Genomic DNA, 72089 nt, shown 5'->3' on the forward strand with positions numbered 1-72089 from the left:
TTGATGCTTCTTTTCAACACAGTACTAAAAATCCTAGCCAAAGCAATTAAGAAAGATAAAGAAATAAAAGGCATCCAAATAAGAAAATAAGATGTAAAACTATCTTCATTTGTAGGTAACATGGTCTTACATATTTAAAACCCCAAATAGTCCACAAAAAAAAACTGTTATAACTAATAAACAAATTTGTCAAGTTGCAGTGTACAAAATTAACATAGAAAAATCCGTTATGTTTCTAAAAATCTACAATTAACTGTTTGAAAATTAAATTAAGAAAAAATCCCATTTTAGTAGCACAAAAAGAATAAAATACTTAGGAGTAAAGCTAACCAAGGAGGTGAAAGGTAGATAAAAATAGTTTTGAAGGTTGGATCATCAAGTTCAATCTTCATTCTACGCACAATGGAGAACCATTGAAAACTCTGAGCAGGTTTCTGAAAATTTAGAAATGCTATCTGAGGGGATTAATTTGATGACTGCATATGTAGTAGATTAGATAGGGGAAAGAACAGAGGTAAGAAGGCTATTCAAGAGTGAGTTGCTTCTGCTGCCTGCCTCACAAGTGCAAGGTACTGAGTTTGATCCCCGGTACCCCCCCAAAATAAGAGTGTGTTGCCAGAAGATGAACAGGAGTTTAAAAGAGATAACTAGGAAAAGGAAACATGGAAAGAAGGTTTTAGCTATCACAAAGTTAGGAGATGCAAGGATAGGATAACAACTTACACAACAGTAAGAGAAATACTAAAAATAATAATGATAGTAAGCCTTTTACATCTGAGTATCTACAAAGATAGTGATGACATTAATGTAAATGGGGAATTTCTCACCAGAAACTCCATGCAGCCTTCAAACTTACATTGTGTATAAAGATCTTATTTCCAGTCACTAGGGCCTAATTCTCCAGCACATCAGGCTATTGATGAGTTCTCAATATACTTCTCAGATGAAAGGATTGTGACAACAAAACTGAGACCATACACTTGGCCCCAAAACCAAGACAGAACCCCATTGTTATGTCCTAAAATATTGGCTATTGAGAAAAGGCCAAGAGCTTCTGTTGTTTTGTTTTGTTCCTAAAATATACTGTATCTGAGGTGCATGCTGACATTCAGGTTGAAATGTTCAGTAAATTATGAGACCCAGTTCTAAAGATGAGGAGGTTTGAAGACCATGCACTTGAAGGCCTTTTTTGAAACCCAGAGATGATATTAACAAAGGAAATAACAAAAAATAAAAGAAGAAAGGACAAAGTCACTCAAAAGAAACTTACTTTTGAGTAAGGAGGAGGAAAACAGAGAGGGTTTAGATATGATAGACAACCTGGAGAGGTCATGAAGGTCAAAGAAGGGAAAATATTGAGAGAAAAACAGCAAGTAAAAGGCTTGAGATTGGGGGACCAGAATGGCCCCCCTGAATTTGGTAACTTGAATATTCCTAAAGATTTTCAAGATAAGCTTTAATAGAGGTATGGAGCTCATATAACAAGAAAAGGGGAAGGAGCAAGTTATTAAAGGGTGAAGGGTACAAATAATTTCAAGAAGTTTGGGAGTAAACAGGGCCACCAACACTATGGCATCAGGTCTGGCTGTGCCTTTACCTGCCACTGACTGCATCTTCCTCCACTAAAATACTGGTACCCAACTTGGATAAACCGTAGCCCTGTATGGCATTGTTACTCTATGGTCCTCAAACTAAAAATGTTTTTTGTTTGCCAAGGGTTGGAATACTATTTTATGATATGTGAAATGTGATATTAAAACTAAATTTCAGTGTCCATAAAGTCTTAGTGGACAGAAGTTTGGAGGTGAAAAGAGGTATAGCTTGGAAAGTGGTCAAATGAAAGACAATTTAGGTTGTTTTTTTAGGCTGAGATTTTTTAAACCAGCAGGAAAGAAAAGATCTACTGCAAAGAAGATCCCACAACAGGCAGAAGTTGCCTGGAGGAAGAGCATAGATGTTTTCAGCTGCCAGTAACAAAATGTCCCTCAAAAGTAGCTTTCACAATAGAGCCTCCTTTTCTACACATAAAGTATAAAGTGTCAGCCACATGTTTGGACACTTTGGAAGAACTAAGAACGAGATGTGTTTTTCAAGCAAACAAAATCCAAGTCGTTTCAGATGTGCACTGTTGGCATGGAAACCAAGAAGCTTGAGGAATTCCAATTTCAAAATTTATTTTACAACTATATTTGCATTTCATGTGGATGTGGATGCTAATTACGATCCTTAGGCCAATCCAAAGACAAAAATGCACTGTGTGACTTAATGAGTTTCCTAATACTTCATTCACTGGTTAATCAGCACTTGTGTTTTTGGACACGAAATGTTTTTATACTAACAATTTTTCCATATAAATGTAAACTATATATGTTGCTTAGTGACATCTTTGCTATTAAGGGGACCACTTTTTTGTCCAGAAGGGCATCAACAGGATTATCAAGCCTGTGATCTCACATATACTGATATATCCCCTTCCTTCTTCACCAGACAGCCTACCCCCTGCTAAAGGATCTGATTCAATTTTGGGGTCCAATTGCACTTTGCTTAAAGTGATGAATCACTCTCACTAAGTTAGGGTTTGTCACCTTCACGAGACTACTTATTTTACCCCGTGCCTATTGAATGTAGACCTTATTGATTAAAATTTTCAGCTAATACAAGCCTCAAGCATCACAAATCCTGGCTCTCTTCACTAACACCAAAGGATAAAATAGCAGCCAATTAACAGACAGCATTGGGTGAGGACTTTCTAGCAATCATAATGACCTCAAGATGGGGTCGGTAACTGTGAGAGGAAGTGGTTCTTCATTACTGGTATTTGGACACTTGACTGCTTCCCGAGTTTGCCTTCATACCCTGATAGCCAGAGAAATATTAGGATTTGGAAATGGTGATGGCCTCTCAAAGAAAGTTTTTGTTCCTAAATGGTTTCAAGGGATCTCCCTCACTAGCAACTTTAGCTTACCAGATTTCAGTGGAGTGGGCCAGTATGTAACATCCAAACCCTAACAGCCCCCCAAATCTGCACTCCAATTTTGGATGACCAAGAACTCTGATTCTCTTGACATCCTTACAACTATGTTCTCACTACCTCTCAGTCAAATTAGATCTACACTCTAAGTACAAGGCCATGAAACCATATTTTTATGGCACCTATAGAGGCTCTGGTAACAGACGAGTTCAAACTCCTTGTTCTCTGGACAGAAGAGGAACCCTGCAGCTCTCAGTGAGGTTCTTGGTAACCTGGCACCTGCATGAAGACTCAGTCTCATCTCTTTATGCTCTTTGTCTTCAACTTCAAAAGCACTAAATGGCTTGAAATTCCCTATATGTGCCTAGTAGTGGGGGAGAAGGGGGAGAGTTCAATGAGGAGGGGGAAAAAGAAAGAGATCTCAAATCTGGCTTTGGGAATGGGAGATACTGAGACAGAGTAGGCCCCAAGAGTTCCTTTGTGTGTATCCTTAGCATGCTAGGAAAAGGAAAGCTCAAGGGGACCGTCTTACTTGCTGAGTCTTCTCTGCCTAGTTAACAAAATTGTGTTATTGTATGGCTTTTTTTCCCACTCTGTGTGAATAGGGAAGGATAGCTATGGGTTTGAGCCCTCCCTAAGCATTCTCCCATCCCTTTATACTAAAATCATTTAATAGAACCACAAGACTACTTTTTTGTGTGACTTTTGTGTCTTCTCCCTACATGAAGCTGAGAATTATTCAAGGTAGGGCCATGTTTTATGGTGACCTGTATGCTTTAGTTCTTAGCTCAGCAATTGGCACAGAGATGATGTTCAAAATATGGCTGATCCATAAGAAATTAATATATGAGGAGTATAATTTCTCATGAGCTGTGTGGGATGGAGGTAGAGCAGAAGCAGTTTTTCATTTTAGTTTCCATAACAAATCTGAGACAGAGAGGGTTTCCTGCCCATTACGCAGTTCTATGGACTTGGAGGAAAGTAATTTACCTGAGACAACCTGGAAATGCACAGATTGGGTCCTAGAACTCATGATACTCTCTCCAGTTTGCCTCTCTTCTGTCTTACAGGGTTTGACTCAAACCCATTGTTCACAATAATGGGTGAAATCCTGTAAATTATATTATATTTTCAAATTTCAGAATCAGTTGTTCAGCTTTTCATGTCTTTTCCAAGAAGGAAATCAGAAACAGCTGCTGACTGATGAGTCACCGGGTTGTCTAAAGTAGAATGCTTCTCAGTGGGCCAAGGATCCGACTGGTCACCATGTCCAGATAACATGAGCTAACTCCTTTTGGTTAAACAGCATGCTGTGCCACAGTATAGCTTCTTTTTTGAACATCACTAGACTGAGGTGGCAAACTCAGTGGCACCCAGTCTGGCTTCCAGAGTCTTTTCAGGAAGACATTCTGGCACATCAGTGAGATCTTGAACAAATTTTGTTGGGATGTTCAATCTAGATTAGGTCTTATGCAAACTTGGACTTTACTGTTCCCTTCCTGCTTCCTGTTTCTCCTTCCTGCTCAATCTAAATTCACTCCTGGCTTTTTCTAAGCCAGATTAAAATCTACAATATAGAAGAGAGGGTCCCAGATTGCTTCCTCATGCAGATGTTTAACAAGCAGGATGTTTATTAAGAATGTCCTTTAAGGGCCAGGGATTTAGCTCAGCAGTTTGGTGGCCTGCCTTGCAAGTGAAAGGGCATGAGCTCAATCCCTGTTACCAAAAACAAAAACAAAAAAACAACAAAAAAAGAATGTCCTTCAAATTAAAACCTATGACATGTAAGGGACCGGGGATATGTAACAGAGGCAGAAGCCCAAGTAAGACACACACTTAATAGCAGACTCGGCTCACCCTCTGAGGAGCTCTGGAGTTAGAATGACCCTTCAGTATTGTCTCAAGTTGAGCCACACCTATCAGTTATTGGCTGGACAATCTCCCAAAAGAGGTGTAAACTTGGAGGGATTTCTGTTGTCTTTAAAGAGACTGACAGATCCTAGGATTGTCTGCTAACACTGACCCTCTACAGGTCAGTTTGTAAATCCTTATCAAAGGGGAATTCACCAGCAGCACATCACAGCACCACTGGATAGGAAAGTTAGTCTATCTCCAGATGAGGCGAAACAGAGTCCCCTTAAATCCAAGTCACCCAACTGAGAGCAACCAACACGTGTGCAAGCTGCATACCATGGATTCAGAAAAGGGACTTTAACTTTCCAAGAGCCCCTCCTAATCTTCATCTGGGTAAGCCAACTCCTACAGTAGAATTCTTATCTCTGATTTCCTATCCATTTCTCTGCTGAGACTGGAATCCTGAAACCTCTTCTGATCCCAGAGGTCCACAACCAATAGTCCTTTAGAACTTACCCAGCACTTACCATTCCCTTTGAGTTGTTCTCTACACACATCAGCCTCCAGATCAACCCACCCTTCATTCTACCACTGTAATTCATCACATTCATCATGTTCATCTTGGGTTTTTGCACTGCAGCACCTCTGCCACATTTTCCAGCAGAACCCAACCATCTGCCCCCAGTTCCTGTTCCCACTGAGATCCTTCTTATGCTGTAGAAAATGATCGCACTATGCATGTCCTGGGTCCTACAACAACTGTGACACTGGCCCACCTTGGGCCTTGGGAAGATTCCCTCCATTTCCCTAAATAGACTGCTTCACTGTCCTCAAGACCCCAGCTCAGCTCCACACTCAGCCTCAGAGCAGAAGGCTTTATACTGTAAAGTGCTAATAGAGGGACTGACTGTAAACTCCTTTAACATTTTGCTTCATTGCCCAGACATTCAGAAGCCTCCACACCTCTTCTAACCACATCCTCCTCCTTAGAGGAAGAGGTGTCGGTTTTCACTTTTCCCTGGACCCATGCATCCCTCCAGAAATCTTGCTCATCAGTTATCACTTCTACTTTTGCATTGTCAGGCTTTCTATCACTGAAGACCCCATCTCCTCAGCATATAAATATGCTCAGAGCTCCCACACCTCAAAAAGAAAAGGAAAATCTTCCTTAACCTTCTCTCTCCTACCAGGCTCTTCACACAGACAAGCTTCTTCAAGGACGGGCCTACACTTCATTCTGCTCCTTCGCCTTCCACTGATCCTACTGCTCTCCCATAAAATCACTCTAAGAAGTCAATAGCAGACATAGACTTGAACTTGACTCCCATCTCTCCATCACTCCTACCATTCAATGACAAGATTTTCCATCAATTCTGATTCTACTGGCTTAATAGCTTTTAAATCCTTCCCATCTCCCTGTTCATCAGTAATGAATTTTAGCTTTCCAAGCTCGTTCAGAGATAGGAGAAAAACCCTTAGGAGTATTTGACCCTACTCCATTCCAAACAAGGAAAATTATAATTTCACTGTCCTTGTTGAGCTAATGAAGTTATTCCTGCTGTAATCTCAGAATGAAAATCTACTCTTCTCTGCACAGGGTCCAAGGAAGGCCTTTATGATTTGGCTGCAATGAGCATTGGCCGCCATGAGAGCTACTACAGTTTGGATTGAATATCCCTCAAAAAAACATGTGTTAAAGGCTTGGTCCTCAGTGTGGCAATTTTGGAAGAGGGTGGAACTTTTAAAAGGTGAAACCCACAGAGAGGTCCATTGGTCATTGAGATGGACCATTATGGGGAATTGTGGAACCCCAACTTCCTCTTTCCTTTTTTTTTGTTTTCTGGCCATAAAGTGAGCAGCTTTTGCTCCACCACATTGCCCCTCCATAACCCAAAGCAATAGGACTAATTGATCATGAACCAGAGAAGCTCCAAAACTCAAAATAATCCTTTTGTCTTTATAAATTGATTGTCTTGGGTATTTGTTACAGCAACATAAACCTGACCAACACTGCACTAACTGAATTATGGTAACTAATAATCTAACTGGATGAGAGCATGTCCCTCTTTCACAAAATATAAAAGTTTTTCTGAAATTTCAGAAGACATTCATCAAATGTGGCCCAAATTAGAACATTTCCACAGCACAATGGATATATCCCTTTCAGGGGTAGTTTTCACACAGTTATTTCTTCAGATGTTCCCTACCACCAAAGGTACCACCCAATAGAGCTTCTGAGAGCCAACTTTCATATGATTTGAATGTTATCTCATGTGGCATTTATACTTCATGACCAAATGTTCCTCCTTCTATCCAGAAAGTACACACATTTTCCAACCTTCAACTCTTAGATTCCATCATTCTGACTCAGATATACAGGGAAGTCCTTAATATCCTTCTTGACAGAAGAGGACCTAAAATTTTAAAAACAAAGAGGGTTTTTCAATGATCAGTGTTTGCAGCACAGCTGGGAGAAAAAACTGGTCCTTTGCAACTGGGGTGTGGATATCTGGCTAAAGAAACCCAGAGCCCATGTGGTACAATATGAGAAAACCCTTAAGAGTTGGGATCACCTGTGTTAGCACAGAGGCTGTGACAGATACAAAGTCCTGGTTAAGAGGACACAGGCAATCAAACAGAAATGTGACACAGATTGGGAAGGAAATGACAACCACCCAGGAGCCCTCCAGGGAAAGAAATAGAAATAACACGGACCTAGCCCCAGAAGCCCAAGAAATACTAAGCTCTTGACTCTGACTCCTACCATAAAATTTGTTCATTTTCATTAGTACTTTTGTTTCCATCTCTAGAATACCAAGCAGGGGATAATCAGGCAACTTACTATGTTTAACTTTTGTCTTCTCCCCCACTGACATTCTACTGAGCCAGTTAAAAATTCTGTACAACTCCAGAGCTCTGGTAGTTGGGGTAGCTCCATGTTAAAGGGCCTCACCATCCAAACTAAATACACAGTGTCCTTAACATCACTAGCACAGCCCATGATCCAGCATGGACTTCCCCTTCCTTACTAGTATGTTCACACACACCAACACATATACACAAGTTCCGTACAACGTGTTTTCTCCTGCCATGGTCTAGAAATCAATTAATGACTAGATTCTCTTTCCCATTTCTCAGTCTCAAATTAAGCAAGGAGCTTCAGTTCTGCTTTGCAAACTACCTACAGAGTCAAGTCTATCTAATCTACATGCATGTCGCCTCTCACTGGCCCTCACATTCCTCACCTTTTTCTCCTCATCCTTCACGTGGATTATGTCTCCCTGAGCCCCTCTATGTTTCCAAATAAACACTGGAGAGACCTCCTTGAAACACAATATAGCTGCTTAGCTTCCCTGAGGAACTTTCTCCAGCCCTACATCCACAACAATGAATTTCAGTCATTTTGCTTGCTAATCATTCAAGGCCAGCACTTGTCATCTACCCAATGAATCCTTGTGAGTGTCTACTCCATACCAGGTTCTGTTCCAAGCATTTGGAATAAGTCAGAGACACCAAGCTCTGCCTTCATGAAGCTTACACTCACAGAGAGAAAGCAAGCAATAGCCATGATAAAGATGCAACTTCCATAGTTGTTAGAAAGTAGTAAATACTATGGAAAGAGGAATAGGAGAGAGGAAGGGGGAAGGAAAGGAAGGGAAAAGGAAAAAAAGAGAATAAAAGAAAAAAATGGTTTTGCAAATGGAGAGGGGGACAGGTTTACGGAAGGGAGGAGAAAAGGGAGAAAATCTAGATATACTGTGTACAGGTACAACTTTTCTATGATGAATGTGATCAATATATATGTATGTATGTATATATATATATATATCTCAAAAGTATACCCATGAAATTATATTTTTCTAATTTTAAAAGGAAGACATGAGTCAGGGAAAGGAGATTTAGTCTGGAGATGGGAGTGGGAAGGTTACAACTGTGAACTGGTTGGTCAGATTGAGCATAACAGAAAAAATGATATTTGAGGAAAGAGTTGAAGGTGGTGAGGCTGTGAGTCTCAGTTATCTCCAGATGGTAAAGAAAGCCAGGGCCGAGGCTCCGAGTCAGTGACACTGAGTGTACTAGGGAGGCAACATAAAGGCCAGCGCTCCCAAGACAGAGTGAGCAAAGAGGGCAGGAATGGGAGCTGCCATCAGCCAGGGAAGGGGGCTAGGTAGCGGTTCTCTATCATTCGCTGCACTAAACCTCATGGATTTCTTCTCCAACATTTGTGGGGGGTGTAACTGCCCAGCACTTGGGATTTTCTCATGCTTTACAACCTGTGTTTATGTCCCATGCCATGTCTGTCTGACCACCAACCCTTGCTGCCCGCAGAGCTCTGACCCTCACAATCCTTATGTTCCCATATGTCTTGACCACAAAACTATTATAGCACGAAAGGCACTGGACACAGTGCAGTAACTCCCAGTCTCTATCAGTCTGTGAACAGAGCTGTTCTCATTTTCCTTAGGTGGATGTATAGAAACAGATTAAGCAGCAGAAGTAGGAGAGAAAAGTTGAAAATGCTGTTTTACTTGGAAATTGAGATTAACTTGGCCAAATAGACACAATCTCTTTGAGCCTCCATTTCCCTATATGTAAAATGAGTGCAGTGATTTTGGCTTCACTGCCTTCCAGAATTAGTTTGCAGGCCTAAGAAGAGAATAGAGGTAGACGAGCTTTTAGAGTTGAACTACCCAAGTGCAAAGCCTCATCATTATTTCCCTGTTATTAATTATAAAATCCTTTAGACCCAGTAAAGAGCTGCCTCTGATTCCAATCATGTCCCTGGTATGTGCCCTTGTTCTGGCAGAGGAATGCTGGGGTAAGGTTTATCACGTGTCCCACATGAAGTGCTCTCAAACTAAAAGCAAAGGGAGCCTGATTCTTTGTGAAGAGCCCCATGAATGATGAATAGCAGGGTCTCTCAATTGATCCATTTGCTTCTCTGAGGCAGGTCCTGCAGGCACTTGTTGTCCAAGCCAACCATCCTTCCCCAAGCTCATCCCCACCTCCACAAATTGTCAAAAAGGCATCATGATAGATAGAGCTCCCACATGCCACGGGGTGAGTGTTTAAATCTTTTATAAGACAGTCAATGGCCTTTATAAACCCTCAGACGAGAATTACACTGTGTCTGAGATGGAGCTGAAAGTCAATGGGAAATTGATTCTGTCTAGCTGGTGCTGTTTCTAGCAGCAGGCTTGCTGGTTGCCTTTGGGACTGAATGTGCCATCTCCAGTGTGGCCCCAGGCGTAGCTTTTGCATACAGAGAATATCGAGATGCCAAGGTCCGTTTCTGAGCAGAGGGGCACCAACATAGGCACGTGTGGGCTCCCACCACAGGAAGGCCCTGGAAGGCATTGCCTAGTACTGGGATGGTTATTAAATGTGTTTGTTTTCCCAGGAATTGTTGCCAGCATCAATCTGATGCCATGGCCTGCACCCCAGGCAGGGAAGTCAGAGGATGATAAACGGCCATTGATCTGGCAGCAACCACAGGGCAAGACACACCTACAATTACTCTCCTTTGCTAATGGCCCCATTAGCCACTGGATCAAACACAGTTAGCGGGTGTGATGATGCTGTGGTTATTTCTCTGCCAATACCCATAGGCCTGATTCTTGCTGTTTGCCAGAAGACTCCAAAATGGACAACAAAGACCCCCATCTGGAGTCAGGAAAGCCTAAGGGTCATGGGCCTGGTCACACCAAGGGTGGCTCTGCTCGAAGAGAAGTGGTTACACTTTGGCAGGTAAAACAAATAGCACCAGTCCTGGGAGGTGGTGAGTGGAAAACAGCATCCTTCAGAGTCAGGCACACTGGGGGTCAAAACCTTGTGCTGTGATTTCCTGATTGAATGACCTCACAGGACTCCCCACCTGCCCAGATGTCAGTTTCTTCTTGTGTAACATGGACAGATGGTAATCATTATTCTGCCTCTTGGGGCTTCTGTAAGGTTGAAATTTGACAGCACATGCCACACACCTGTATAGAGCTCTTAGTTCTGTTCACCATCCAAGGCTAAACCCACTGAATCCAGAGGATGAAAAAGCAGGTGACCCCCGCCCCAACACACACAGAACAGACAGACTGCACCAAGCAATGAAAATGGAAAAATCAGCATTAAGTACCAACCATGTGCCACTTACAAAACCTAGCATTCACCCTACACCATCTCAATTCTTTTCAGCCATCATAAGTGTTCAAATCATTAACCCATTCTACAGGCAAAGACACAGAGCCCTAGGACTCAAGAGATCATCCAACAAGGGCAAACGTGGAGGGTGCATTTAGTATAGGCCTTCTCTGTGCTGAGCACCCTTCAAAGGAGGAGCTAAGAAGGACAGCAAGACAGATGTAGCTGCAAGATCAAGTTTGTCACAGAGCCAACTAGGATGCTAACCTCCTGAAGGCAAGTGCTGCATCCTCTCTCTCTTTGCAGTTTTCCCCAAGAAGAAAAACTCCTCGGTAAGTCATTGCACCTTCAAGGTCAACATGCCCTTTGCATTTCTCTACTCTCCACTTTATTTTGTAGATGAGACTGCAGGAGTTTCTGAGGCTTTCCAAAGGCCACACAGGAACTGAGGTCTTGAAATGAGACTGCAGAATTTCAGGTCTTCTTCATGAGCTGCTTGTTTTCTGGAATATTGTAGTTGATTCCACTACGCTTGGTGTATAGGAAGCCAGCAGCCCACAGTATGCTCTGAACTGTGGGAGGCAGTTGCAAGGTAAAAGTCTCTGTACCACTGCTCAGAAATATCTGCCTCATGTGCAGGAGAAACTGTTGCATCAGACTCTGATAAAGCATGGAATGGAGCAGCATCCCAGCATCCCAGCATCCCTACTCTCTCTTTTTGGTTAAGTATCACCACTGGTATTAGATAGTCAGATGTCTTTGAACTTCAATAAAGGAGCTGTATTTGAAAACCTTCAGGGTGCCAGAGACTCTTTTTCCACATCAGCAGTCTACCCAAGGTAGACTCTGCAAAGAAGAGCAAATATCACGGGCTGCTAGGGAGGGGTGGGAGCGGGAGCAGCATGGTGGTGGGATTATTAAGTATGAGGTCAGGCAAGAAGGGAGAGCAGAGGAGAGCTTCCCCGTTGTCAGACAGAGACACAAATAAACACTTGCTGGCAGCTGGAAATTCAGCTCTTAAACCCTGCAAAATGAGAAAAACTTGATATGGTCAGAAAGGACATATTGTCTGGTGCTGTGCAACAGCTTAGATTTGGATTCAGGCCAAGAGTCATTTGACTGTTTACAGTCTGAGGAGCGTGGAGCTCAGCCTAAACCTCTCCAGTCTGGAAAATGGGCATGATGCAAAGACCCAAGTACTTGGAAGTGATGTTTCCATTACTGCCCTAGAATTGAAAAACCCAGCACACATACGTGTAGTCATCCATCAGACATTATGGAGTACACTGTTCCCAACACTGGGGAATTAGGTATAAACAAGATAGACTTGCTTCCTGCCTTCGTGGAATTTAAAAATTATCAGGAAAAGCCAACATAGATGAAAGCACCTATAAGGATAGAGGCAGTACCCAGTGTGTCTGTGAAATCAGTGGGGAGGTGGTAGGAGCTGGGTAGATTACAATGAAGGTTTTGAGGGGATGGAAAAGTGAATGTCAAGGTAAGGACAGTGGTTACACTCAATACCATTAGGCAAACAAATAACTGTACTGAGAACAATGGGAGCCAGATTTCTGATGCTTAGAAAAGAAATTGACACACATGGAAAAGGAAATTGGAATTGGCAGCACTAAAATGTAAAGTTGCAAGTGAAAAGTCTTGGTGTGAATTCATGTTTCTAAAATACATACATAAATATGGAAATAGATATATATCAGGGGTTATCCGCCAGGAGTGATTTTTTTCTCTTCATGAGACAATTGGTAATGTCTGGCAATATTTGAGTTTGTAACAACTGGAGAGGAGGGAGACACTTCTAGAAAATAGAGGGTAAAGCAAGAAGTGGTACTAAATATCCTACAACACACAGAAAAGCTCCACAACAAAGAAATACGCAACATAAAATGTCACTAGCTAGAGTACAGAACACAGACATAGGGATGTGTGTGTGTAGATAGATGATAGACAGACAGACAGACAGATAGGCAACTCAGTACTCAGTGGAGCTGGATATAATACCCCAAGAGTTATGAATATACCCATTGCCATGATCTTGGTTTCTAAATACCATTCTCTACTAAATAGAACCAGATTTTCCTAGAGAAATAGCTGATTTCAAGTCTGGGGCAAGAAAGATACAAGGGAAGCCTGGGAATATGTGCTGTGTCAGAAAATACAAAATTATTCAAAGAATGATGGAGATATGAGGAGTCAGCTTGAAGGATCTCCCAATGCCCAACTTTGGGACAATTTGAGAGTCAGAATACATACTGACAGGAATATATTTAACCCATTTAATAAAATATGAATTCATATGTGTATGCTGACGAACAAGGAACAAATGCATGGGAAAAAAGGAGAAACATTTCCTTACAGTATAGCACAACCTGGGCTGGGGATTTAGCTCAGTGGTTCTGCTGCCTGCCTCACAAGCACAAGGTCCTGTGTTCAATCTCCGGTACCAAAAACAAACAGTACAGCATGACCTAATAAAAGTAGAAAAGTTATGAAAGTAGAAAGCCACCATTTGGCAGCCATCACAGAGGTGGTTAATTCAACAAAGAGTATCAATGGATGCCAGGTAGGGGTAGAGGTTTTCTAAGGTGTAGGCTCTTGAGAAAATGTCTGAGAATCTCAAAAACAAACAAACAAAAAAAAAAAAACTTCCTGAGTTTTTTGTTGCATATATCTGAGGTTTAAAAAATGATGTTTTAAACAAATTAAATTACAAGTAGAAATTTGTGGCTTTGTGATAAAGAAAACCGGAAGACAGCAGCCTGAGCACGTGATCACAGTTGATGTCATAGGGTGGGTTGACATTCTGTCTCTTCTGGTGTGCTCTATCTACTGAGAGAGCACAGAAATGGATAGCTTCATTCTAATCAAGAGAAACATTGGACAGGCTGAGGTCAGGCCACACTCTACGGAAGAAAAGTCCTGTGCCACACAGAAGTGTAAAGTCAGGGAAGACAGGAAGAGATGCAGCCATATCTAAGCATATTCTAGAGTACTTTCATTTTGAGAAAATGTGGACTGCGGTTTTTAGCAAGCATGGAGTATTGCATATGCTCCTTGCTCTTTGTCATCTCAGAGTATGAGTGATGATAATATGTATGCACATGTGCTCACACATGTACACTGGGAGAGCAAGAGAGAAATACATATGATGGAATGAGGTAAAGTGTTAAAATTTTGACAGTCCAGATGAAGGACCACACGGACTTAAATATGGGCCTCACAACTTTTGTAAAGTTTAAAATTTAAACAAAGAATATAAGAACATGTGTTAAATGGACTCTATTTTACAAATTGTAGTGTATAACACAGGGCACCTATATCATATACGCACAACCTATCATGAAAACACAGGAAGAAGACTATGAAAGAAACACAAATATTTTCTTCAGTTATTTCCGGGTGACTGAATTACAGGGAATTATTGTCTTTTTTAAATGTCTCCATGTGGTTTAATATCTCTTCCATGAATGTTACCTAATTCTTCTCCAATGAGAAAACAGCATTATGCATGTCATAAAATACTCTGACAGAAATAAATAATAAAGTTGGATTCTGAGGCCATTCGTTATTTCTCCATTGAAAACTGGGTCCCATCAGCCAGTCAGGGAACTGCTTGCCTTGCGGGCTGTTCACTGGGTCTCCCTGGCTGGGATGTAGACAGACCTCTGGCCTACTGGAAGTCAGCCAACTGGGGACTGAGCTGTTGTCCTGTGGTTTAGGCCTCCCCTATATGTGTGAAGTAACTCACAGTCTCTTTCAGAGAATCTCTGAGACTCAGATGAGACCTGAAAGCCAGACATGTTTTACAACTTGCAAAGTGCTGCTGTGTGTACAGTAATATGGACACATGGGTATGAAAGTAAAATGACTCATAATTCATAGTTACCAGGTATAGGGGCCAGCCCTTAGTCATCTTTAATGTACCCAATTCCCAAGAAGCAAAACCATTGCCAGGTGAGATATGTATCTTACTGATGAGGAAAGTCAAGGATCCTTTCCCTAAAGTGAGCCCCCAAAGTGAAGGAACCAGATCCACGCTCATGAATGATTAGAGGTCACATGACCTCCTTATGCATGACCTCCCGGATGCTTACCTGCCTTATCTCTGGGGGAAAAAATTGTCTGCTTCCTTTCCCTAAAACTACCTCCAGGCAGAGCTCAATGCACTTTTAAGTAGACTTGTGTATCTTAGAAGCTTGTCAGTCTCAGCAACGGGCTTTTCTGCCACCAGGAAGGTGACCTCTGGGCATTTCTTTTCAAGACTTCCACACATTCTGCTTAAGCTCTCACAGCGCCTTCAGCAGATACCCCTCCACTTCCAGGCTCCCCTCATCAGTCATGACAACCCACTTTTAGCCAAATAAAAATAATGAGATGGAGAGAGAAATAGCCCAGTGAGAGATCCCCTGAGCCTGGTTCCCACTTTGGTGACTCTGGGAACACAGTCATTGGAGCAAGTCGATTGTGACCCTAGAGGCCAACTGTGAGACGATCCATTCTCCCAGGACCAACCAACACATGTGCTGTTCCCGAAGGACACTAGTGAAGTAGTTTCCTTATTTAACTGTTTTTAAAAAAGATTTGCTTTTATATATTAAATGAAATATTGTCAAAACTTTCAGATACTACACGTGAAATGACTACTCATTTCCACCTACGAGAGGCTGAATTTCATCGATAAATGAGAATTTCCCTTTGACTTTTGTCATTATAACAACACTATGAAAATCAAAGTGTGTGAAGATCATCAGGCTTCTGCAGTGAAGATTTCTACTTCATAGAGTGATTCTCCTCACTGTGATTCCGTGTTTTTATACTATGGCTTTTTTGCTGAAATTGAGGTGAGAGGCAAGCATAACACTTGAGGAATTATGATTAGAAAACATTTATGCTTGCGGTGACTTGAAAGAAAAAAGAGTCGAACAAGTTCATCTGAAATAGGAGAAACAGAGTCCTAGAGAGCAGACATTCCCTGGTCAGTGTCACACAGCCACTTTATGATCCACATGGGGCTCCACATCATAAGCCTTTAAAGCCACCAGAATTCAATTCCTCAAGTGAAGTCATTTACATGCAAAAGTCAGCCACCACTAGATCATGAGCTTATTGAAGGCAGGGTCTGTAGACCTTGGCTGTTACCCCTTAGGCTTTTTTAAGCAAAGAAATGAATGCTTTGCGATATTATTCTGGTCAAATTCTGAAAACATTTATATAATTATTTGTTTTAAAACCTTTTTATTTTGCATTTTGAATAAATTTCTGTAATGCCACATCTCAGACAGGTCCTGTGCACGTGCCTCTTAAACAAAAGATGACTGGTGCTGAGATAATTAATCAGCTGGCATTGACTGAAGCCCTTAATGAAATGAAGCATGAACTGTTTGAGAAAGCAATTGAAAGCTATCATATATGCCATGAATCATCTTTCAAATGCACATTTATTAAATCAGAATTCATAACTTTGATATTTTATCTAACAGGTTTGTTACCCTTTTGAGACTCTATTGGTGGATAAAAAAGACAGATGTTTCCAGAGCTAAATTGAAAGGGGGTGGGGGGCCAAGCAGGCATCGATTAAATAGAACAGGCAGCAAAAGCTTTTACCCAGGGTTTGGGTTTTATGCAGTCATTTTTAAGATAAAACCCAAAGACACCTTTGCCAATAAACAGGTATTGAAGTAGGATATGATGCTAAAGGTTTCTACAGCCTGCCTGATATCAAGCAGACATGATGGTTCAATAGACAATTACCAATTTGGGGGTTTCAGAAATGACTGTCGTCTGGAAAGGCTGCAGCCTTACAGAGTGAGATTGATGCAAAAGCCTATTTTTACCTCTCGGGGTACCAGGAAGCTAGAGGGGAATGAGATCCTCTCCTAGCTTTGAGCTCTTCAAAGGCACCTGTTCCTTTTAGCTGAGGCAAATATATATCACCTCAGTGTCACATCCCATGACTATTGTCCCAGGCACCTCTTTGGGTAATCAAATGAAAGTGGATTGAGAAGTGTATGAAGATGTTTAGCTCCTTTGACTGCTAGCAGCCGTAAATTGGTAGATCAAGGTGACATTGTCCCCCAGGGCTCACAATTGCAACACTTCTTAGAGTCTCATATTCATAAAAGCAGACCTAGAACTTTCACAGGCAGACCTCTTATACTGCAAGGAAAGGGGACCTTTCCTTTTAACTGCTTTGACATGATGCCACCCTCCTCCAAAGCCTTTCAACCAACCCTTTTCCCAACCAAAATTATGGTCCAGCTGCTGATTTACATTTTCACTGAACCTTTTGGCATTTTCATTGTTCAGATTAGCACACATCTAAATAATGAATTTTCTCCATCATAATCTAATTAAATCACTAGAACTGCAGTAATAAGACCAACACAAGTTAACTTGGGCATCAGCATATTTAGAGAAAAGTAACAATTTTAGCCACCATCTATGGTAGCAACACCTCCTCCTTTCTTTGTTAAGCAGCAGATATGCAATTCAAAATCAAAAAGAAAAAAAATGTGCATGATTTAAATAAAAGTTGCCAATGAATACAACAAATTCATATGGTCCACCCCTCTTGCATCCCTTTCCTTTCACACAAAACTGGAAACTAGATGTCTACAGAGTTGTAGAGCTTGCAATTTACGTCACTTCCTTGTGCTCCAATGGGATGTGAGAGGGGAACAGCGGTACACCTCGGCCCATACTGATAGATGCCTCCCAACAAGCGCAGCACTTCTGAATCAATAGGTTTCAGTGAGGCTCAACAATTTGTATTTCTAACAAGTTTCACAGAGATGCGGGTGTTGCTGGCCCAAGTACCAGAGTCTGAGAACCACTACTGTAGGCAGAGAATGCTTCATTGGCTAAACCACGCTATTTCTGCAAGGCAAGGTGGAAGAGATGAGATTCAAGGCCTTCTAGCCTGGGTTCCCATCTGGTACTAGTACTTCCAAACAGCCAGATTTATTGTATTTTTATATTGTCTTTGTTATTTACAGCAACACGCCAACTATTAAGCTTAGTAATATGTGTAGTGCAACGGGGACTCAGGCTTATGTCATTAAGCTCATCAGTGCGGAAGGGAAATCTGTGCTTAGAGATTCACCAGAGCCACCACAGACCTGAGCTCAAAACTGAGATCAAAGAGGCCGAGACACTTGCTGGGATGACAAAACAGAGATAGAACTAAAACCTAGGGCTGCTAATACCCTGCTGAGGCCTTTCTCTACCTCAGTCCAATGGCTTCCCTGAGGAATAACCTGCTGATTCCAGCAGAGTGGTTTTCTGTTTATAAGATGGTCCCTTTTTAGACCAGTGGTTCTCAGCTCTGCTTGGCTTTCCATTAGCATCCTCTGGGGAGCTAACAAAGGATGACAACACCTGCCCCGCTTCAGAGATTTTGATCAATTGCTCCAGGGCGGGGCCAGGTATATAAGTTTTTAAAGCTCCCCAGGTGATTCTGAGGTGCAGTTAGTTGAATTTGAGAGCTGCTACACAGACTATGAGATTCTCAAAGGCAGGGTCTCTGTTCTCTACCATTTTAGCATCTAAGCCCTAGGACAGTCTTGGCAAACCATGTCAAGTGAAAAACTACAACAGTGCTTTCTTAAAAGCCCAGATCAATGGCATTGTCCTGGGGAACATTTCAGGGAGGGGAACTCTCAGGCTCCACACAAATATACTGAATCAGAGGCTTTGGGGAAGAGGCCCAGCCAACTCGAGGTTGGCTGAGGATTTCTGGAATGGGAGAAATAAATGCATGGACAAACTGAGTTAGGAACATAAAGTCCAACTGGATTCTGTGAGAGAGTGATGATCCCAACAAAAGGTGGTGGGAAATCACTAGGGAAGGAGTTTGGGGTCTGTGATACATGCAGGAGCCCTGTTGTGCTAGAGCAGATGCTGGGTGAAGGCCAGGGACGAAAACAGAGCTGAATAAGTCTGCAGGTCCTTGAATGGTGGTCTCAGGAAATGGAGGTTCTTCTTTGTCTAAGACTCAGGGATTGGGGGCGCCATCACTTCACTGGGAAGTGGAAGACCACCAAGAAGGAAGCTATGCTCAGGCTGTTCCTGGTCTTCAAGAGAGCACAGCAGGAGCAATGCTGCAGGTAAATGATGCAGGCAGCAAACAGAGGGGAAAAGACAGGCTTAGAAACCTCCCAAATCCTTCTGTGCATTATCGAAAGACTTAAGCTCCCATCACTTTGGGTTCAACATTCCCTAGAGTGAGCACAGTAGGCTCTTAGCAAGGTACTACAAAGATGATGGAGTTACAAAATGATGGGAGTGTTGCTCAAACATGGCAGTGCAATGAGCATTTCAGAGGAAGAAATGTGGCCCTAATGTCATTGTCCTCATAGGATAACAAAAGGAACAAAAGAGATGAATCACTCACTAACTTACAAGGGGGGAAGTGGCTTTTTACTGAGAAAAGCACAGGTAGTGGTGTTTTGTCCAGAATCTCCTTGTGTGTGGTGGCTAGCCCTCAAAACCCACTTCAACTTGGATTCTCTTTCATTCAGGTCTTCCACTTTAAGAGGTATAAGCCATTGAGCTCTCCCCAGACTTGTATTTAACTAGCCTTCCTGCCTAAGAATCCAAGTGGCTTATAGGACTACATCTAAGGGAGACATTTATTTGGGGTACTGTTTGAAGAAAACACAAAAATAAAGGAAACCTACCTGAAGTAATTAACTTAAAAGCATATGGAAACCACAAAAAGCTCTCTGCCTTCATATCAGATCTGAAAGGGCACAGGCTGGCTTTGAAAATGAGGTACAGCATGCAAGAATATTTCAAAGTGATATGAGCATGGTCTTCTCTCTGTTCACTGATCATGCCAGTTGTTCTGTTCATCCAGTGAAAGGAGACCCACTTTCACTTGGGCAGGTATTTTTTATTTATTAAATTATTAACAAGAGGCCTTTGTGTGCCACCCATTACCGGGAGATCTGAGGAGCAATGGAGAAAAATGGAAGAGAGGGTATCCATGCAGGTCTCAAAGGGTTGGCAGGAAAGATTGCTGGACAATTGTACTCATTTTGTCACCACAATAATACTATTATATTTTCCATTTTATAGATAAGAAATTGAACTTAGAGAAAAACTACAACAACCACCTTAATAATTAAATGGCAGAGAAGGGATTTGAACCTAGGATTTTGTGTCTCAAAGATAATGTTAACACCATGTATTTTGGGGGTGGCAGACAAGTCCTAGATCCTCTTTCCAGCCTTTTGGTTCCCATCTGCAAAACAAGCGACTTGTAAAGTAAAGTATTAATTTTCCTCTCTTTCCTTCTACACTAATAGAAAGTCAGAGAGGAAGGGAGAATTGCCCAAAATTACACAGCAAAACAATAGCAAAACAAAGACTAGAGACCGGGCCTCCAAATACTTGGGTCTCTCAAATTTATAAGCATACAGATATACACATACACCTAAACCCTTGAATAATCTTATTTGTCATAGTTAATCATTTCTGCTGAGAAACATTAGGAGATAAGGGACATCAGCTTCTCCTTCCAGCTTAGAATGCTCTCTGCTTTGGGGAGGCATCTGAGTTAAACCTCTGGAAAGCTTCATTCATTTAGCAGAAATACCAGTTCCGCCCAAGTCAGACAAAGGGACCAAATCTTGCATCTTTTATTCTCCAGCCACAGGCAGAGGATGGGGTAAAGGAGACTGCTGTAAATCAGCCACCAGATAATCATACATTTTTAGAATTTTCTTGTAATTAGTCTATATTCATAGTGCTGAATGGACAGAGATATCTGTACCTAAGGAAACCCTGAAAACCAACATTTGTTTCAAGTAACTGAACCATATGCCAAGTGACACATAGAAAACCTCTCCCCTGTCTGAGAGAACCTGAGGCTATGCACATACACGCATATACCTTGATAGAATCTTCCCTACTCCCCCATCCCAAGCCCACCTTATCTCATCTGGCTCTGGTTTCTCTCTTTTTCATTTGGCAGGGTTTTATCTTGTGACAGTTAGGGTACAGTGCCATTGTGATTGGACTTGGGATCCCCCTGGGGAATTGGTGGAGCACACTTCTCGGTGTGCCTAGATGCAACATGGAGTCATAGCCTTGAGGTCTATGTCTTGTCCCTTTGCCTCCTTTTCTCTGGTATTGTCCTACTCTTCTTCCCAGCTGTCATGAACGAAATGTCCTTGCTCCTCCATGCCTTTCCACCACCGTGTTGCTTCTGCCTTGGAGCTGGCGAACCATGGACTGAAACCTCTGAGATCATGAGCCAATTAAACATATCCTCCCTTAAGTTGTTAGTGTCAGATATTGTGTCTGAGCAACAGGAAAGCTGACTAATAAATGTCTCAAGAAAGAAAATTTGTTATCACCTTGACTGACTTCTCAGGAACATCAACCAGTGTGTTACAGTAGGGAGAAATGACACTGACATGAATCAAAACAACTATACTTCACACTGGAAATACTGCCTCATGTGTTGGCCATACACAGTCCTCTGATATGCCCTCATAGAAGGCATCCTACCACCTGAGTTGTCTATGACCAAGGATGGCTGCACATACTGAGTGAACTGCAGTAATTTTAGTTAGCTTGAATTCCAGCACCATCCTAGTTCTCTGCAATTATAACACTAAAAAAACAAAAACAAGCACAAAAAAAAACATGAATACTCTAACAGCCAGGCCTTGCAGTTTCCAAATTTATGTATCTCAGGTACATATGTGAAAACACTCAAAATTTGACCTTATATTTTATCTAGTTATTTTGACTTTGTGTTGATAAAGTCAGTATGCTACATCCTTTACAAAAAGTTTTAAAAAAAAAACATGAATATGACATGATCGTATTCTCATGTGTGACAAATCTCAAATGTCCTTTCTCCTTTCTGGAAAACCAAGCCCTTAGCACAGAGGCTACATAGTCATTACTCCTGTACAAGTTTCGTATACCTATGGGAGGAAGGGGTGAGCTTCTTGAAGGATCATTATTAACCTGGTCAGCTTTCATAGGATATCAGTTACCTATCTACAGACTCGTGCCATTTGTTCCATTTAATCAGACTCAGAAGAACTCTGGGACATCATGCAGCAGCCAAAGAGACTGAGGTTAGATGAATCCATATCATATGATAATCTAAACTTTATCTCCTGCAACAAAAATGAACTCCAGCTTCCCTCAGTGGACATCTCTTATCATTTTTTTTTCTTCTATATCCAGGGCCCAGCACAACTCCTGGCACATTTCCCCTATTTAATAAATATTTGTTGACTGATTCAATGAACAAACAAAAGAATTGGAAGAGTGGTATCTGATTTATAGGTGTATTTGTTGGATCTTTGCCTCCTACTCTGGTCAAAAATAGTCATTCTCAACCTTGCCATCAAGATGATGACCACAAGGTTCTTTGAAGAGTGGGGACATGCCTCTGGAGTGACACAGCAAATCACCTGGGGAGCTGGCATAGAGCCCTTGTCTGGCTCCACATGGCAGCTGGACTGCAGTGAGGTCCAGGCTTCACTGTGCTTTAAAGACTTTGCAGGTGATTCTTACAGTTAGTCAGGATGGGTAGGGGATCTCAAAGGCAGTGGTTCTCCAAGTGTGGTCCCTGGAGGAAGAGCCTCAGTATCGCCTGAGTACTTGCTAGAAATAAGAATATATGGGCTCCCTACCAGATTCACTAGAGAAGAAACACAGGGCTGGGGGTGTTCTACCACATCCCCCAGGTGAGTCTGTTGAGTAAGACATCATTGGAGACCAGATGTTTGCTCCTGTAGCTCAGTGCCCAGTGTGAGAAGATGGGGCAGGATTCCTTCCTTCCACTCAGAGCCTGTGATACAGAATCAAGACTGCAGGAGCTGCAGCAGCCCCAGGGTATATGTCACTGTTCTTCTGTTCTAAAAATTGCTACATCTGTACATGCAACAGCTAATAAAAACGTCTGCACCACAGGATTGAGAGCTTTATTACTCACTGTCGAGTGCCAGATTGCTCCAGGCTGAGCACACACTCACCGAGGGCAGCCAGACACGCAGCTCTTCTGGCTTCTCCTGCACCCCAGTCCTGAGCCAATTTGGACATCCCACGAAGTCTCCATTGCCTTCCGTGGGGGCTTTCTGGGCTCTTTCTTTGTTCTCCAGGCTTCACTTGCTGTATTTATCTGCATGCTTGCTCCCCTTGTCTTGGGCCCTGAAGCCTTTATTTGGAACTTTCAAGGCCAGCCCCAATGATGGAACAAAGTCCTACCTACTCAGCCTCAGACTGAAGCCCCCAGACAGCTCAAGGACATGCAATAGTGAAAAGCAGGGAGAAGGAGAGAGAGCATTTTGGAAAGATCAAACAGAAGTGCAGAAGGAGACCTTAAGTCCCAGCCTGTAACAGGTGACTGAGGAGGGCAAGAGACTGGGATTCAGGGCTTCAGCACATGGGCCGGAAGGCCTCATCACACCACATGTCTGAGCTGTGGGTTGCACATCTGTACAACTAGAGAAAAGTACAGCGGGCCACTGAGGAGGGACCAGGGGTCCATAGCATTTTCAGTGTTGTGTCGCTATTTCCCCAGGCTTACATGGAAGAAAGAAGAAAATGTGAGAGGAGAGGGAGAGAAGGAGGATAGGAAAGAAGGGAGGGAGGGAAGATGGGGAAGGAAGGGAGGGAGGGAAGATGGGGAAGGAAGGGAGGGAGGGAGGGAGAAGGGAAGTAAGGCGGCCACACACTCTTACAAATGGAAGCTCAGGCACATTTCTCCATCCCTCTCTTGGAATCTCATCCTGTGCCAGCCTGGGAGCAACAGACTCTTTGGCTAGATAGTCTTCTCAACGTTTTTGTGCTTGGGGACCCACTAAGCCAAGGATGGAGGTCTAGAGCTGAGAAAGAGAGAAGAGAGCGAAGAAAAACGCCAGAAGATTGCATGAAAATAATAATCGACAAAGATGATGGTCATGTCTTAGCTTTCTTTGCAGGGGCTTCTCTGGGCCGTGCACATGCTGCAGGCTACCTGTGGACCAGCTCATTCTTCCTCAAAGAAGCTTTCTGAAGGGGTCTAATAGGTGGTGAACCAACTCTCAAAGAAATCTTACCCAAGGCACATGCCCTTAAGAGGCACAGCTGGACTTCTGGCAGAACTGTTCCAGGACTTGTAGAAAATAATATGAAGCATGAAACTTAACAAGAACCCAATCAAAGGTGGCTATGATGAGAAGGAAGGCAGCCAGAGGTGAAGTCCTCCTTGGGATCTTTCCATCTACCTGTGAAACCCCGTCAGCTAGACCTGGTACCTTGTTGGCTTGGCTGAAGTCTGGGGCCCCTGCTCTGCCCAGCCCTTAGTCAGCACAGCCTCCCTCACCTGAGGTCCCAGGTCCCATCACATGTGGCTAGCCTCAGGACAAAACTAATAATGCCTACCGCTGGCAGGACTCACATACGTGCTCACTCATTGTGCGGGAGACTCTCTATCTCCTCAGCCTGCCAGGAGCCCTGTTCCTCATTAGGAACCATCAAGGAGCAGATTCTTCCAACACTGGAAACTCAGGACTGAAGCCCAAGGTAGAGCCACCCTGCAGATCCCGGGGAAGGTCCAAGGCCCTCTTTTCACTGGAAACAGACACAGACTCTTCACCTAGCTGAGATGACTAAGGAGTTCAGCATTCGATCTCTCTAGCCTCTGTTTCCTCTCTGCAAAATGCCACCTGTCCAGGTATCCTGATGAGTGCACGAGTCTGTGTGCTGGAAGCTCAGTGCATGCAAGCTCACTTCCCTTTGTCTTTGACCATGCAGAGCCTCCATCTGTCACCGCCTGTCCCACATGGGGACTCTTCTTACCTGCCTGTCCAGAGCTGCCCTTGCAGCCTGCTGTGGGCACAGGACCTGGCCTATATGAAGGACATTGAGAAAGCTCTTTCCCTAGAACTACACCTTGGGTCCTCCCCGGGGGGACACTGCCAACAGGTAAGAGGGTAGAAGGAGAACAAGGAGCCATCCTGGATGGCTCACCCTGCCCACTGCAGGGTGCTCATGGCTAGCCATGCTTTCAAAGCAGCAGCTCCTGACAGCAGCCCTCTCTGATGAGGACAGCTGCTCTAGGCTCTGGCAACCTTTCCTCCCCTTCCTGGTCAGGGCTCAGGGTGGCAAGAGTCCCATGTTGCTGTCCCCAGAGTGATGCACTCTCTCACTGATCTTCCTGAACTGTCACCAATAATCCATTTACTGGACTTTCCTCCACCCCTGCATTTGAGGTACCAGGAGCCCCTGTCGCTTTTTGGGTTTGCAATGCTCATTGTTGTTTGAAGTGCCTCTGCCACGCTCCACCTTTTCTAAGAAACCCTGGGACTAGCCTTCAGGGGCATCTCTGCTGACTTTTCAGCAACCATCTGGCCTCTCCTCTCAGCACTGTCTGCTTCTCATCACTGGACGTCAGTCCATGCACAGGACCCTGATCAGCAGCCAGAAGGGCTCAGGCTATCTCTGTGCCTCTTCACTGGTCCTGACATAGGCCCTCTGTGCTCTGGAGAGTTCAGAGGCCAACAAGCATCTCCTCCCTCCTGCAAGCTGGAGAGCAGAGCTTCTGCACTATTTTCAACACCACTGATTTTTCCTGCTCACCTTTCTTCTGCCCTGACTCCCAGAAAGGCCCAACAAGGGAGACACCTGCTATATTTTCCACCCAACACCCACGCACAAGCACCAGGGAACCTTGGAACATGGAGAGTTAGAGGAAAGGAGAGGTCATCCGTGTCCATTCGCTCATTTTGCTGATGGAGAGAGGGAGAACCAGCTGGCAAAAGGGATTTCCCAAAGGCCACAAGACCAGTTTGTCACTGTGGGAAACCAACACAGGCAGGTGCCTTTGGGGCACAGCGTTTACAGAGTGCCCATGTGCCCCTGGCCGCGTGGCAGGAACCTCGCCCATCTGGGCTTCCCCGTGAAGGTGCAGTCACTTGTGAGTACACAGAATAAACTCTGTGTTCTCCATTTTTAGGAGGGCCAGAGAGATAATATGATTATATTCCTAGAAGGTCTGTTGTCTCCCAGGATTCAGGGAAGGAGACTTAAAAGGTCAAGTTCACTAAGGGGAAATAAATGAAGTTGTCACCTCACAGCAAAATATAAGGAGCATCAAAAAACTCAGTAATAAAAATAAATTATGTTTTTTGATTTGTTTCATTTTATTTTGCACCAGAGATCCAGCCCAGGGGTATTCTACAACTGAGCTGCACCCGTAGGCCTTTTTTATTTTTTGAGAAAAAGTCTCAAACAGTTACCCAGACAGGCCTTGAGTTTGTGATCCTCCTGCCAGAGGGCAGTAGCTGGGATTATATGAACGTACCAGTGTGGCCAGTTAAATTGTGTTTTAGTGCAGTACATTTTTTACACTTCAAATTTACACCTAACATCTATAATGAACAAAATATCAAAGTTTTAAATAAAGAAGCATCCCAATCCTGCCTTTGCCCAACTCTGCCTCACTCACCTCATCCCTAATCCTGGTACTGGTTCCAATAAAACTCAATTTATGATAAGGAATGGCCAGTTGCCAATTTAAGCTTTTAAAATATTGCGTCCAAATTGATTATCTCAGTCACTGAGGTTTCTTGGGTCCCAAGGTGAATGCCTGGGTCTCTTCACCTTCATCCAGGTCTTATTCATTAAGGAGGCATTAAAAATGTAAAAAGCAACTGAAAAAAGGAAACATAGCTATACTGGTGAATGGGATACAAAAAGCAATTTTAAGATGAAACAAATATTGAAACCATGCCATGCTTTGGACAATATTGTTGGACCCCTGATCTGAGTTCATTCTCCCCTGAATTAGGGTACTTCACAAGAACACAGTTGGACTGGGTTATTCTTATAAGTCAGGTGAACTGTTTGGTTCTACTCTGTGTGTGTGTGTGTGTGTGTGTGTGTGTGTGTGTGTGTGTGTGTGTGTGGTTTTACTGGGGATTAAAACCAGCAACTTCACACTGAACCATATCCCCTGCTTTCTTTAGTTTTTATTTTATTTTATTGGTACATTTTACGTATACAATACAGTTACATTCATCATTTTTAGTTTTTATTTTTAAACAGGGGCTCTCTAAATAACTAAGTTTCTCAGGCTAGGCTCAAACTTGCAATCCTCCTGCCTCAGCCTCCCAGTGTGTTAGGATTGCAAGCATGTGCCATCACATCCAGCTTTTAGATTAAGAAGCTAAAGTTAAGTAAAAACACACTTGCCATTTAATTTTAATAGTTTAAATAGTTAAATAGTTTTAAAAGAGACACATGAGTGACCTAACAGGTTTTAATCTGACTTATTAGCCCATTTATCCCCAGACCAAGTACACTGAGCTTCTGAAAAAACAGGTTAGGCAATATAATTTTTACTTTGGTTGAAGAATATTCCCAGGGGTTTTGTAGGTATCAAATATTTTAATAACAAGCAATCATCAGCACTTTGGTAGACCAGACAAGACTAAACAAGTTGCAAATCTGAGCTGAACTCACTATGACCTAAAACTGAGGGTCGGAGCCATAGCTGGGATCCTTGGTGCCATCTGCATCAGATGTGTCATCTGCAGCCTCCTCTGTCTGGAACAGTCATCCTCTTCCCCCAGCCCAGCCAGCATGGCCTGAACTTCAAGACAGCCACATATCAGCCCTTTGCAGAAGCTCCCTTGACAGGTCTTCGTTACTTCTGCTGCCGCTTCTGCCTTTGACCGACCATCAGCTCATTCATCCATCCCAACAGTATCTGGTGAGTTTATGTATCCCAGCACAATGAGAGGACTCGAGGACACGGCAGGGAAGGAAGAGACCTGTGTGTGCCCTTGAGGAAGTCACAGTCGGCTGTTCCCATAGCTTCTGGTTTCTCCCTTTCTCTTGTGATGGGGTGGTTGCACACTAAACTCCACCGAGCTGTTCTTCCCAGCTTTATTGGGTCACAAAAAGCCATGTTTTATCTATTTCTGAATCCCCTGAGCATAGCAGGACCTGGCCCTAAACAGTTGCTTAATAAAAAAGTGAGACAACCAAATAGGCACTTATCTTGCACCGGTGTTTCATGTCCTCTGTCAGATCATCATGGCCATTGGCCCTGCCCTTTGGCAGCTTTTATTCTTAGACAAAGTTCCAGGTGGGATGCCTACAGGAAGCAGAGCTGCTTCTCCACCTAAGAGACTCAGCACCAACCCTGTGAGGCAAGAAGTCTCCTCCTAGCTCTACTCAGTACACATCTTGAACAGGTGTTCACTGGGCTGCTGAGAGTTATGAAGGCAGCATGTCTGGTGCATGGCTTTTCATTGGAAGGTGAAAAAACAGTTCTCAGTGACTCACTCTCCTTAATTACATGAAGCAAACACCTGCTCAAGAAGAGCCAAGATGTAGTTTTGCATCTTTGTCTCCTGGCCCTCCTATCTGGTTAAGAAGGAAGCCAACACCAGAATGAAAAACAAGAGGACCGAAAGCACATCTGCCTCAGAAGGTGCGATTTCTGTAGCATCAATTTGAAACTAATACTCCTCTTCCAAAATTCCATATATAAATCTATAGACTGTGTTTCCCTCAAAATCCCAGTGTGTTTCTAAAACCCTAAACCTTGTAATAGGTTATGGGTCAGCTTGGAAGTGGGAGGCCATGGCAGGTAATAGGCCCTTGGAGAACTGCAGGGGTGCCTCAAGCCTGAAGAGACACTGATCTCACAAGGTGGTTGCAGGCCATGGAGGCTGTGACCCAGGGCTCCACAGAAGCACAGGGCAGCTGTGCCTGTTCCTTTTCCTCTGCACTCCTGGTCTTCCTCCTCCTTGGGTTTGCCTTTTCCACTGCCACCCTGGAAAGAGGAAAATAAGGAGACTGGATAATTATCTGAACCCAGAACCAAAATCAAGCAGCGAGGGCTGCATGACTATCATGACTGTCAGAGCTACAGGCAGTGCAAGGGCTCCACAGGAAGGGAACAAGAAGGTGAATAGCTCAGCTCCCCCCTTTGTGGATGAGTACCTTTGTTCCACCATGCACTCTCTACTACGATGTTCAGCCTTGTCTCAGACCTTAAGCAATGGAGCCAAGTGACCCTGGACTGGAACCATGAGCCAAAAATAAATCTTTCCTACTTTAAGTTGCATTTCTCAGGTATTTTTTCACAGTGACAGAAAGTTGGCAACACACTCAAATTCTGGCATTCCTCCTGGGCTCCTGCAATTAACTCACTATTGAAACAGGAAACCAGAGGATGCAGTGGGCCAGACAGTGTTCCAGAAAAGTGCAGCCTCCCAAGAATAAAGCAAAGGGCCACCATAATTATCTAGGTGGAGGGTTCATGTCCCTAATATGAAAGGATACAGCAAGTCCACTGAACAAGTGCAGCTTAATGTCAGTTTGATCATAACCTCGCCTGAGTCCCCTATCGTGAAGTTTCTTCTTCTACATTCCCCTTACCCTCTACCTGACAGGGCCTCTGCCTTCATTTCTAGTGGGGGGGGTAAATTCTCTTTTTATTGGGTTGCCACAGGTGTGTTTGTTAAGATTTTGAGAGAGAGTATTAAGAGACAACCCAGCAAACTCTCGGAGTCACAAGTACATTCAGCACTAACCACTCCCCTGCTGGGGAGGAGCAGACACATTTGCCATGGTATCTGGGGATCAGTTTCCAGTGGGCCAGCTGAGTGGCCCCTTTCTTTGCTTGTCAGTCTAGTGGCAGGAAACACCTACGTACGATGTCCTGTTGTTTTAACTTTTGCTAAACTCTGGATCCCAAAGGCCTGTGTGTTACAGGCTGGGTCCTCTGGTGGCACCATTGGGAAGTGGTAGAACTTTTGAGATGTGAACACTATGACTTCTTAGATCATCGAAGGTGAGCCTTGAAGGGGACTGTGGGACTCTGGCCTCTTCCTGTAGCATTTGCTTCCTGGTCATGAGTTGAATGGGTTTTCTCTACCACATTCTCCTGTTATGACATCTTACCTCACCACAGCCCCAAAGCAAATGGGCCTCCTCCCCTCATCTTGGACTGGAACCTCCAAAACTGTGAGACAAAATAAACCTTTTGTTTTACAAGTTAATGATCTTAGGTATTTTTGTTATAGAGATGGAAAACTAACTAATACAGATTCCCATTCAAAATATCCATGTTTTGGCTCCATTGGGCACCAGGGCCTCTCAGTTGAGGGTATTTTGAGTACTTCTTTGTAGAATAGTACTGTGTTGTTGACAGAAATTATCACGTCTCAATATAAACTTATGAGATGAATACTTATTAACCCAGCCTATAAATGAGAAAAGAGAAATTCAGAGAGTTAGATTAATTTCTCCAGTGTCACAAAGAGCTAATATTTGAGTATTGATACTGAACACTAACATTGGGACCTCTTCACAGGACACTTTCAGGAACATGTGTGTAGGCCCAAAGATTTAGTCCCTTGGGTTGTTAGGGGATATAATTTATTTCTCCCCACAAGGCCCAAATTTTGCAGAATTTGTGGGAGCAAAATGTTCATGCATACATTGCAGAGAATCCAATGGCTTATTTTCTCTTCTTCTGTCACTGTCAAGATGCCACAAACTCTTGGAAGAGCTTCCTCTTACAACCACCAAAGACCCAGTGGCTGTTCTCCAGGCTTCTGCTAGGAGAGAGACTGATAACAGAAAGCACATCTCTGGAGCAGTTTTAATCAGAGATGGAGCCACCAAAGAAAGCATCTTCGCAAAAGCCCAAGGCCTCTTTCCCGTGCTCTTTCAAATTAAAAGAGTTCCTTCTGCTAATATATTAATTAAAATGAAATATTAATAGCTGATCTCTATTATTTATGGGCTGTTTTGGGAGAATAAAATATTGATATCCAAAGAGGAATCAATTTCAATGAAACTTCCCCTTCCAGAGCAAGCCTGATTCGTGTCACATAATAAAGAGGTAAGCTTATCGGCAGCATCAGTTCAAAGATGTGGGCTGTAAATGTTGATTTTGAACCAATAAGAAGATTATAAGCACTGTCATAAAATATCCTTCCAGGATGTAAATTATTCAAAGCCCTTCATGGACAGACATGGTATCTCATGCCTCAGTGATCCTGCTGCATGCAACACATTTCATTTATTAAAGCCGGAGAGGCCCTCTGTTGATAAAACCCCCTAAATAAATGATAACCTTCATCTCCTTCTTCCAAATTATTTTCATGATTAGAATTTAAAATGTTTGTGCTTGAGGTGTTGTGTCAAAAAGTGCAGCCCCTGTAAGGCACATGTACATCTTCATTGGGAGGTTCAGCTCCTCATGATAGTCAAGCCCTCTTTCTTTGGAGAAGGGCAGTGGGTCTAGCAATACAGACAGTTCTGAGGGCTCACCATAATGCTTCGGCCACAAGAGGAAAGGTGTAGTGGAATGCAAGGGCTTGGAGGGCCAATCCTGCTGGTCACCCAGTCTCATCAGGACCATGGATGACAGCATGACTTAACATGACCTGGCCAAGACATTCAACCTCTCTAAAACTGAGATTCCCTTACAGGGATGAAGGGAATAAAACACACAGCCACCAGGCACAGAGGTTTGCACACTATACGCTCTCAGTAATCCTTCCTAGCTGAATAACTATATTAGGCAGTGCTTACTAGAGTCAGATGTAGAAGAGTGCAAGACATCTGCATGCTGGAGACCAGAAGGATCCAGTCAAGGTCTTGGAACCTACAGCAGTGTCCCACGCAAGTTCATATTAGGAGGCCGAAGGATCTGTGCCGGAAAAGCCCAATGGCCAATTCCAGAAGCCAAAGTGACTGTGCCAAAAGACTGAAGAATCTGAGCCAGAAGACTGAGGGAAGCCAGGAAGCAACATCCAAGATGAAGTCGAGGATTGAGCTCCCCCAAAGAAAGAAAGCAGCCTAAGCTCCTTTGCAGAAAAACTGCCCAAGAAAAGCAGCCACAAAGAAGCTCCTTCAAGGAAGATCAGCTGAAATCCTTCCCCCCGTTCTCCTTTCATACCATTCAGGCAGCCATACTAACTCAAATCATCTGGGCTATCCTGCCCAAGTTGACAAGTAGTTAACTACCACAATAACCAAACGTGGTGTAGTCTCTTAGGGTACTCTTCTTGGCTCTTTATGGCCTACTAGAACTTTAAAAGTATCGCAGAAGGTTCTGTCTGCCCCAAAAGGTGCCAAGAGCAGGCTCACCTCAGGCTTATCTCTGGCCTTTCTTCACATAAAAGCCAGGGCAATCTACCTGTCTTCAAAGTCCCATGGTAAAAGTCATCTCACCTGGAAGTATTTCATGATTTCCTCACTTTGATCCTTTCCTTCCTTTTTATTTGTCCTCAAATATTGATAGTGCCTTTCATGTGACAAGCACAGCTCCAGGTTCATAGTGTCATTTATTTCAGGTTCAGACTCGTGCAGTCTTCGTTACACCTTTACCAAGGCAAGGCCTATTTGATAGAAGAAGAAATCGGGCTCAGAGGGGTGAGGTATCTTTCTCAATCACACAGTGAATAACTGGAAGGACCAAGTCTGCAACCCTAGGTTTGGCCTGATCCCAAAGCCCACACGCTTTTCTTTCTGTTCCACTGACAATTTGTTGCTACTGAATCCATGGCTCAGGGCTTCCTATCTGGGCTTCACTTATCCTGCTGAGCATGCCTGGGGTTCTCTGCTGAGAATGGGCTTCAGAGCTTGTTTTGAGCACTGTAGCTCCATCTGCCTGGTGTCTGGCTGGACCAGTACCCGCACACTCATGGTACCCACATCACCAATGAGTCCACCAGGTAGGTCCAGAATGACTGCACTAACTGATATCTATCTCTGCATCCACCATTCTGTCCCTCAGTTTCTTCATCTGTAAAATGGGACCACAGTGAGATTTATATCTTGACAGATATTAGCTTCTATTGTTATTATCCTAAAGGTTTTTGACTGCATCATTCTAACTCCCAACTTATGCTTTCCCCATATTATGCACCTGCACAGCAAAAAGCTTCACATGCAGTTCATGGTCGGCAGGCTATGAATTGATAATGAATTCTTTTGTTTTCCAAATCATGTGCCAGTTGGTGCTGGTAATAGCTGTATGAGACACCAAAGGGTATACAGGTTCAGGAATGTGGCTGGTATTTAATTCCTGCCTCTGATATCTTCTAGTGGATGATCTTGGATGATCACTCAATCCTCCCTGAGCCTGTTCATTGGCATCTGTAAAATGAGCCTAGAGGGAAAGTCTAGATACCCAACGTACCAGTTCACTGGAGCTGGAAAGAGAAACCATCAGTAAGAATGCCATAAACTCCTATTTCCCTCTCTCCTTCAATGCATTGCTTTCATTCTCCTCTTTCATCTCTGGACTTCCAACTTATGGGTTTTTTACCTCTGCATCCTTTGTATGAATGTCACTAATGCTTGAATTCCTGCCTGTTCTTGTGTCTTTGGTGACATATGTTGATCCATTGATGAGTTTGTCTTTGTTCTTTCTGGAGGAAATAAGCAATATATGTTCAGAGAAAAAGACCACAGCCTGGATCATCTGGACTGGCAGAAGCTGCTTAGACATGTCCCACAAATAGCCAAGGAAGAAGTTACTGTCATCAACCAAGAAAGTGAGCAGCTGGCAAGAAAAAGAGCTCCAAACCCAGCCCTGGAACTCTCCATTTTCCTCCATGCCAGGTAGGTTGCACAGTGGCAAGAATTCATTGTTGTAACAACATAGTACTAGGAAGAAAAATGCCAGTGCATTGTGATGGTAACCAAACCAAGCCGAATAATTTCCAACATATTTTAAATCCTCCCATATAGACAACAAAATATACACAAGTGTGTATAATACTGTAAGAGCCACTGGAAGTATACATGGAGATTGCAAATTGCCTACCAAATTCTCTAGAACGAGTGTGTTCTGAGTTACCTGCCACCCAGAACACAGACTCTGTCCAAGGCATTTTGCTCACACAGCAATTTGGTTTGTCAAGAGCTGACAATCAGACATTGAGAACAAGTGTTATTGCATGAATTTTGCAAAAGTATCACTTTGGGAAAACAGAAACCAAAACAAATTGAGAAATCACATAAATAATTACTTTGAGCTTCAACTCTAACATGAAAAAGGAAGGCATACAAGCAGAAATGCTAATTAATATGACTGTTTAATTATAGGGGCCCAAATTAATAAACCGTAATGACTCCAGATTTCCAACAGGCAGCCCTTCTTCACACGTAATCTCAGAGGTGTGGCTCAGTGGGGGACATGCTGAGGCTTTCTCGCCAGGTGCCCAGCTGGAATAGCATCAGAAAAGGGAAAGGTGAGGCCCCCATGAAGAGAAACTAGGTCCTCACAGCCCCCACTCTCTGCTTAGACATGTTGTGGCCTCATCGACATCAGCAGGTGCTTGCTTCCACCAAGACAGCTTCTCTAATTAGGAAATCATTGTACACACAGCTATATGAGCCCAACCACAATGTGCTTAGGACAAAATAAAATCCAGTATACATCCAAGGGATGGAATTTATTAAGCACCAGTGTATGTGAGGTAGGCTTCTCTCCCTTTCTGTCTCTCTGTGTCTGTATAGCCCTATCTCCCTCTCTCTCCCTTCCCATCTCTCTCTCTCTCTCTCTCTCTCTCTCTCTCTCTCTCTCTCTCTCACTCTCCCTCTCCATCTCTCTCTCTCTCTCTCTCTCTCTCTCTCTCTCTCTCTCTCTCTCCCTCCCTCTCCCTCTCCCTCTCCCTCTCCCTCTCTCTCCTCTTCTCTTCTCTTCTCTTTATTTATATTTCTGTTTTCCCAAAGTGGTACCGATGCAAAATTCATATATATCATTATGTTGTATGCCTGATTGTCAGCTCTTGGCAAGGTAGAATTTCCACAAAAGCAAAATGTATCAGACTCAGTAAGGTACATGGCATTGCCTAGATAAATATAATCATGCCACTATACAACTGTAAAAACCGAGATGCCGAGGAACAGCTAATCTGATTTTGCCAAATCTGCATAACTAAAAAACAGAAGGCTCTGGATGCAAAGCTCTGGGTATTTGAGTTCAGAGTTATGCACTTAATTACAGTATGCTTTCTAGAAATTGAAATGCTTCCACCAGCTCTCAATACAATTACAGCAGTCAGTCAATCATTGGTTCGTTCAGTAAAGTCAGTTGTGTACCTACTATGTGCCAGCTTCTGATGAGCAAGCAATGACCCAAACCCTATGTTCAAAGAACAAAGGCAGTAGAGGAGAATGACGGAGACAAAATGATCACACAAAGAAGCACATTCATAGTTTTTGGCCAGGAGTACATAGGAAAAAGAAATGGGGCTAGGAGAACTTATGAAAGACAGGGTTCATGCAGTCAGGAAAAACTCACCTAAAAAGCTACAGCTTAAAGTGTGACCTGAAAGGTAAGTGTGGATATATAACATATAAAGAAAAAAATGTACAAATACAGAGAAATGTTCTATCCTTGTCCTGTTTACCCACCCCTGGCCTGCTCCAACCTAATCTAGCTTTAGCTCCCAACATTGTGTCATAGACTTGTGCAGTGAGTTTTACAGGCATTCTTGACTTGCACAAGACTGCAGACAGTTTGGACAAAGTTGATCCCTCCCTTCTCCTTGAAATCATCTCATCATTGACTCCTGAGCAACAGCGTGCCTGGTGTTCCTTCTGCCTCCCTGGATTCCCCTTGAAATTTGTCCTATCTTCCTCATTTCCCTAGAAGTTCTTCAAGCCTTGGTCTGACACTTCTGTCCCTTTATAGTCTTGCCCAGGACAATTTTGTCCATGCCACAGCATTATTTGAACCCTAAAGTGGTAATTCTTGTGACTTTATCTCTAGTCCAGAGCTTCCTATCCGACTCCAGATCTATATCCCCAAATTGCCTAATGCTATTGCCAATTGCTCTTCAATGTCTCAAAGGCACTTAAAACTCAGCATGATCAAAACAGAGTTCATCATGTGACCCCCAACTCCATTGTAGCACCATCTATCCAATATGCAGGCCAGAATCCAAGATAAAATCTGTGTTCCCTTCCCCACTTGCCTTATATGATTGATCAGATAATGGTGGTCAAAGATGTCCAGGTGTTGCCAGGCATGGTGGTGCATGCCTGTAATCCCAGCACTCAGGAGCCTGAGGCAAGAGGATCGCTGTGAGTTTGAGACCAGCCTGGGCTACATAGTGAGTTCCAGGTCAGTCTCAACTACATAGTGAGAACCTGTCTCAAAAAAAAAAAAAAAAAGAAAAGAAAAGAAAAAGAAAAAAGATGTCCAGGTGTTAATCCTGGGAACCTGGAAATGTTAAATTTTTAGCCTATGAGATATTAAAGATGTGATTAAATTATGAATCATGAGATTGAAAGATTGTAAAGATCATTTGGGTGGTGCCTAAATGTCATAACAAGTTTCCTTATGAGAGGGAGCAGTGGAAGATTTGAAGACAGAAAAGAAAAAAGGCACGCAACTGCAGAAACAGAGAACAGAATACGCAGCCATGTGCCAAGGAAGGCCTACAGCCACCAGAAGATGGAAGAGGTCAGAAACAGATCTTCTCCCTGGGAACCTCAGAAGGAACCAGCCCTGTCAACATGTAGAGTTTTAGTCCTGTAAGACTCAATTCTGACTTCCAACTGCAAGAAATGAAAGAGAATAAATTGCTACTGTTTTAACCATAAATTTGTAATAATTTCTTGCAGCGGCAATGAGAAACTAGGACAGCCTACTATAACAAACATACAATTAGGTCCTCTTTGTGTTTTTGTTTTTTTTTAAATTAGCAAATGTTTGCAGTTCATAATGACCTTCTTCCTTGTGAGGAGCTGGTACATGTACATGATACATCTTCTTTTTCATCCCTTCCCCTCCTCTCTTCTTCCGTCTCTTGGTCCCCTTCCCGTTTGTACCGGGTAACTCTTAAATGCATACATTTTCTCCATCTTCACTACACCTCTCATGAAATAATCTATCATCATCTCTCAAAAAGCAGATGCCATACTCTCCAGCCTCCCATGGCTCTTAGAATAAGGACCAAAGTCCTTGGCCCACAGGAACGTCCTTGTCCTAGACTCTGTTTCCCCTTTTAGGATTACCTTGTACTGTGAAACACAATGGCCTGCTTTCCATTCTTGGAAGGAGCTAATCCTATATTCTCCATCAGGCCTTTGTACAACTTTTTCCTTCATTTAGATTGCTTGTTAACTTCAGATAATAGCTTAAAGGTCACTTCCTCACCATAGGATTTCTGATCCCAGAATGGATTCATTCAATATATCTAACAATTGCAATTTTACACTAATTTTAGGATTTTTTAAATTTATGTATAACTCCTCAGAGAGCCAGTAAGCCCCCAGAGAATAGGGGGAGAATGGAGTTATAACTGGGTTTGCCTACCACTCTGTGCTCAGCATCTAGCAAAAAGCCTGGCATAGAGCAAGTTCTCAACACATATTGGTTGGATGGCTGCCAGGGCCCAGGGAAGTGTCTCTGAGTGTGTGTGGCAATTGCAGGCTTAGTACTTGACTTTGTTCTAACCCTTCCAGATGTACAGTTAGAGAAAGGAGGTTGGATAACATGTGAAGGACTTGACTGAGTGCAGCAATGGCCCAGATTCTCTAGAATGAGAATCTCACCTTCTTTAGTCCGATCTTCAATAAGTTAGGTCCTGGGTGGGTTCCTGTTAATTTAGGATTCACAAGATAATCTTGGGTTTTTCTTTACCACTTAGCTTGACCCTCTCCATTTCTGGGCCTGGAGTTTCCTTGTCCACTTTTTTAGATTAAAGCACTTCAAAAAGTGTCTAACAATGGGCCAGAGTCTTTGAATAGCTCCTCTGTGTCCCAGTAGCCTAGCATTTATCTGAAGGCACCTCATAAGCCAGTTGGGTTTAAGGTGACTCTGAAGTAATCAAAACACTTCTGGACTTAATTGACACTTTTAGCAGAGTAGCTGGATACAAGGTCAACATCAAAAATCAATAGCCTTCTTGTACACAAATAACAGATTCAGTGAGAGAGAAATTAGGGAAACAATTCGTTTCACAATAGCATCCAAAAAGCTGAAGTATCTAGGAATCAATCTAATGAAAGAAGCAAAAGACCTCTACACTGAAAACTACAGCACTCTGAAAAAAGAGATTGAAGAGGATATAAGAAAATGGAAAGATATCCCCTGCTCCCAGGTAGGAAGAATCAACATAGTGAAAATGGACATACTACCAAAACTGCTATACAGATGCAATGCTATGCCAATTGAAATTCCAACTCTATATTTCACAGAACTAGAAAAAATAATCCAAAAATTCATTTGGAACTAGAAGAGACCTAGAATAGCAAAAGCCATCCTAGGCATCAGAGAAGTGGTAGCGGGTATAACAATTCCCAATTCGAAACTGTACTACAAAGCCAATGTGATAAAAACAGCATGGTACTGGCAAAGAAACAGGCCTGAGGATCAGTGGAATAGACTGGAAGATACAAAAACAACTCCAGATGTACTCAGCTACCTCATCTTTGACAAAGGAGCCGACCATCCTCACTGGAGGCAAGATAGCCTCTTTAATAAATGGTGTTGGAAAAACTGGATTTCAACCTGCCAAAGATTAAAACTAGACCTTTATCTTTCACCACGCACTAAATGAAAATCCACGTGGATTAAAGATCTAAATATTTAAAAAGAGTGACTAAATTTGCTGGAAGATAAGTTAGGCAGAACTCTTGAAGACATTGGCATAGGAAAAGACTTTATGAACAAGTCCTCAGTATCACGGGAACTAGCAGAAAGAATCAACAACTGGGATCTCATCTTATTAAAAAGCTTCTGCACTGCAAAAGAAACCATCAACAGAACTAAGAGACAACCCACAATGTGGGGAAAAGTTTTTACCATCTGTTCCTCAGACAAAGGACTATTACCTAGAATATATAAAGAACTAAAAACAATCAGCCCTCCAACTATGAAGACCCGATTCAAAAATGGGTATCTGAAATGAACAGACATTTCTCAGACAAAGAAGTAAAAGCAGCAAGTAAATATGTGAAAAAATGTTCCACATCACTGGTCATTCAAGAGATGCAGATGAAAACAACACTAAGATTCCACCTCACCCCACAAAGAATGGCTGTTATCTAGAAATCACACAATAACAAATGTTGGCGGGGTTGTGGGGAGAAAGGAACCCTTCTCCATTGTTGGTGGGAGTGCAGACTGGTGCAACCACTATGGAAATCAATATAGAGACACCTCAAAGAGCTGGGATTAGAGGTTCCATTTGTCCCAGCCATCCCTCTGCTGGGTATCTTTCCAAAAGAATTAAGATTCATATCACAGTGATATATGTGCACCTATGTTTATAGTGGCACAGTTTGTAATAGCTAAAACTTGAAAACAGACCATTTGCCCATCAGTTGGAGACTGGATAAAGAAGATGTGGTTTTTCTATAAGATGGAATACTATGAGGCATAAAGAATGAGAAATTAGATTCATTCATAGAAAAATGGATACATATTGAGAATATACTCCTAAATGAAATAAATAAGTCACACACATGTAAATACTGAATAGTTTCTCTGGTGTGAAAAACTATAATGGTACATAAGATCCTAATGATATAATTGACAATGTGAAATAGGAAGAAAAGGGCTAAAAGTGTAGGAGAAATGTAATAAGGGAAAAGAAAAAATGAGAAAATGAAAAAAAGGAAATAAAGTATTTGTAAATAGGGAAGGGAGGAGGGGGTGAAGGGAGGGCAGGGGTAAGGGGAAAAAATGAAAACCAAGACCTGTCATGTAAAGGTGCAAGATTCCAATGATGAATGTAACTGTATTGTATACCTAAAATGTACCAATAAACTCAATGAGAAAAAAAATTTTTTTAAACATGAAGTAACCAAAGAACCCTTCTTTATCTCTTCTCTGTCCTGGCATTCCACATGGAAAATTTTTAATGAAATGTTTTTATAACTAGAAATAAAAGGAAAAACCATTATTATACTCATTCACACCACACTTTATACTTTTAAAAGTATTTGTTAATTTTTCCACTTGGTTCTCATGCAAAGTCTTCTAGCTCAAAGGAGATTATTAAACTCCAAAGAATAAATCAAAAAATAGGACTCAAGGTGCTTAAATAATTTAAGCAAGATCACACTTCTGCTGTAGAATACAATTTGCCCTCAATTCTATGACACTGGGCTCACAGAAGCTATCAAATGGTGTTTTGAGCCAATTTTATCTATTCATTAAGGCACCAGATGAATTCGGTGAACATTTAGGTTTCTTATGCCTGAAGAGAAAATAGCACACCCTTTTAAAACTGGTTTCCTCTACATGGCGAGATTGTGAATAAAGTTATTGCCTTCTGTATGTTTCGCTATCACATCTACAGTGCGCCCACATTAATTTTACAATTAGAAAACAAGGAAGTATGATCATAAAGTAAGTCAAGGAAATAATGGGAAAACAGAAAATTTCCAACTCACCCTGCATTCAGGGGTGAGGGAAGTGACTGACCGCTCAGTACTTGCTCTGAGCCTGCTGTGCCAATCACTCCTCATGTGATCCTCAGGTCTAACCTCTCTGAGCTCCAGCATAAATAGAGAAAATAAAGCTACCTGAGTCAGTGAAAGCTCTTGATGATAAATACCAAAAAATGATTGAAAAGCAAGGAAGTTAACTGAGTCTCATAAATGAAGAGCTAAGGCTCCTCACAGCAGACTCTGCTGTCTATCCATCCCTGAGCTCAACCTTCCCTTTCTTGGTTCTTACATACTCTCTCTCTCCCTGTGCCTGGAAATATGGTAACCAGCCAGTTTTCCCCAACCCTCTCATATTAGCAAATCTGGTAGAAATATAATTCGTCTCAGAGCTATACCAAACCCAAGGATGATCTAATAAGCCACACTTACTTAGTTCTTGCTCTCTGCTCTTCCAAGAAAGAAGCACTGTGCCCAGGCAAAAGGGGGATTGAGCAGGAAATAGGGAGTAGACTGGACCCAGCCAATGCACTCTGGTCTCTAAGGGCTTCCGTCCTGGAGGCTCGGCTCTCCTGTGATAGATGTTGTACACAGCAAACTCTTGACCAATCCTGGTGAAGCAGGCATCTCCACTGGCCAGAGGATCCAATTTATATGTGTTGCTGAAGAGTTTAATTAGCTTGTGAAATGTATTAAGGGATAAATACATTTTGCCAGCCAACGTTTCAGTACTCAGCAAAGGAAAAATAAAAAAGTTTAAAATCCAGGTGATAACACAAACAAAGGAATATTTTGTTAGAAAAAAATAGAAATTAGGTTCAAGAGAAAATCAGCACAGAGCAAGGTTAAAAGAAAATAGGTGTGTGGCTTCTGACACAGACCTTATGCCCACAAAGTCCTTATCTGTGAGTCTCGTCTTTCTTTGCCTTTTTCTTTCTTTCATTCTTTCCTTCTTTCGCTTATCTGCTCTTAGAAAATTGGAGACAAGAATTGTAGAAGATGCTCCTCCCCCGATAAAACTTCAAATAAATTAGATATTGAACAAGACACTGAGACCCTGGCAAGAATAAACAAAAAAAAGTGGGCCTCGAGCTGTTGGGAGACGATAAATTGTCAGTTTCTCTTTAATAAGATTGTGTCTCATCACCATCTCCTGTAAGGATTTGATAGCTTTTGCTTTTAACCTGTGAAGATTAAAATCAATTCCCAACTAGAGTTGGGAGCTTCAAACCACAGAGCCACAAGTATATCAATTAATCAATCAATCGAGTCTGTCAGTAGATCAGCATTTCCATACTGAGGCCAGTTTTTGCTGGACATCCAGAGCAGAGAGAAGAATTATAAAATATGACCCCAAAGACGCTGCCTGAGGGAAGCCATGCTTCAGAAAGTGTTAATTCCAACTTTTAAGGCAACAGCAAACCAATTTCCATTAGTGAGCAATGTCCCTTTGTCCCGTGGATGCATTTAATTTGGGGCCCTGAACTAATGAGACTTAAACGGAAGTCTTCTGTGCAGCTTGGCTGTTCACACTGTCAATGTCTGCCCTTATCTGTCAACGGGTCCTACCTGAGTGCCCAGGAAACTTCACAGGAGGCAGAAATGAGAAAGGACTCAGAATGGAGCTCAAAGTCCTCCTCCACCAATTTCTACTTTCCCACTTTTGCTTAGTTTATTAGGCCCTCTCAGCTCTGACAGCTTTCAGTACCAATGCAAAAATGTGTTCTGCGATCCTGTGAGGATCAAAATGAGCACATGTATGTGGAGTGCCTGACGCAAAAACACAGGTAAGAGTTAATGGTACTTTTTAACATTACGATCATTACTGGGGAAGTGATGTGATTTCACCTACTGGGTTTTACTCCTAGGTTGGATTTTTAAATTATTTTATTTAAATTTTTTTCTGCATCCACAAAAAATATATAAATATGGCTTGCTCCTTGTTTTTCTTGTTTGTTTTCCCCCCTCCAAATGGACTCCCTCACCCTATGATAATCCTATTAAATTCTACAGACTTCCACTTACATGACACAAACACCCCTGTGGCTTCAGCCCAAAGAAAACCTAATTGTCCCCTTGTTTGTCTGTGTATGGATTTGCTTTTCTAAATAAAACATTTGAGACTCTGCTTTCTTGTCCCTTGGTGGTTTTTAACAACCAACACGGTATGAACTAGCCACAGACACAGGATTTCTTGGCTCAAATAAGCAAGAGTGTGTGAAGCAAGGTTCCATTTGAAGCCACAGCTCTTAAATTCAACTAAAAAATGACTGAAGGAGTGTGATACAGAAACAGCACATAAACTTGGAGGCCAGAAAAGGCAGTATCTTAGTAATCCCGCTTCTATCTCCCCCGAGTTTCATGACTCTGGCTCAGCTACTAAATGAATGCAAGATCAGCCATTGTTCATTTTCTCCCAAATATGAATTCAGCATGATTTATGGACACCATTTTCTTAAATGTTCCACAAAATGACATCAATAAGGAGTCATCATTTACTCACAGGTGGGAAAATCATGGGAAAGATTTCCAAGGGAGATTCTGGAGAAAGGAGTCAACAACAAAAAGCAAGAGATTCAAGTTCAAGTCCCGGCCCTACCATCAAGGTCTGTGTGACCTGAATAAACATCCCCTCCATTCTGGCCTCCAGAACACTTTGGGCCATAGCTTCCCACCTCATAAAATCTTTCTGCTTTCCTCTCTCTTTGCTTCCTTAGGAACCACACCTGCTACGCATTGCCTGTTTACAATGACAGTAAACCAATGTTTGCAAAATGCCTAATATGAGCTAGAGATTGTGCCAGATCTGTGAGTGCCTTCCCTTACTTAATTCTTAACATAACCTCCAAAGTAGATACTACAGTCACCCTTAGTTGATTGTTGAGGAACCCAGGCTATGAATTGTTATGTGGCTTCTTAATTTAAAATTTTTTGAACAAAATATTTCTGGAACTTGAAACCTTGAGTCTCCAAGGCTTTCCTGCCTTTCAACACTTAAATTCAGCCTCCCAAGATACACAACTTGCCAAAGTCATCTCTTCTATTTTCAGGTTCTCTGAATCATCTTGCTCAATTTGGCAGCTCTTCCTAGCTCCACTACCCTACTCTTCGGATATTGATTTAAGTCTTCGATGGGAGGCTCCATGAGGTCCTGAGTAGTACAGAGACTTGGAGGTGTACTGAGTTCCTGCCTCTGCCATTTAGTCAGAAGGAAGGTGCTTTCAGGTGCCTCCCCAGCCTGACTGTTCTTGTGTAGAGCACTCCTTTCTGTGCTGCTGCTGGGACTCTTCAGTGGGATTCTATAGATGGAGCTCAAGTGTAATCTCCGAACACCACACAGAACCACTGCCGAACAAGAGCCTCATGCTCCTCTACTCACATCCCCTTTTCTTTAGGACCCAACCTTTGCAACGCTGTTTTCTTTTTTTTTAGAGTTGACCTGTTATTCCTCTTTGAATCTTGTTTGGGTCCAAACAAGGAAGAAATCAACAGAATGAAAACAGATTCAAAGAGAGTTTCTTCAAAGGAGCTTTATAGGAAGCTGAAGATAGACAGCACTAACGGGATGAGAATGGGCTAGGACTTAGTAGCAGCCGAACTTTATCGTCCACAGGACCAAAGCCTGAGTGGAGGAAAAAGTTGCCAGAAGCCAAGACTAGAGCAAGTAGAGAAGCTCTACTAAGCTTCTTTGGAAGAGCTTCATTCAAAGGATCCAACTCGCCAAAAGTGACCTGGTAGGGAAGTGATTAGGGGATAAGTACTCTTAACTTCATTTTGGCTGTGAGAGTTAATTCCAGAAACATAGCACTGGCCCAAGCTATTTTGATAAAGTAACTGTACAACAGTGGCCCAAAGTAAAGTCAAGGAATGTACTGATTAATAGTGTTGCTTTTAACTACTATGGGCCCAAGGAATTTGGGCCAGTTTGCACCTGTTTGTCAGCAGTGTTTATTGACAATGGTGAGATGGATGATTGGCATTCTCTCACCTCCCTATGCTTTTTATGATTCCCATTACCTGGACCTGTTTGAAGCAGCTAGCAAAGGAACCCATCCATCCACGGCATTTGTGAAGTTCAGCTTCAAAGAAGGAGAATGGATTTGAGAGAGTGTATCTCCCCATAGCTCCTCCATTGTGAAGTTGTAAACATTGTTTAGCACTCACTGGGCTCCTCTTTAGAGCAGCATATTGTACATATACAATGAAGACCAGCCCCTAAGACTTTACAATCCCTTTATTCCCATGGGCACCCCGTAGTCCAGTGCAGAGCAGATGTATGAGTAACTGCATCTCCTAGAAGACCATCCAGCACTGTGGAGAGCAGCCAGTTGCTTGCTCTCCCCAAGGCTGATCCTTCTTAAATGCTCCCCAAAACCTTACCAGTTGCTGAGCAGCTACATTTTATTTTATTTTTTGTTTTTTGTTTTTTGTTTGTTTGTTTGTTTGAGACAGTCTAACTATGTCGTGCAGGCTGGCTTTTTTGGAAGGTGGAGAAAGAGAGCTGAGGGGAGAGAGAATGTTTGCAGGCTGATGCCTAGTCATAACAATCCTCCAAGTGTCTCCCTCCAGTGACATTAGGTAAACAGAGATGGGAATCACATTTCAGCCTGACAGCTTAAAAGGCATGTCAAGAAACAATTAAAAAGATCTAGAGGACTCTGATCCTGAGAGACTTCGGTTAAAGGGAATATGCTTCCTACCAGGCCCAATGCCCAAGTGATACGGCCCTGGCACCCATGCTCAGGGCCTTGAATTCTCAAAAGCAGGATCCTCTGAGACCCAGGACTGAAGATTGTGTGAGCCTGGCAAATTTGACCCTTTCCTGCTTGCTAGTGTTTTTGAAATCACCTGTAATCAGCAGCACAGAACATCTGCCTAGGAAAATCTCCACCAGAGTAACTACATACTACCTTCCAATTCCCATTAGAACCTCACTCTGAGGAATAATATTTAGAGTAGCGCCAGAAGGACGTGCTGTCCATCACTCCTCTGGATCAGCATTTCTCAGACTGCCTTCCCTAGAGCCCTGGAGTTCCTAAGGGTGCCCCTAGGACTCCCTAGAAGCTAATTCCCTGTCTCACTCCCAATCCAGAGAAAGTGGAATCTCATCTGCTACATGGGGGATACTAAGGTTGGATATTTTAAAACATCTTTTTAAAAAGGGATGCTGATGCCTGAAAAGAACAAAGGTTGTCTTTTTAGCCTAATTTTTTTCAATGATCAAACCAGATTATGAGAAATCCATTAAACTAAGCCATGTTGTTTTGCTCTGCTGCTCTTAGAATTTCTAACAGTAAAAGGAGTTTTAGTGGAAATCCCACCAGCCCAGATTGTGGAACCCAACAGAAAAAAGCTACTGACATTCCTGAAATGTTCTTTGAAGGATGCCTTTTGGTGAATCCGTGATGCCATTTCTTCTGTATCAGGGAAAACTGATTCTAGTTTGACTGTGCTGTGCATCCACTATGGACTGGAAAATTGACCTTGTTTCCTCTTGGCCCTGGCCTGGGAGGTTCTCAGTGCTATTTCCACAGCTCTTTCTACAGTTCAGAATCTGTGCTCTTATAGACTCTTTTACCACAGCTTCCTCAGTAACTTACGTTACTTATTATTTTGGTTGCATTTATTTGTGTGAGTTAATACAAAATCTATGTATCCTTCCTCCTTAGTGAGAAGGAGAGAGACTACAAGTATATAAATAAATAAAGGTGATTCTTAAAGAGAAAAAGAAGCAACTTCACCCATGCTGTCAGGCTTTTGTCACCCTGCAAACACATTCTAATCTTGGAGATAGGCTGGTTTTCTCATTCCTTTCTGAAATCCCTCTTCACTCCCAGACTGGCTAGAGAAGGACATCTAGGCTCCTGGGGATGGGTGGAATTCCAAGACCTTCCCAATCTCAGCCTAACAGATTAGCTCTGTCCTCCCCTGCTTCCTACACCCCTATTATGCTGAAACATTCACCAGTCCCCAAAGTCAAACCTTGGCCCACTTGGTTTCTAAGCTTCTAATACCCCCTATTTTCCTGTGGAAAGGGCAGGACTTGGAACAAATTTCAACTCCCCTATGACATCTGTTCCCGCAATCAGTGCAGTCAGCCACCCCACTCCATTTCTTTCATCTGACTCACACCTCTGCTGGTCTCCCTTAGTTTCTTCCCCTCGACTCCAGGTTCTGGGTTGGGCCACACCTTTGACCACACTGGGTCTGCAGCAGAACGAGTTTGCACTAGAAGAGTTAGGGTCTTGGCTCATGTCACAAAAGACAGGGAGACAGACCCAAGAGGCATCGCTTTATTACTTACACTCAGCACAAGCTATAGAAATGTGATGGCCATAGTCACTCCCGGCTATCCCTTGTTACCACATTCCCATCCCCTCGGCCCTCCTGAGATCCTCCCCTCTGATCCCAGAGTACATCTGCAGGCAGCTGAGTGTCTGGGATGTGTGTGACTGCCATTGGCCCAAACTCAGGCTTCACTATTTTTAAATGTCTGAGCTGAGGAATCCCTGTTGATTTTACTAAGATATGGAAATGTAATTTGGGACCTCAAGAAGCTACATTTGCTCCTGTGACTCTGTTGTCTTGATTAATGATGTAGAGTGAATTTTCCATGGTAGCATGGTGCCCCAGCACAGCTATACACACAGCACACTCACAAAAACACACACCCATGAAACCTAAATGAGGAATTTGCAGTCAGAAAGACTTGAGCTCAAACACTGGCTCAGCCACTTGCCAAGTTGGGATGGAAGGGGTTTTCCAATCTGCATAAGCCATACTTCCTTCTGGGCGTAAGGGAATGTCCTACATGATTTCATTTCCTCTATTAGTCAATGAAGTAGGCATAAGTAATAGCTCCAGTTTAATACATTGCTTAACCCCTCCATGCCTCAGTTTTCTTATCTTTAGAATGGGGAACATATGTGGGCATACTTCATTGGGTTACTATGAGAATTCATACAAAAAGGTATGTACAGAGCTCAGTGTGCAGGCTTGATATGAAAGCTTGTTTATTGTATATGAGCATGTCTCTAGAGGATGAAAACTTGCAGCCTTTGATGGGTTTTCCACTGACCCAGGGGAAATGTGACCTGTGGTTCTGAAGTCTGCCAGATGACCATAAGGATTCCTGGGAAAGAGTGTCCTGCTACATTCCTTTGGCCAAATTCTTTGATTCCAAGCACACTAAAGCCACAGTTATTGATTGCTAATCAGCCCCTGACGCCTCTGTACTTCTGAAGCCTTATTGTGAGGGAGTGTCCCCCTGTCAACATCTGTTGTCATCAGAATCACGCCCCTCACCCAACCTCCACACCTCTGCCTGAGAGTTCAGTGACTTCCTTCTGCAGAGTGCTGATCACCAGAATCTGGACATAGCAGTCCCCCAACCTTTATCTATATTTTCACTTTCCAGTATCAGTGAACCACAATCCCAATACAAAAATATTAAATTAAAAAATTCTGAAATGAACAACTCATGAGCTTTAACTTGCACACCAATCTGAGTAGGGTGATGGGGGAGGAAAGCTCAGTGTTAGAGCCCTTGTCTAACACGTGCAAGACCTTCAGTTTGATCCCTAAGGAGGGAGGGAAGAAGGAAGGAAGGAAGGAAAGAAAGAAGGATGAGCTTGATGGAGTAGCAGGATGAAATCTGAAGCTTCTCATTTACCCATTCATGATATGGGTTGCCCCTTTATCCAATATGTCCCCACTACACACACTACCCATGAACTAGTTATTTAGTAGCTATCTTGGCTTTGCCAGATCTACTGTCATGGTATCAAAGTGCTAGTGTCCAGATAATATTTATTTTAATAATGTCCCAAGAGAAGAGTAATTCCCAGAAAACAGCAAAGTTCTGTTGCTGTTGTGGTACCTGGCAGTGGAGTGTGCTGAATGTCTATAATTTTGTTCAGATAACTGCAGAACCTGGAAAAGCTGTTGCTGCTATTGATGCATAATATACTGCTATTATTGGTCTTTTTATATAAATATAAATATATATGTACATATATATATAATTTGAATTTTTGGAAACTTTAACTGTGCTGTCGACTTTAGAAAAAGTTATCCTAATTTACGTGTCGAGTTGGCATTGTACAGAAATTAACAGCCATATTGGGCTAGAAATGTTAATTTTTTTTCCATTTCTACAGGGGTGATGCACGGTATTAAATATATAAGGTCATATCTACCTGGGTTTGATTACAGAAACTAATAAAGTATTCTCTAAAAAATGAAAAAAAGAGTAATATAAGACTACAAGAGCAAGAAGCAACTTAAATATGTTCAAGGACCATTTTCATCTTCAGAATTAAGGATTATTTTAATTTTACATCATTGCCTTGTCTCTTTTACTTTCCTTTTTAGTTTTATTTTAGGATTCCCTATTTTTAATGTTCATATAGTGATTTCTTTAACTGAAATACCGAATAGTTTCTCTGGTGTGGAAAACTATAATAGTACACAGGATCCTAATGAGATAATTAATAATGTGAAATAGGAAGTAAAGGGCTAAAGGTGTAGGGAAAGTGGGAAGGGTGGGGGAAAGGTAATAAGGGAGAGGAAAAATATATGAGAAACTGAAAAAAGGAAATAAAGTGTTTGTAAATGGGGAGGGGAGGAGGGGGAGACCCATCATAAAGGTACAGGATCCCAATAATGAATGTAATTGTATTGTATACCTAGATTGTACCAATAAACTCAATAAAAATTTTAAAAAAATAATAATGGTCCCAAAGCTGAAGAGTAGTGATGCTAGCAATTCAGATTTAAGGAGAAGCAGTAAAGGACTGTTTTAGGTGAAAAGGTAAAAGTTCTCAAGTTTACCATAGGCACGAATTTACAGGAACAAACAGTGTATATGTATGGAGGGTTTGTTACTCCCTGTGGGTTTAGGCACTCACTGGAGCATAACCCCCGTTGGTAAGGAAGGACACTGTACTACATTTAAGCTGCCAACTGGCTTAGTTGGCAAATGAGTCCCTCTCACATTCCTCTGCAAATGTCGAAGTCCTCTCCAATACTCACAGCCCAGCGGGGGACTCTAGCCTCAGGGGCTGTTCCTCCTAGCAGACTCTACCCCACCACAACCGTCACTACAGACACGTTCATGCAGTGTGACAATAGAGCAGCCTTCCCTGGGTAGGTGCATATGAGAAGAAGGGATGCACCCACAGCCAGGCATGGGGACATCGCAATTTCTCTTCCTGACTTTCTTCACTCCCAAGAGACCGTATTTAATTCATGATGCTGGAGCTCGCACCATTACCAGATATATTTCCTTGATGATTAAACATTAAACACACCCGCATTTCAAAGCATTTGAAATAACTCAGAACTAATGAAGGACTAATTGCTTCACTCTGTGTATTCAAATGGTGATGTTATTTTTTAAAAATGCATTCTTATGTCAACTGTTGCATCAATTAATTGCAAATTTTCCAACAGCTAGCTATAGTGTGATTAAAGCATATGAAAATAATCTTTTAATTAGCTTTCATTTTGAAACAAATAGACAATTAAACCAAAGAAGTAAGTGTGAAAATTCTGTTGGTCTGCTTTGGGGGGGGCATTTGTACAAATAATGACCATATCACTGGAAATTATTTCATTGCATAGCCTAATGGTTGTTGCAGTAACTTCATATTTTTCTTTTTATATCCCTTTTATTTCTTACAATCCTGTACCCCTACTGTTTTCCCCAGAAGCTTAAAATATATAACTAGATGAATAATAGCCTTTTTAAAGAATGTCTTTCTCTGTGAGCAGAGCTATTCAAAGTACTGGCCAATTCTTATTAAAAATATCATCATACCCGTCTCTGGTGCTTAAAAAGAGGTAAAAATATCTTTTGGGGACCACAGAGTCATTAATTCTTTCACACATACACACACACACACACACACACACACGATGCAGGGCTAAGACTAGTGTGAGAGGAAAGGAGCTCAGGGCAAAGATGTAAGGAGGATGTATGCCCAGGTGCCAAGACCGCAGAGCACATGCCTGCTTCAATTTTGTGCCCTGTGGGTACCTCATTTGCCCCATGCCAGGCCAGCCCAACTGTGACAAGTTGCACACAGTGTTCCTACAATATGCTTAGTGCTACTCTAGGACCAGTTGACCCAAGAAAGGGACTGGAGAACCTACTTGTTCTCAGCCCTTTTATGTGACATGCAAGGAGTCTGCACCCCAGAGGAGAAAGGATGGGCTCCATCTGCTGTGGAACAAAGATGGAGATGACAGGGATCTAGCCCTTGTCTATTCAGTCACACAGCATTTTCTGGGCATCTCCTTGAGGTGTAGTGTGTGTGAGAGATCACAAGCCTCAAATGAGCATCAGGGCCAGGTAAGGAACACTCTGAAGGGTAAAGCAAGGGAGCCCAACCTGAGCAAACCATGGCCTAGTGACATAACATTTCTTATCCTATGAATTTTATCTTTAAATAGAAATATTTAAGTCATGGTGAATACCAGAAATAATACAGTGGGCCCCCAAAGTTGCAATCCCCCATTCCTGAGCACCTGTGAATTGTGAAAAACCACGAATTTCAAATATAGTCAGAAAAATGCCTATAAATCCCTATTTTTGTAGTTTGAACCCTAAATATGCTATGTCTCCTGCACTTATGTAATTTAATTTAATAAAATGCTGTATTAATAAAGCATCAGAAGGTGCAAAGGTTTTAGTAATCTTAGGGCTTTAAGAACGAAATCAAGAACACCGAGATAGCTATGTGCGTCTTACAGCTACCTGTTAGCTGCGAGGAATGTTGGTGCATCTGCTGGAAATGGGTTATCTGGCAGCAGCCAGTCAGCAGCAAGGAGAACTGAATAACACTCTCAATTGGCTATTGCAAACCTCCCGACAAAAAAAATGCAAAGGATATTTGTGGTTTCCAGGAAATGTTAGGTGTTTCTGCCAACAGTTGTTAGGTCCTAAGTAAAAATCCACAAACAACTAAGGCTACAAACCCTGAATCATGGCTTCGGAGAGTACACTGTAATGCGAATATGGTGTACAGTGACTGACATGGAGTAAACATATTGAACATAGATAGCATTTTACAAGTAAAGTACTATGTGCCAGGCACTGTGCCAAATGCTTTATCATTCTATCTGTACAGAAACCCATGGGTTAGATATTGCAGACTTCATCTTATATATAAGGAAACAAGTTAAAGGCAATGAAATAACTTGCCCAGGTTCACAAGGTTAACTAGGAAGAGCCAGGATTTAAAACCGGTCAGTCATATCTACATGTTCAAGCTCTTAACTGTTAGCCTAATGAAAGGCAGAAAATGGAGCTCACATTTGGGGACATAACCAGGGTTAGCAGGATTCTTAGGAAAAACCCTATAGATTTTAAATTCATCACACCATTCCCTCAGCTACCATCACAAACTCAATTAATGTTGCCTCCTAGCAGCATCAGCAGCAAGAGTAGTATTGTAATCTCATCATGATGGAAAGCAAGTATAATATGTGAAAAAATCAATTTCCACATGATGGTTCAGTTGCATCTAGATATTTCTATTCATGAGAATAGAACTGTGGCACATAACAGAATCAACGAATCTAAAGATTGGAAGGAGAACTTTGTGCAATATAATCCAACCTCCCTGGCACCCCCTGGCATAGGTAGCACAGTCTTATTCAGCCCATGTAATTCATCACAAAATGTTTTTAGTATATTGAATTGAAGTCTGCCCTTCAGGGACCTGGAGTCGCAGACACCCATCCCTCCTGGCCCAGCCTTCCAACTGCCTCTTTTCTAAGGTAAAAATCCTCAATCTTTCACCTATTCTCCATAGGCACACTTTTTATATGCCTTACCAGATCACCAACTCTTCTTGTAACCTCTGGGGTTTTGACAGATGTGGGCATATCCAGTGCTACCACCATAACTAGCCTTAAAGAAGCCAATTAATCTCTCAAAACTTCAGCTTCCTCTTGTATAAACAAAAAATAATAGCAGCTACCTAGGTAGTGTTGTTATATTAAATGCAATAAATGAGATGAAGCCTATAGGCACATTACCTGCCCTCTCTGTACTCAATAAATGCTAACCCCCATTGTCATTACTGTGGTCACTTCAGAGAGGCCTAAGAAAAAAGTAAAGGAAATTAAGGAGTGTCCAGAAGACCAACCTGAGAGAGTCTGAACCCAAGCGGTGAAGTCAGGTCGTCTTTCCCACAGGGGAATCAGAGCATAAACACTTGTATTAAATGGAGCCCCCACAGGGACCCTCCAGCTCTAACGTTTCTGCAGCTCCATTCAAATATCATTTGGATTGTGCTAAATCATTGCCAGAATGTGTTATCACAAATCACTCTGACTTGGCAGAATTCATTGAAATGTGATCTCAAATCATAAATTTAAAAAGTGGGGCATTTGCAATGGCATGTTCATTTACACCATTTCATTTCATTCTTTCAACTGCTAAGACATTCAAAGCTCCCAGTAGGAAGTGTTGGCCGCAGCAGAAGGAAGGCATTGAGTTATGACGAGACTTTGCAGTCTTCCCTGCAAAATCATACACAAGCCTGTGCTATTGCTGTGTTGATTTACAAAAGAAGGGGGCCAGGTAAAACACACATGGGATTTCAGAGAGCTCAAACTATGGAGAGTGCATTACAAGGATGCCAAGATAATGTCTTCTTTTCAGCATCAAGCAAGTGAGCACATCATTAAAAAGTAAAAAGAACTTGGGGATGCCACATAAAATTCACATGTTGAAATATTCATCCCAAGGTGATGGTATTAGGAAGTAAGGCCTTTGTGGTGTGATTAGGTCACAGTGATGGAGGTCTCTTCAATGGGCTCAGTGCTTTTGTAAAAGAAAAGCCTGAGAGACACTGCTTACCCCTTTTTTCATTTGAACTTAGTGAGAAAAGACGACTGTCTGTGGGGAAGCAGATTCATCCTAGACACTGATATTGGACTTCCCACCATCCAGATGCCTTGATCTTGTACTTCCCAGCATCCAGAAATGAGGAAAATAATTTTGTTGTTTATTAGGCACCCAGTACACAATATTCTGTAGACACCATAATGCAGGGATTTTTTTTTAACTCATCCTCCTCACTTCCTCCTTCCCCCACAGTTCCTTGGTCTACCAGCTGGGATTAAAAACTCTATAATCATTCCAGTTTTGTGAGGTCTACTGGTAATATACCAAGAATATATTAAAAATCCAACAGGGACCTAGAAAATTTTCTGCCATCTTATAGTTGTCCAGAGATAAAGACAGGATGGGGTACCCAGTGACCTGAATCCCAGATTTTAAATCTACCCACGTCAGCTAAGATCTTGACCCTTTTACATTCACTACTACCAATCTTGCCACTCGAGCTGTAACTGAGATTTCCCCCCAGTTCTGTTCTGACTCTCCTATGGCAACCTCCTGTGATTTTAATAGCATACTGAAGCACTAAATTAACAAAACTTGGGTAGTTTCATCTTAATTTAGTGAGAAATCCCTCCTGCATTATATTAATGACACTACGGGCAAGAGAGAAAAAGAATGGTGGTGCAACGATATGTGTTTGCCAAACTCAATTTAGTCTCCTCTCCTATAAGAAATAGAGCCCTAGAAATACACCCCTGTGATGCACCATGGAATAAGAACAATTATCTCCTGGATATTTTCATGTTCCAACCCCTTATGTATAAATTGTTGTACATCCATGTCAGTTCACTTTTGACTTAGATGCTTCTATGGCTCCTTCAACTTGGTATTGGCCATATTGGCCACATATCCCTTTTCCTCTCTCTGATCAGGTGTTTCTCCATCTATTCCTCATCACCTTTAAGACTACTGGTTAATCTAAGGCATAGTGAGAAGGTTTTGGGGAGGGGTTGTTTTTTGTTTTTTGTTTTTTACACTCACAATAGTTATCATTAAAAGAATAGAACAAATCTGCAGAAAAGGAGGAATCCGGCTGGTTTTAGTTTGACCATCTAGGTTGACATTTATTTATTTATTTTTCTTTTTTCTTTTTATTGAGTTTATTGGTACAATCTAGGTATACAATACAGTTACATTCATCATTGGAATCTTGTACCTTTACATGATAGGTCTTGATTCTCATTTTTTCCCCTTGTCCCTGCCCTCCCTTCACCCCCTCCTCCCCTCCCCATTTACAAACACTTTATTTCCATTTTTCAGTTTCTCATATTTTTTCCTATCCCTTATTACCTTTCCTCCACCCTTCCCACTTTCCCTACACCTTTAGCCCTTTACTTCCTATTTCACATTATTAATTATCTCATTAGGATCCTGTGTACTATTATAGTTTTCCACACCAGAGAAACTATTCAGTATTTCAGTTAAAGAAATCTCTGTATGAACATTAAAAATAGGGAATCCTAAAATAAAGCTAAAAAGGAAAGTAAAAGAGAAAAAGCAATGATGTAAGATTAAAATAATCCTTAATTCTGAAGATGAAAATGGTCGCTTAACATATTTAAATTGCTTCTTGCTCTTGTAGTCTTACGTTATTCTTTTTTTTTTTATTATTTAGAGAATACTTTTTAGTTTCTGCAATCAAACCCACGTAGATATGACCTTACATATTTAGTACAATGTGTTACCCCTGTACAAATGGAAAAATAAAAATTAAAAAAAATTAACATTTCTAGACCAATATGGCTGTCCATGTATGTACAATGCCAACTCAACACAGTAAATTGGGATAATTTTTTCCAAAGTTGACAGCACCGTTAGTTTCCCAAAATTCAATTTATATATATATATATGTACATATATATATATATATATTTATATAAAAAGACTAATAATAGTAGTATGTTATGCATCAATAGCAGCAACAGCTTTTCCAGATTCTGCAGTCATTTGCATTTGCACAAAATTATAGATATTCAGCACATTCCATTAAACAAAATTAAAAAAAAACAAAGAAAAGAATAATATCCAGAAACAGCAACGTTCTGTTGCTGTTGTGGTATCTGACACCATTTTATATTAGCATCTTAATCATCATCTGGAAAGAGAACATTCTAGAGTAACATCATTAACTATAGCTCTGATAAAGCATGGTCACTACTATGTATCATAAAGCAGGTACAAGATATTTTACATTCACAGAGGTATGATACAGTACTATCCTACATCAATAATACTAGAATCAGTTTTGGTTTGAAATTTGCTTTGTCTGCAAATAAGATTGCTACCCCTGTTTTTTTCTGGGCTCCTGTCACATGGAGAATTGTTTTCTAACCTTTCACTTTCAGTCTATGGGCTTCTTTTTGCCCTTGGTGTGTTTCTTGTATACAACATATTGTTGAATTTTGCTTCTTATTCCATTTTGCCAGTCTGTTTCTCTTGATTGGTGAGTTGAGGCCATTGACATTGATGATTATAACTGATATGTACTGACTTATTATTGACATGTCATTGGCCTTTTGTTGACTCTTTTTACTTTTTCACCTTCTCCTTTTAGTTTCTTGCCTTGCCTTTTTGATTTGCTCTGTTGGGCCTCATGGTGTTGTTGCCTTCATTGTCTTTTTCTAGGATCTTGTTTAGAATTGCTTGTAGTGCTGGACTGGAATTCATGTAGATTGACATTTATTTAAATGGGAAGACAGATAGCTAATGATCATTAGTGGAAAAGAAGAGGTTTGATTCCAGAATGTTAATTCTAAGTAAAAATGAGTCAATTAAATAAATTAAAATATTCAAAACACACTTAGAAATAGAAGATCTAGGTATAAAAATGTTGGAGTTGTGAGGATATGAAAGTCATAAAGGCCAAAAAAGGGAGAGGTTTCAAGTGTAAAGATGTAGGCAACTTTACAAATGCCATGAGAGGTCAAGAGAAAGCAGAAAATGAAATTTGGTGGAATTAGCTATATGGAGTTTTATGGTGACCTGAAAAATGTAGTCTCCCATTCAAGTGCTAACCAGGGCTGACCCTGCTTAGCTTCCAAGATCAGACAAAATTGGGCATGTTCAGGGTGGTATGGACATAGACTTTAAAAATGTAGTTTCAACGGGTCAGAAGAGTACTAATAACACCTGGAAGACGTCAGTTAACACTGGGAGGTCAGAGAGTTAAGAACACAGAGACAAATTTTGAGACAGCAGGAGATTGGATGGTAATTGAAGGTGAATATGATGTCAAGGAGTCAAAGTTGAGTTTTCCTTCTTTTTTTAAGATGAAAAGTATTATTTCTTATGTGTATGTTGATAGAAATGATCTGTTCAGGAAAAAAAAAGATACAATTCCTAAAACAAATACTTAAGTAGAAAATATACCTTTTATTGGTGGGAATAGATTCTTTTTATTTATTCATAAGTCATTTAACAAATAATTTTGGAATGTTTATATGTGCCAGAGAGACTGGTATGGGCAACAGACAGATTATAAGCCTTATTTTGGCCCCCTCAATGGATGCTAGAAAACTCTCTCTATCTCAGACCTCAAACTGAAAAAAATGTTGAAGTATTCCAATACTGGACTGATTTTTAGTATCTAGAAGGCATTTGTCTACTGCAAAAGTTTTCAGAAGTTGGAGGTAGCACAGAAAGATCCTTTTAAAAATTATAGCCACCATATCCGATTATAGCCACTGTTTCTATTTCCTGCCTCTTCCCCATTCTCTTTGATAAACAGAATGCGGGTCCTGAAGTATTGTGATCTCTGGCTTATGCTCAGCCATTCTACATGGAAATACTTCCAGAGAGCACTACTGCTAACATTTCCTCTTTTAATCTCTGCTCATGCAGAAAGGAGATGCTACTGCCCATCCTCACCATGTGATGTTGAAGGCCCACTCCTGCCACAACCCAAAAAGCCACACCACCTATACCCTGCTCTTCATGATCACAATGCATCATGGGAGAAGTGGTCTAAAAGCAGGCACAGGGTGAGAGGAAATGATAGCAATGAAGAGAGTGGAGGTGCCACCGTAGCTTCCCAGTGTACTGGTCAGGGACTTGCATCCTGATATCTATGAACAAAATGAAGTGAAGATGGAATGTCTTCTTCTGGGTTCATATCTGACCTCAGCAGAGGGTGAACTGGCCATCCACTTTTGTTCTAAGTACACCGCCTTTGCAGTCCTGACTAGTAGAATTGCTCTGAAACTCTGGCAAACAATTGGTTTTTCCCTTGGCAAACTAGGAGAGTTTTATTTTTAATCACATTTCACCCTCTTGTCTTCAAGTTTATATTAGGGATAACTTACTTGATGCTTTTAAGTATACGAAAAATTTTAAGAATGCTTCTTATGTTCTTATGTGCCACTTTATCTCCTGAAAGAGAGCACAAGCTCTTTGAGGTAAGAGGCAAATACATTGCTCTAGAAACAATAATACAGCCACAAATCACATAATGACATTTCAACCAATGACAGTTTGAATATGCAATGGTCATCCATTGGGCATTATAGCCATCTTACTTTGTGAGCTGCTCTTATGTAAGTCTGCTCCTGTGTAAATCTTAGTGATTGCATGAAGATAAAATTGCCTGACACGTGTCTCAAAATGTATCCTTTAGGAGCATAGAAGATTTCAGAATAATAATTATTAGTTAAATAGAAAGAGACTAATCAAAGAACTGAGCCAAGATGGAATGAGATGGGTTGTATCTCATCAAATAATGATGAGATAAGGGAACTGGAGGCTGCTCACTGGCTGATCCTAGTTTTAAACCAAACTGACCCTAACCCTTCACCCCTCCAGGGAAGCAGCAAAAGACTCCCCATTTCTAGTGTTCAGTCTTCACTAATCTCAATACAGTGAATGTATGTGCATTGTTCCTGCCCTGTTGCTGCTCCCAACCCTCCTCCAGAGTCCATCTTGGCTTTGCTTCTGTTTGTTACTTTGCCTCATCTCCATCTCCATTATGCATTCCTCTGGTGTGAGCTCAGCCTGTTACAATTTTCACTTACCCTATGGATTTTCCTCACCCTGGATTATTCAGCCTACCCTGACACCCCAGATAGGCTCTGCCAGATCAGTAGCTACTCTACTAGCTCTTGCCAAGGGAACAGAAAAATGGAGGATAAATGTAAGGAACTGGCATAAATAGGACTGTAATATCAACACACCTATAAAGTAGAAATCACAAAGATTCATAGACCCTGGAGATTGGTGCAGGGTGTCAAGTACATTTATGAGACAATATATCAGCCACAATCCCTCATTTTGGCAAATTCTCTGGGAACTAATGGCATCTACTGATTTGAATTCACAGGGATGTGCTCAGATCACAGGAAGAACCAAGAGATTGGTGCTTTTTTATCCAAGATTTCCTTGTCTTTGAAGATATTTATTTAACACTACTTCCTCAGTGCCTCTCACTATGACAGGTTCTAAAGATACTATGATAATCAACAACACAGAACCAGAGCAATCCCTTGCAAGAAGCACCATCTGGATGGGATGAGTGACTTGACATTAACCAATCAATACACAAGTAACCTAAGGCGAATACTTTAGTAAGTCTTGAACACAGGGCACTCTGGGAGTGAATGCTGTGGGTAACTGACCTCATCTGAGAATCAGAAAAGATTCATACAAGGAAGGAAATTGTTTTTAAGTCTGGAGAATGGTTGGCATTAATGAGGCAAAGGGAGGTGGGAGAGCTAGGGACAGGAGAAATAATAAGTGTAGAGCTTCTGTAGCCAGTGGGAACCTGAAAGATTTAAGGAAAACCAACCTGTAGCTGGAACTGAGAATGAGATGGGGTGTTTGGGGCAGGGAAGCTGGAGCTTGAAGTGGACTAGAGCACATAAAGCCAGGGCAAGTTAAGGATTTGGACTGGAATAACAGGTCAACATGATTAGACCTGGGTTTAAAGAAAAATTAAAGTCAGCTGCTGTGTGGGTGCTAGGCTGTAGGTTTTGTCAAAAATGGAAAGAGCCAGACTGAGTAGGTGGTTACTACAATGGCCCTAAGGAGAATGATGAATGTGGGCTTGAAGTAGGAGAGCTGCAGTGGCGATGGAATGCACAGCACACATACCAGAGATGTCTAGGAGGCAAAATCTGCAGAACTTGGCAAGCAGTTGCGTATGGTGTGTGAGGAAGACTGCAGTGTTTGGCTTTAGTATTCTTCCCAGGCTCACCTGTGCAAGCTCCTTCAAAGCCAAGCAAAACAGGCTTCATGAAGCTAGGTTGGATCAAAAAGTTGGACTATGGTAGGCTGCTCGTATAAACAGCATTGAAAAGCATAGCTACGCTGCCCTTTCTAGAATTTTCTGTGGTGAACACAATGCTGTGCTTTACATCTTCAGACATGTTTTCTCTTTGGTTCTGTTTTGTAATCTGTTTGATGTAAAGTTATTCTAACCTTAGTCTGTAGAGAAAAAAGCTACTGCACATTTTGTAAAATGGAAATTCACAAACATATTTTTACTTCAATCTCATCAAAAACCTATATCAGAGGGCCAGTGATTTAGCTCAGTGGTACCACCACCTTCCTTGCAAGCACACCCGAGTTTGGTCCCTAGTACCAAAAACAAAATCAAACAAACAAAAAAACCTATATCAGAATACTTAAACCAGTTCCAGTTTTACAATTAATACGTTATGTGACCTCAGGCTATTTTCTTTCCCTCTCTGTGCTTTTGTATCTATTTTAGAAATGCTGAGCTAAGTAATCTGAAAAGCAAATCTTAGCACTAAAATCCTTTACCTATGTGACCACCTATGCACATAAAAAGAACATGTCCAAAATTGCAGGTAATTTAACTTCTGTTTAAAACTATGTATTGTATCCCATATGTTAATTCATAAATTTCTTTCAAACAAAATTCAATATAATTTACCATCAATTTTGAAACAAATTTGCACTAATGAAAAGTGTTCTAGGCAACAGCAACACTTTTACAACAGTTACATTTTCCTAATGGGCAGCAAGCAAAGGGAAACAACAAAATATGTTCCAAGTCTGCAACTCCCAGGTTGCACGCCACTTAAAGACGCCTGCTTGTTCCCAGTAAAATTAGCTACAGGTTAACCTGCACAGTCAGACTCCATGGATGATTTTTCAGAGTACTACCAATTTATGTCTTCAGCCTCCCTAGCGCAGCACACCTGATTGCCTCGTCTGCCACATCCTGCAAAGGAACATCTGCTCTTAATGCTTCAAAGCTGCTTCCAGGAATATTCCATGCGTAGAACTGTAGATTAAATGCCCCCCTTCTACCCCTGCTGCCAATACCTTACTTTAGATTCCTCATCAGCATCCATTGCATGGACAATGACAACAGCAGAACAACTGGTCTACCTGACCCCAGTTGCCCCTTTCCATTATTCTATTTTCTGGATCTGTTTCAAGAATGGTCTTTATTACAGGCAAGTCTGTATTCTCATCCCCTTGCTCTGAAACCTCTCTGCTACTCAGGTTGAATTCCAAGCCCCTGGACATGGTATTCTAGGCCCATCAGGAGCTGTTTCCAGGCCACCTTTCCAACCTTACCTATCCAGATTCAGCCTCGAGTGCCCTTCCTCTACTTTTCTTCTCAGGATAGGTCATTCTTCGCCCTTTCACTAGCTTTTTTTTATTCATATTATTCCCTTTGTCTGGACCCCCCCCGTATATACTTGTTCATTCATTAAACAAATATTCGAGCACCCACCACAAGACAGGAACTGCTGATTCTGTGCTGTGTCCTCAAGGATCCCAGAGACAAGTGGCAGGACAGGCATGGTGAGATGCTTGCTAGTATAGAGGAGCAGAACCAGGGGAGACTTGGAAGACTTTGTAATGAAGACTGTACCTATTTTGAACGTTAAGAGGATAGGAGTGAACCAAAGATGCAATCAGTTTGGATGGTGGGAATAACCTAACAAATGATAAAAGAGAGGATGCTAGCTGAGTTGGCAAAGTAACTGGTTACATTCACAGGACAGAGTGCAGGTTGAAGATAGGAAGGATTAGGGCGAGGAGAGTCAGTGATGCCGAAGTCATGGCAGAGTTTGGCATTCCCAGGACAAGACAGCTACTGCAGACTTCAAACTCAGGAGTGAGCTGAAATATTTTCCTCTTAGCTTGACATCCTGAGCCGTACATAGTAAAACTCAGACCAGAGGGAAGGAGAGTGGTAAGGTTGTGTTAGAAAGGTGCACATCATGCGCCTTAAAAAAAATGTTAGCTGAAAAGAGAAATGAATTAAGTAATTAATTATTTTATCATTCTCTTATTTGTAATTCACTGAAGCACCCTTAATAATACAAACAGATTGTAGTGGATCAATTAATGACTGACTTGGAGCACCCAGGTGAACTGAGTCTGTGCATTTCTGAGCCTGGAAGATCCACGTGAGGTTTGTTGCCAAAATGACATAAAAGGAGAATGGGAGGTGAAGATTGAATGTGTTCGTCTTCCTGGAGAAGCTGGCTGTGCTGGTTTCCCTGATACCAACTAGGCCGCTCTCCTGGTAAGACGATCTCAGGTTCTTGCTTTTGCCAGGGATGGCTGGTTCTCTTAGGGAAGGTCTGGTCTTTGCCTTAATTGTTGCTTCCCAGCTCCAGTGCCGATCCTTCACCCTGGTGGCCCAGATCCTTCTCCTCCCTGGCACAGACTTTCTAGCTTCCACCACTGGCCTATGTTGCCACGGGCTCTTGGCCTCCAGCTGGACTCTTGTGAAACATCGTGTGGGCGCTGGGCCCTTGGTTGGATTCTTTGAGTTTCTAGCAAAGATCTCTTGAAGTCTTCTACATTTGACATTTTGGGTGAATATCATAAAATAATCCTATAAATTTGCTTCCTGTATTAAATCTATTCCCTTGCAAAGGCTGACTACAAAACAGATCTATCACACTGATCCAGAGCTCACCAAGCAAGTAAAGAGATCAGTATTTAGTTAGTCTACATTTTTTAAATTACTTATAGGGATTGTACTCTCTTGCTTTGCAAGTCTAGCTAGACAGAAATTGGCAACAAATAAGAAAGGTGGCTGCAAATGGCAAGATGGTCAAATTTGAAAAGTTCTTTAGACCACTGATACCTTTTCCCTGGGTGCCATCTTATTCCATTGTTTCTGCAGCCCTACAAAGTAAGGAGCAGGGACACTGCAATGGTCGCCTCAGGCAAGGTCCACTGGATTTCAAAAGCATGTTGTTCTCATCCATGAACTTTACTCTTGTCCAAGAGGATGTTCACATGGAACTACAGCAAATGAGAAAAAAAAATAGAGGTACTTGTTCATTTGGCTTCTTTTATTACAAGATTATATGCTTGTTGTATGGGAGATGTTCAAATGTCCTTCTGAATGAAATGATTATGGTGGTAGAAAGTGGAAGATATTTTGTCTTGAATTTTTAGCTTTGCTTTATGTCCTTACTTAACAAAACAAGAAGTTGGCTACTCTAATGTGCTCCAAAAATATTTTTTGGAGATTTTTAAAGGCTTAAAAAATATCAGAGGTTTGAGGCCTACTGTTCTGCACAATTTGGAAGTTCCAGGCAGGACATTCTGAACCAAAATAAATAGATTTTATTGAGTGAGTTTTATTCCATGAGCTAACCCCAACTTATTGGTAATTGCCTGGAAAAATGTATTGAGAAAGATTCTGAGCCTCATCTGTGCTCAAAGGGAAAAGTATGTGCTAAAATCCATTAGTGGGGTCTGCCATGGATAAGAAAAGTGGCAGTTGTGACCCATTTGCAGTGGTATGCTGGTAAATATTTAACAACCACTCTCTAAAAAGAAGAAAGCTCTATCTGGCAGTGTTGGCCAATTTCCATTGTGAAAATGCTCTCAATGTGGCCAGTTGCAAGCCACTAACATCATGTATCTGAAAAAGAGCCACACATAATGGCTCTCATGAAGTGCTCCAAACCAGCTCTGGGGCAGCATAGCACACTTACCACAGATTTTCTGTTCTAATTCTAGATAGTAGGAGCCACGGACTGTGTGTGGTTCATGCTTCCACTCACAGACTACTACTTTTCTTCCCCTATTCAAACATCCACAGATGTCCATTTGGTTGAAAAAGTATCATATATTGCTGTTTCTTATACTCTTATACTCAACCATAAAATAAAATGGATGAATTCAGGGACTCTTTGAGGGCAAGAACTGTAACACTGAACGCGAATGCTGAACGTGAACTTCAAAACATGAGCAGTGACACTGGATGCATTGCTGGGAAAGAGCTGTTCCAGAAACAAAGCTATTGAAGTGAATTTCATCTCAGGAAATTGGAGCTCGGTGATATGGCTAAGAGAGGCCTAAATTCCATTTGCCTTCTTATTATGGATGTCACAGAAACAAATGCTCATTAAACAACTAGAACTCATTATCTAGTGTCCAAAATTCAAGATGTTATTCTTAGGCTGAGCTAGACAGCTTACTAAAGAACATCAAATTCCACTATTTACTAAAATGTTGATTCCTAATTTTAAGTTTGGGGTCTAAAGCCCAAGAAACTTATTCAGGACTGAGAGTTGACATTGTCAAAATGTATCCTATCACTTTTGGTGTTATCTGGGCCTTCTCTTGCCTTACCTTGGAAATCTAACTCCTCAGGGAGGAGCCAGATACTAGTCCATGAAGGCTCTAATGTGCAACTATCCAAGTTTTTTATGTATAGCCAGGGGCACTGTGCACAGAACAACTCCAAGAGGCACTATTTTTATATGAACATGGCAGCCCTACAGCTACAAGTCCTGACTTTGAAGTATGGCATGAACCAAATGGTCTATGATCAAGAATAGGAATTTAATGAAAGAAATTGAAGAAAAAATAAAAACAGTGTTGAATTGCTATAGCTGAATCCATTGTGGGAGAAAGCTGTTCTAGAACTTTCTATCAGAAAGCAGCTTTCATATGTGGAAGTGAGCCCCTACAGGGCACAAGAGAGAGATGTCCAGCCTCCCAGCCTGAGTCTATAAGACTCAGCATTGTACAAATGGGGACCTAGACCCAGAAGGAGATTTTCATTGCCCAGGACATGACAATAATAAAGCTGTTATGTGGAAAAGACTACCTAGAGACAAGCAGCCCTTGCCACTGAAGCCCTGGAGTCCTTGTAAACACAAGTGGGCATAAGGATAGGAGGCCAGAGACAGGAGCAACCCTGAGTTAGGAGTCAGGAAATGGACTCCAGGTGGATGTTCCAGGACAAGAGCAGGATGACCAGATCCCACTGTGCTTATGGCACAACATTCTGTATGTGGTCATTGGCATGTACTGTCCCATTGCATCTTCCTTCAACTCAAAGGAGCAAGAATTCTTCTGTTCCATAGTCTCAGTATTAAAATAAACAGGAATGCAACTTCCCACAGTAAGGTGGCAGCTTGGATCCAGTGATGTCTAAATCTAAAGGTGTGGCCTTTGTTATGTACTGGAAGTCCTTGGACCAGAGCAACAGTCCCTCTTGGAGCTTGTTAGAAACTGCAGATTCCATGGCTCCCTCCAAGGTCCATTGGATCAGAATCTGCATCTGAGCGAGATCACCACTTGACCCAAGTGCTCCTTTCAACTGGAAATCTGTAACACCCCTCCCACGTGTCTGCTACATGATTCTGCTTCCAGAGTAGTTAGGCCTGATTCATTTTTCTCCTGGTATGGTTTGGCTGAGATATTCTGCCATTCCTAGCTGAAAGTCACCCTAGAGTAAGAAAAATGTCAGGGAGTTGAAGCTGTTACTTCCTCTTCCATTTTTTTGCAAATGAAAGAGAAAATAGCATGGCCATGTGTGACTTCTCTCATGGTGATGACACAGCCAAGATGAGGCTTGTTTTAAGGTGAAACAACTGCTCTGAGCTGGCCACTGTCCCAGAGCTTCATCTGGCTCTACGTGACTTTTCATCACCTCGGCTGTCAAGCAGGAAGAAATTCAGTGTAGTTTGCTGATGCGGGTGCTATGGAAAGGAGAACAAGGCTGCAACCATCTGATTTCACCTCTTTTTTCCTCAAGCTGTCAGAACAAAGCAAGTTCTATCTCCCTCGCCCTTAGGAAATTATAAAAAAGATGTCTGAGAGAAGTCACCCAACAATATACCCACTCAGATTAGCCTTCCCTTCCACCACCCTGTATGGAATATGGGGTCCCGCCTTGCCTTTGCTGGTAAGATCAAGGAGGGAACAAAGAGACAACATGGGCTTCCTGGATTCATGTAATCATTCCCATTCTATCCCCCTCTTTCCCTCTTCCCTTTAGTCCTTCTTCTCTCCTTCTGGCTCTTTCTCCCTACTTCCTCCTCACTTTCTTTCTTCTCTGCTCAACACCTAATATCTAGAAATATGTAACAAAGAAGTTTCTCAATTTGCAGTGAGAAGTTAGAGCAAGGGCTCTAGCTGACCCTGTCCTGTGCCCTGTAAGTCCTAGCTCTATGTATGAAAGCTGCTTTTTGAGGGAAAGCATCTGGCTGCAGGAGTGTGCTGGGCCACCATGTAGAGGATGTGGGAAGTGGTGGGGAGTTGATGCTCCTCAAACCATCCCCAAGCAGAATCTGTTCCTAGAAACCCCACTTTCTCGCCCTTATGCAGACTGCTTTAGAGTTACTTGATCCACACTGATGCCTCAACTTCCCCAAAAGGGATTAGGCTCCCATCATCCAAGGTGGGAAAGTGCTTCATAAAAAACATTTTTGGCTTTTCCCTCTTTCACATTGCCCACTCATCCTAAAAAAAATTTCTAGTAATCTCCTGGAATTGCCTTCCAAATAGCCACTAGTATTTGAATCCTCATTTAGGGACTGCTTCTGTAGTTCATCTCATGGAACCCTCATAGATGAAGGTGTCACAGAAAGATGTAATGAAACTCAGACCTACATGGTCCCCTATGTTCAAGACACCTACTAGAAAGCCTTTTTCTTCCAAGAGACCAGGGAAAAACCTTGATCTCTGCCCCCTGGAGAACCTAATTGGATCAGTGGGCCAAAACCAAGACAAAGGCAGATAGAGGGGCAGACACTACTGTAATGGCCAGCTCTTCCTCTGTGCTGGGCAGTCTCCTAAGTACTTTACAGGAGGTGATGGTTATAACCCACACAATCTATAAGGTACATTGCAATCATCTACTGATGATTTACTGGTGAGGAAACCAAGTTCCAAAGAGGTTAGGGCAAGTGATTTGACACAGCTCCTGAGTACAGGTTTAGTCTCAAACCCAGGTAAGTTGATAACCTAACCATCACAACAAGAAGGTCAGTATGACTTTTTCTGAGGTCTTCTCTTTTAGAGATGAGGTTTTCATATTTCCAGAACATACAACATGCAAAAAAGGGGGGGGGGCATAGTCCCCAGAAGCTTCTCCACTAGACCTCTTGAAGTAAGTGGATTCAGTCCCAAGTGATCAAGTGATTCTGAAGCCTCAGAACTTTGGAGTTGGAGTGAGATTTAAATGAGGGCACTATCCTAGACCAGGTCCCCGGGAATACTACAGTGATGCTCATTACAGCATCAGAGGGAGAACTGCCATCTACTTGTTGCAACCACGGGATGAGTGCAGAGCTAAGAGCTTTATCCCTTTTATAATTTAGTGCACCCTGCTGAGTACATTGTATTATTCCCACTTTACTTCTCAGAAAACCAAAGCTCAGAGAAGTTAAACGCTACAGACTCTTGGGTTTCTCTGACTTCCAGAGCTTTCTTCCCTGGAGATTTTGGGCTGGTACTGGTCTGATTCAGATTACCAAGGTATTTGATTAGGTGGCAGGGGCAAAGGGACAGGACCCTTCAGATGGAGGAAGTGTATGGCCACTCACCACCCAGGAAAGGACACAGGGAGCAGAGTCCAGAAACCAGAAATAACTCCTGGAGCAAGCAGGTGTCAGAGCTCCTGGCACATCTCCGTGGTGAGGAAGCATCTCCAGAGCTCCAAGATTTTCTCTGACACCCACCAGCATCTTCACTCAATTATTTTCTTTCTGGATCTACTCTCTTTAGCTTAAGGAATTCTTTTTCTGGTTCTATAGTAGGAAGCTGGGCTCAGACCCACCATCAATCCTCCCAAATCTACTTGCAGGCATGAGTGCCTTGTTTCCTGTAGGGTGTATGGTTTTGAAGTTCATTAGCCAGTAAGGAAATGGATGACTGAAAGAGGAATGAGCCAAGGGAACACCGGTTCCTGTTTTCAAATCATGTCACCACTCTCCCCTAAAAGTATGTTACCTCAGTTGTTAAGCACTGCTTCACATAGCATTTAGGGGAAATGTGGATTTGAATGCTGTTTCAAGACAGAGCTCCTGATTTTTCTTCTCCTTTAGATTCTTAAAGGTCTGTATACCCCAGAGACCCAAGAAGTCAAGAAGGAGCTTGAACCAGACAAAATCACTGATTAGAAGGTGCCCCATAGGAGGAAATGGAAAAAAAAAAAAGCTTTTCAAGAAAATAAAAATAGAAAAAGGAATACTGGTGGCATGGGCTTTTTGCCACTATGAATAGCAGCAGTCACCTCCCTGTCCTCTGAGCCCATCTTTGGAAGCTCATTGTGGTGGGAACTGGAATCCATTTTCTGTTTAAATTGATGTTAATTTTATCCCAGCATATTTCAGGCCTCTCATCACGAGATGATTCATTGCTGTGTGTAAGCGAGTACAATCATCTCAAATATTTGTAATCCTTATTCAATTGCTGTAAGAAAACAGGGAACTACATGCCACAGATTGCTCCTCTCCCTGCCAGCCCCACCCTGGGCCAAGGTGTTGGGCGAAATGACACACAGTTGTCTGTTCATCCTCTCTGCTCTGCGGATTTAGAAGCACACAAAGCATCTATCTCCCTAGAGATCAGCAGCTCCTGTCTAGAAGTTTTTTTGTGGGGAGGATTATGCTCCTGACAGCCCAGGCAGGGATATCTCCAAGGGTGATTAAGAGGAAGTCTTCAAAGACCTTGCTCTCAAGACAAGGTCTTCTTACTTTTGAATCCAAGTAACTCTCAGGGTGTGTTTTTTTGGTAATCACCTCAGCCTCCAAGAATCTCAAAGAGGCCTCTTCCTTCCCATGCCAATAATTGTACAGGGGAGAAAATCAAGAAAAACAGATTGCATAGACTGGTCTAGGGTCATGGGGGAAGAGAACCAAGATTAAGGATGGCCCAGCCCGCATACAGCTGCTGATACTCCAGAGGTTTTATTTTAAAATAGTTTCTTCTCTCTTTACTAAAAATATTTACATCATAGAATTTTAAAATATGGAATATTCGTTCCCTTAACTGTCTTCAAAGAGAATCACCATCGAGACCAGGTTCATGGATAGCCAAACTATGCACTCAGAAAAGATTTTGCATTTAGAAGGTTCCTGTGCTTGGTTCAGTGCTCTGATATTACCATCTTGAATTTCTTAATAACTTTTCGAATGAAAGGTCTTCCACTTTCATTTTGCACTGATCTTTGCAAATTATGTAGGTGCTTCTAATCACCATCAATATTTTATGTCATCTTTGCCGATGCCTAGCATCTCGCTTTATCTCATTCATTAATTCCTCCACTTGACAAATGCATATCAAACACCTACTACATGCCAGGCCCAGAATCCCATGAAAATCTCATTTTCTGAAAGAAGGGATTGAGTGTTTTAATGCATCAATACAAGCTAATGTGTTGGGATTGTTGATCTAGGAAGATTAAACTGGTTGTCTATGGGAAAAGATCAACTAAAATTCATTTGACTCCAAAAATAAACACCACCTAAGGGAGAGATCAGACCGAGGGAAGGAAGAAGGTCAGACATGGGTTTTTGACATCAATGGTAATATATTTTGTGTGTCCACAGATGTGAAATGTTCTGATATAGAGATTAAAGACAGTTTGAAATCCAGACAGATGTTATTTACATGTAAGTAATGGCTCGCAAAACACATCTGTAATTATAGTTTACACTATAGCTTCAGGAAGTAGGATTAGACTCCATCCATTTCCCACAAAAGCTAGTCCACAGTCATACCCCAAACCACTTTGGTGAAAACTGGTAATTGTTGAGCTACCCTTACCCTTTCTTGAGTTTTCCACCATCATTATGGCCAGGAAACAGCAAGGATTTCTTTGCCCTAGAAACTAAAGAAAAATGCTTTTCAAAAAAATGAAGAGTTATTTTCTCCAATCAGCTAGTAGTCTATATAAAGGAAAGAGAAGAATTAACTCAACTACAGATAGACATTAGAAATGCAAAGGACAACTCTGTAGTGTCTAAAAGTTATTCCTCCACAAGAAAAAATATATGAGTAACCTTTCTTTCTTTAGACCAAAGGCATCTGATATGAATGCTCCACATTTATAGCAATATACCCCACAGGATATTTGAAAGCTCTGATTTAATCTTTAATTTCCCCCCAACAAGGTGAATACCTGATTGTACCACTGCAATAAAATAGAAGTTTCAACTCTAAAACTAAGAGGTGTTCTAACTCCATTAATATGTACCTGTCTTGCAGTGGTTCTGGAAAAAGGGAATGGTCACAACTATAAATGTCTCCTTGGTGTTTGACCCCATTTATTTCATTGCTGGACACCTCCAAGGATTAAAGTTCCATGCTCTCTAATGTTTAGTAGACCAAGTTTGCCCTCTCATGTTTGCCTTCTTCCTGGGTAGACATACTCCTGCCGTTTCTCTGTATTTTTCCTGTGGAAATTCAAAGGCTGATATCGAGAAATAGCCAAGTCACTAGCTCTGATGGGACTTGAGATAACTACTGGAAATTTTCCCCCATAAAGTGAGGCTGCCTACCACCCACCTTGCCACTGTCAACTCATGCCCCCTCACTAAGACCATTCTTAGTGGCATTCTGAAAAACAAGTTTATGGACTTTCTCCAAAATTACAAAAGCCAGATGAACCCATGGATAGATGCACCCCAAAGTGCAAGTAACAACTGTCCCTAAAGTCAACATTCAACCAATGAAGAATGACAGTCAGGGCAGAAATGTCCCTGCCTCCTGACTTTTAGAGAGACAATTCTGAGATATACTCTATGCAATTCATTAAAGGACTCCCAGCAAGACTGAGAGTTATTGATGACACACACAGTTTCTGCTGTTCTTCCTCCTCTATGTCACTTTTGAACACCACATCTTTCCCCTGGGACCCTCTTCCAAACAAATAACATGCACCCAAGTCCTCATCTGAGGCTCTGCTTGCAGAGGAATTTAAACTAAGACACAATGTCATTCCCCTTCTTAACAATCTTCACAATCTCTTCATGCTTCAGACAAAAGTGAAGCTACTTAGCTTAATTTTCAATGCCTTTAAGAATTTGGCTATGGACTATTACTCCACATTTGAACCCCAATGCCAGCTCTACCTACTGACCTGTAGTAAAATCTCATCCTTCAGTACACACCTTCACCTCTTCTTTCATGCTAACTTCTCTCTTCCTTATGTTCTTGAAGTCATCTTTCTTACATTCTTCCCTCCAGACCCTGGTTAAAAATCCTTGCCCACTCCATGCTCTGCACCAGGATACATTTCCATAGTGGCTTTTTCACAGCATCAGTGTTACCAGTTAGTGTACCTGCTCATTTCCACTGCAAGCTGTGTATTCCTCAAGGGCACAACCAGGTCTTAATTTGTCAGTGAGCCCAGAGCATGCCATAGGCAGGCATTTTTAAAGGGTCACATGGCTTTTCTTTCTGTCCTTAGCTTATTTGGTGTCCTCTAAGTATCCTGCACATTGTTATCTTTTTATGTAGGCAACAAAGACCTCTTTTTGAAAGAAGCAGCATGAAGTGGTTCATTCAAACATTTACTGATGTATCTACCCTGAAAATGCCTTCTTCTGGAGGGAGGGGAGGGGAGAATGTTTTTCTACAAACATCCATACAAAAGCCAAGACAAATGAGGCCCCAGGGAGAAGAATTGTGGAGCCCTAAAATGTCAGAGATGAGCAAAACCGAGATACAGTCCAACCAGGACTGAGAAAGTGACTGGATCAAAACAACATTCCAAGGACAGGAAGCTCAGGTTCTGAATTCCCAGGTAAGAATACATTCCAGCAGCGCGTGTGGCTATCCACAAATGGTGTATCAGAACTAGACTGGCTAAGTCTCCGTCTTATCTAGCAGGTCAGAATGCAGTGTATTTTGAAAAGTGAGGAAGTAGAGGGAAGCAGTGTTTTGAGGAAAATAATTGTTCTATGCATTCCAATTCAAACTCAATCTGGCAAATTTCCCCAGAGAAATCAGAACACTCTTTGTAGGACAAAGCTAGAGGAAAATGAAAAAGAAAAAAAAGTAGGGATCACTGTGTTGATGGATCAGGTTTTCAAGTATGTGCTGTATATTCTAAATATTGTCCTTATTTTCTTATCCTTAGGTGTATGGGGAGAAAGCTTCCTTTCCACATTGTGCATTGTATGATATATGATTATGAATTCAGTAAGACAGGAAGGCCTTGTCTAACTTGTTTTCATTTCTCCAGCATTGACTAATTCACTATACTGCCACCTTAGACTAATAGAAGGACTGGATTACATATTCAGCAAGGTGGGTGGACAAGAGGATGTATAAGATGCATGGATGGACGGATGGATGGATGGATGGATGGGTGGGTGGTTGGATGGGTGGGTGGATGAATGGATGGATGAATGGATGGATGGATGGATGGATGGATGGATGGATGGGTGGATGAATGGATGGATGGATGGGTTAGACTAATAGAAGGACTGGATTACATATTCAGCAAGGTGGGTGGACAAGAGGATGTATAAGATGCATGGATGGACGGATGGATGGATGGATGGATGGGTGGGTGGTTGGATGGGTGGGTGGATGAATGGATGGATGAATGGATGGATGGATGGA

Source organism: Fukomys damarensis, unplaced genomic scaffold, assembly GCF_012274545.1.
Source record: "Fukomys damarensis isolate Sample0158 unplaced genomic scaffold, DMR_v1.0_HiC HiC_scaffold_32, whole genome shotgun sequence".
Classification (NCBI taxonomy): domain Eukaryota; kingdom Metazoa; phylum Chordata; class Mammalia; order Rodentia; family Bathyergidae; genus Fukomys; species Fukomys damarensis.